This window comes from Carassius carassius, chromosome 5 (genome assembly GCF_963082965.1).
Source record: "Carassius carassius chromosome 5, fCarCar2.1, whole genome shotgun sequence".
Classification (NCBI taxonomy): domain Eukaryota; kingdom Metazoa; phylum Chordata; class Actinopteri; order Cypriniformes; family Cyprinidae; genus Carassius; species Carassius carassius.
In genome coordinates, this window is record NC_081759.1 from 4,630,516 (window position 1) to 4,702,604 (window position 72,089).

Below are 72,089 nucleotides of genomic sequence, written 5' to 3' on the forward strand. Positions count from 1 at the left end.
TAGATATACACAAGATGAATTATATCTCATGTTTAACCACTACAGAGACGCCAGAGTTCGCGGCACTGGCGGCAAACTTTAGAAGGTCTAGCCGAGGAAAGACTGCTTCAGGCGGGGTACATGAACGCCGAGCGCCCGGTCATCGCTGGATCAACTGGATAAAATTTTCATAAATCTTTAAATAAACCACAGATTTGAGCTTTAAACAACTACATTCTCGCCTGAAAACCTCTTAAAACTACATTTCATGATACAGAAACAGTAGTATTATATGTCAACTGTATTAAAAAATGGCGCTTCTTGTTGTCATTCTCCGTGGTGCTGCCTTGTCAGCTGTCAATCAAGCTGTCACTCAAAGTTAACCACACCCTTATTGTCATATATTTTATATCTAAATACGATCTAAACTAACGAGTTAGAAAAAAAATCACCCCCCTCACAGTTGTCAGGCACTCGGAAGCTATCGAAAAATACAATAAAAGTCCATGGGACCAACTTGTAAAAACATAAATTTATGCTGTGAAAACGGACATTTTAACATGGGGGCTATGGACATTTGCTCCCTTTTGGGACCTTCCCCCCTGGCGGATTTTCGATGTATTGCAGTTTTTCGCACTTCCGGGTAGGCTTCATTTTCCAGATCAGAATGTTGTTGCTTGGTCATTACCGGTATTAGATACATGCATTCTAGGGATGGGACGAAATACCGTTTGACAAAATATTGCGATACAAAACGTGACGAAACGCATCGAGGTCGAAAAAAATGGATCGCGAAATAAAGATAGATGGCACTGCTGCATGATTTGCGTAGTATATAAATAATTTAGTGTATTATATGTGTGTGTATGTATATGGGGCAGACATACAGTCTATGGTGGCAGGCTGGCAGCACCATCTGCTGATCAAGCAGGGTAAAAAAAACTAACGTCGTCACGTCAAGACAGCGCATGTTGCAACAACAACATTGCAGCCAGCTAACAAATATTAGCATTAGCACCAACTGCCGACCATGGAGTCAAATGAGGTCGAAATTGAGGATGCTAAGCCTGGATACAAGTCATATGTCTGGCAGTATTTTTGGCTTTCTCATTAAAAAAGACAAAGACGGCAATAGAGTAACTGACAAGACTAAGACTGTGTGTAAGCTATGCCATGCTGTCATTCCGTACACCACATCCAACACATCAAACATGAACCACCACCTTCAACGTCACCATAAAAATGTGAAGACGGCCCAGGAGAAAACGAGTCTACCGAAGGGATAGCTGACCATTAAACAAGCGCTGACACCAACTCTATCTCTGTCAAGTCCGCGTGCAAAACAGATAACCAGGCTAATTCATAGCGGACTATATGGCTAACATGGTAGAGAACAGAAAATTCATCCAAATGTTCAATGTGCTGGAGCCCAAGTTTAAGATGCCATGTCGAGGACATTTTTCAGAGAAGGTAATCCCGGAAATTTACAATGAAACCAAACAAAGCGTGAAAGAGTATCTAAAAAATGCCGACTGTGTCGCCCTGATCACCGACAGCTGGACCTCGCGTGCAACACAGAGTTATATAACCATCACGGCAGAAGTCATCAACGAGAAATGGGAGAGAAAAAGCTTTGTGTTGCAAACTCGTGAGCTAAGTGAAAGTCATACTGGTGTTAACATAGCTCACGTGTTGAGAAATGCACTGAGTGAGTGGGAGCTAACAAGGCCACAAACAACCATTGCTTGTGTCACAGACAACGCGAGCAACATGGACATAGCTGTGAGAGAGAGCGGTCTCCACCCTCACATCAAGTACTTCGCGCATGTTGTGAATCTGTCCAGTAAGCGAGGCTTGGCTGTATCCCGCATTGCGCGTCTTCTTGGTCGTGTGCGAAGAATAACTACATTCTTTCACAAGAGCACCATGGCCACCGCCGTCCTGATCAACAAGCAAACCCAGTTAGAGCTGCCTCGGCATAAACTTATCACCGATGTCCAAACCAGGTGGAATAGCACATATGACATGCTGGCGCGCTACCTGGAGCAACAAGCAGCTGTCTCAGCAGTGCTGAGCTGCCCAGGAATCCGAAGGAATGCGAGAGAAATTGACACTCTGGATAACAGTGATATATCAGATGTCGAGGACATAGTGAAACTGCTTAAGCCACTGAAGACAGCCACAACAGTTGTCTGTGATGAAAAAGAGCCCACTGTTTCACTGATAATCCCACTGAAGTTCATGATCGAGCAAAGCATGTCACCAGACGAAAATGACACACAGACCATCGCCAACATGAAAAGCGTCATTCTACTAGACATCTCGGACCGGTACTCTGGGGACTGTAATGACATGCTGCAGGAGTGCACTGCGCTTGACCCACGATTCCGAAGCCTGTCCCATCTGAATGATGAACAACGTGAGTCCGTCTATGCCCGAATACGTGAAAAAGCTTCAGCACTTCATGAGCAGCGCAACCAGGTAGGCTAACTTTTATTGAAAAAAAAAATGAGGTGCCCTGCGCGTGTGTGTAACTCTGTATGTGTAGGCCAGAGCCCGAAAACTTATTTCTCATATTGTTTTTTTGTTTTTTTATTAGTCGATGAGAGAGAGAGAGAGAGTCTCTGTGTGTGTGTGTCTGTGAGAGAGGGAGGGAGGGAGTGAAGGATTGAAAGACAGAAATGTTTGATCTAGTTTTTATTTTTTTCAGACCGGTGACATAGATGAAAGAACCACTAGGGCCAGTGCTTCAACATCAGGGGCAGCAGCAGAGCAGGCCAGGGTCATGGTTGAGGCAGCACAGGGAGCAGAGCAGAGCCAGGAAGAGCCAGTGGAAGGAGAAAGGCAGATGCAGGACGTGACACAGCCTCCCCCACCAAAAAAGACAGCGTTAGAAGATCTCCTTGGGAGCTCCTACACTACTGTTGTTGAGACAGTGCAGTCCAGCAGAGGGATTGAAATGGAGATACTCTCCTACAGAAATGGGATTCCTATCCCACTCAACAGTAGTCCACTTGAGTGGTGGAAAGTTAATGCATATGCTTACCCCATACTTGCCCCCCTGGCCAAAGCCTACCTTTGCATTCCTGCTACGTCAGTGCCCAGTGAGCGTGTCTTTTCCACAGCAGGAGACATTGTGTCTGCTCAAAGATCACTGATTACACCAGAACATGTTGATATGTTAGTTTTTTTTGAAGAAGAACCAGTCCTGAGATAACTTAACCTAGGATTAGAGCAGCACTAAGGGAGTGTTCTTGTTTGTGTTTGGCCAGTTATGCCTTGTGTTTCCCTGTGTGCAGTAATATTTTTTTATTTTTTTTTTATATCATATCGTGATGTATCGTATCGTGACCCTGGCATATCGAGGTGCATCATATCGTGAGTTTAAGTGTATCGTCCCATCCCTAATTTCATCTTAAAGGAACAGCAACCCAATATACCTGCAGCTGTTTGTGTCACCAAAGTTAATCAAACAACAAAAGAGAAAAAGAAAATACACTTTTGTAGCTAAAGATGAACTGTATTAATTATATGAATCATATTTAATGTATACATTGAATGCAGTGTTATTTTACATTTGATTATTCGATTTCTGTTACTTAATACAGTTAATTTACCTGAAAAACCAAAAGCACTGCTTTATTTCACATGTATTTTTGTTCTATTGCATCTATATATGCTTGTGTTTATTATTTTCTATGCAGAGGCACTAGGCCTGCCCTACAAAATTACCCCAATCATCCTAGAACTTTACAAAAAGAGCTACTCAAATCATCAGGTGAAATTGTTTTTGTGAAGTATTGGAAGGAGTATTAAAGCAAGAAGCAGTGATAGATAGTTTTTCAGAATTTCATTTTACTCTGTGTCTATATGGGTGGGCCGGGGGTGTAAGTATCTAGATATTTGCAGCGGGGCGAGGGCTTCGATTACCTCTCTCTTTTTTGATCATACATTTGTTTGCTAATTAATAAAATTTTAGGGGACCCCCCAAGAGTCCCAAGTCATTTCGAACCCTGGTTATACTCCATATAGCTTCATATACAAGTCAGAAACTAAGCTTTCTTTGCACAGGCCTATCTAAAGGGTTAATGGTCCCATCTAGTGATCAACTGTAAAAATAACAAATGTTACCTGTTCCCAAAAGGGAAAACCACCAACAATCAAGAATCTCACACACACACAAACACTATAATTTGCTGTTATACTCCATATAACTCCATATACAAGCCAGAAACTAAGCCTTTTTTTGCACAGGCCTATCTAAAGGGTTAATGGTCCCACCTAGTGATCAACTGTAAAAATAACAAATTTGACCTCTTCCCAAAAGGGAAAACCACAATCAAGAATGCATGATAATATGGTGTAATGGCTTTGCAATCAAAAAATGTCGTTATAATGGAAGTCAATGGGGCAAAAACAGCCACCAACAACAAATTAGGGAGAAAAAAATTAAATCTAATGCTGCACAAAAACTAAAAATGCATCAAAACTAATGTTGCTACTAATCTTTGAAATGCCCAAGACTGTTATAAAAAGTAAAAAAAATCCAGCTAAAATTACTTTTATATTGAAAATAAGTCATTTTGTGTGTTTTTTCCCCCCAAATCAGTGACATAATTTATGAACTTGGCAATTAAAGAGTTAAAATCTTGGATTTTTTAAAAACATTTGGTAGTTTTGATCAGGACTGAAGTTGATTAACAGATTTATGCAAAATAAATAGAAAAAAAAATAATGAATCTGATACATTTTTATAGCAGTTTAATTGAGTGGATGTTTTCATCCCGAACATACCGAAAGGGTAGTGAATTTGAACAATCCACAAGGGTTAAAATGCACGTATTGTCAATCAATGAAATATATTATAACTATCATTGCCTGTTGATTTAAAGCCTTAAATTTGGAATGTGTAATGTCTGTGCCAATAGTGGCAACAATATGAAATACAAAATTAGATAGATCTTTACATGCTTCTTGATGCTACACAAGCATTGCTAGCATGTGCTGTTGCTATGGGTGTCTGGGTGGTTTCTACAGTCAAACAATCATAAACATAATATACATGTATCTTTGAAAAAAATTTTTTTAAATAGAATTGTTTATTGTAACAAAATTTTTCTTATTTTAAATAAACACTGTTCTTTTGAACTATTGATTTATCAAAAAATCCTGAAAAAAGTCTGACAGGTCCCCCTCAAAAATAACACTGATAATAAATCAGCATATTATAATGATTTCTGAAGGATCATGTGACATGATGCTGAAAATTCAGATTTACTTCACAGGAATAAATTACATTTTAAAGTATTTTAAAATAGAAAACTTTTCTTTTAAATTTCAATAACATTTCACAAAAGTATTATTATTATTTATTTATTTTGATCAAATAAATGCAGCCTTGATGAGCATAAGAATCTACTTTGAAAAACATTAAAAAATCTTAGTGATCACAAACATTTGAACAGCAGTGTTTAAGTTTCGTTTTAATTTTATCACATTTAATTTTAGTACTTCAACTTAAAACTGACATTTTTCAACTAACATCTATACATTACTTTTTGAATTAGTCTGTATTTTCATATTTTTAAGTTTTTCATTTCATAAGTTTAGTTTAAATTTGAGTAATATGATGTGCTTTGTAGTATTCATTACTTTGTTGATATACTGTACACACACACACACACACACACACACACACTTCTATTCCTATTTATATTGTTTCGGTTTAAATTTTAGTACTTCAGTTTCAACTTATTTGAGGAAACAATTTCCAGTTTTCATTGTTTTACACCAAATTTATCAACTAATAATAATACTTTAACTAACAAATGTGACTTTAGATAGTTTTGGTTAACAATATATGGTTCACCTGAATGTTTCATTGCCCAGTTTTCTAACGTTACTGCCACAATTGTTACTGTTACTGCTTTCTAACGTAAAGCCACAATTCAATCAGCTTTACCCACTTTATGAATTAGTGTTCATAAACTAGGTATGTACACTTTTTACAGTACCCAAGGTGGGCAGAGGGTCAACTATTTGTGCAATTCCATTAGATGCTGAAGCAATTTTACACTTAACCTTTGACATCCAACACCCCCAACAGTAATAAATCTCCAAACCTCCCTCCTGTTCAATGCTTTTCCAGCTCACCTGGTCATGCCCTCCTGACACACACAGGTCAGAGGTAAGGCTGACGACACAGTTGATGGCATCTGTGTGAGCGGGTTCATACTGCACTACCTGGTGCACAGGTGCGAGCTCCGCCCCCTCTTTGGCCCTGCCAACAATACAGCCTCAATAATCAAATCCAACACAACCAAAACATTGTTACTCATCATATCTCACTTGTAAAGGTCTGAGCGCTGCCGAAACTTGCTCTGTAGTTTCCCCATGCCTGTATGGGCGTCTAATCACCCGATATCAGGAGGTCTCACTCATCTCTCCACAGCACAGGCCATCTTCAGACTCTTTTGGGATCTGGAAGAATTAAGAGTTTTTTTTACACATTGATGAAGACGTCAAGTCCCTGGGAACCTCACAAGGGAGCTATTACCTGCCAAGAACAGATGCTAATGTTGTGTCTCTAGCATAAGCTGGTAATCAGTTATGTACTGGGTTCAGTTATGTATGGACACAGCTTGCTTCTGAGAGCTACAGGAAGACAAGGAGGGCGACCTGAATCCTATTAAGTGCATTAGTGCCTCATCGCATTAGGTAACAGGTAAGATGCAATATGGCAATATTTGGCCAAACCAATATCTCCATCTCCTGCAATAAACCTTCAGATATGAAAAAAGCTATTCAGAGAGACACAGAGATAGAGAGGGAGGGGGGGGGGGGGTGTACCTGTGCATAATGCATTGATCTGTTGAAAGTAAATCAGAGAGAACTGCATGAAAAGCATGCAACATCGCTTTTAATCCATGCATCTGCTATTAAACTACACGAGACACTTCTAGACCCATTTTAAATGCAGTAAAGTTCTTGACACCAAAAAAACAAAACTTACCGTCCCAATTCTTAAGACGCTTAGCCGGGTATCAATGTCAGTGTGTCGGTGTTATTGTGAAGGGCTCGCATGTGTGCTTGTTATGTCGGAGCTTGCAGAAAATACGTGAACGAGGGATTTATGGCGCATCGTGATCCGTCTCGCCGGTAAATCTTCCGCAGCTCTTCGAGTTCATCATCTCCATGAGAGACGCTTTCGCTGTTACCAGGCACGGAGGTCACGTGAGAGCACAGGAGGCGGGGCGTCAGGTCACATGGAGCTTCTGAACAAAATACATATAAATTTAGCAAAGCAAACAAAAAATAAACAGTAAACGAAACTAAACTAAGCTAAACAAATTAAATTAAATTATATAATTAAAATCCACATTTTTTATATTTATACAGATATACATAGTATATAATAGATATATCTTACATTAAAAATAAGTCAAATAACTTGTCTATTCCATCAATTATTTATTTTTAAACAACATATATGTCTTCTCAGCTTTGTTGTTGTTCTTTAAAGATATTAAAGAATAAAAAATGTTTAAGGCCGTGGAAAATAGTGTAAAGTTAATTCAAATTAAGCTAAAGAAAATATGTGAAAATGTGTTTAGGGACAAAACACATGTTAATGTCGTTGTAAAAAGTAAACACGTGCCCTATATTCAACAAGAATTAATAACTTTAAAATTAAAAAAAAAAAAAAAATAAATAAACAAAAACTCCCATTTCTGCACGGTGCAATATTGTTGTGCAATGTAATTTTAGGTTTTTAGGCCATTTTTTGTCCATACTAGAAAAAAAATTCTTCAATACTTAAGGCAAAGGGGAGTTAAGCACTTAACTATTTTAACACAAGTATATAATTTGCTTGTTTGTATAATAAGTTACTAATAATTGTATATTATATTATATTAAAAATAATATTACGATTATTTGAAGTAATAGTAGTATATTCCTGACAATGCTGCAAAGTTTTTTTTTTTTTTTTAAGTTAATACTAAAAACATTTTTTTCTAGACTAATTTCTATTTGAAGATCTGCCCTCTTGTGGTCAATGAAGGCATGGCTACTCTCACCAAAACTAGGCCAGTGGTTTAGGGATTACAGAATATCTGAGATGTGAAGCAACACAAGATTTCCTTCTGTCTCAAGCATTTGAGATAATCATCGATATAGCATGAGCTTACCGTTTACCATACTTTAGACTTTAAATGTGCATTATTATTATTATTATTATTATTATTTTCATAAAATGATGATACTGGTGTGGTCAGAGGCTTCCAAACTGGTCAAGTTCCCTATGAATCAGAAAGAGGCTTATGGGCGCTGCAGATCACTTGACTGAAACAGCAACAATGTGCTCTTTGTGATCAAAGGGCAAACAATATAATGCTTGATATAGTTGAATAAATATTTCTACTCACAAAGAACAGCCAACTAGCATTAAGTATTTCATTAGTCATCATAATAAATAACTGTTAGAGGACAATATATTATATGCAAAATTCTGAATTTGTGCCTAAGGTAATTGTAAAGTGGTGGTCAACTGGAGCTTATGATTACACTAATGACTGCACACAGACCTACTGCCCTTCAAAGTTAATCTTTGTAGTGAGACCTAGAAAGCACCATGGAATAACTCAGTTCTTGATCACTCTGAACTTTAAATGTTGCTCTAAATGAATTAACTTAAAATGAATAGCCAAGAAGAGTCTCAGACTTTGAGAAGAAAGGTAAGCTTTCAATTGACTTTTGAATTTATGGTCCACAACAAAGGCTCTCCATATGCATTATCCACAGGACTGAACATGGAAATCAAATGACATGCATGTGTTAAAAGAGAAAAAATATCCTAAAGACACTCTACAGAGCTTCTCAGTGAGGGAAATTCATCCTGAATTAACTCTGAACCCATGCAGTTTTCACTGCTTGTGCTGAACAAGAGCATGATTGTATTTCTGCTGGTATATCTGTTATGCACCTTGTCTAGAGCACTAAGAGCAGTTCTGTCCTTGGATGAGTTCGCATTTCAGAGACAGTCTGAATCCATAATTAAGAGGCGTTTGGAATATTAAATTAAAATTTCCAAATATTTTCAACGGGTTTCAAAAATGGGCAAAGACAGGCGGGAGCTTAAGGAAGATCACCCTTTACTTAAAGACTTCAGAGAACCAGCTCAACAAATAAAGGTATATGATAAAATAAAATCAATTACTTTTTTATGAAATATATTTGTAAAAATACTATTAAATATTGTTATTGTTACCAAATTATTAAATTGCTTTTTATTATGTAAAAAATATTTAAAATTGTTTTTATTAAACTATTTATTACTATTAGGTTATAATGTACTATTCTGCATAGCAATAATGAACAGTGATGGACAGAACATAAAGCTGATTTAAATATTCTATTTTCGAAGTCTTGCATATTACATTATGTTTTAGCAGATTTATTGTAATTTTTATATTTGCATTTATGACATATTTTCACAACTCTTCACTGTTCTGTTGTTACCCCGATACTCTAAATATTAGCTGTTAATGATGAGCTGAAATCAGAATCACTTCTGAACATGGCTTTTGTACTCTGTTAACGGCAGGTTCCCAGTAAGTCTCTTCTTCTGGCTGTCTGGGCAGCTGGGATCGGGGGAACGTTTCAATGTGGGTACAATATATCTATCATAAACGCACCTACCAAGGTAAGACGTATGCATTAGCGTGATTATTCTCATCACTTATGCCGTTTGTGTTTACATCTACAGCAACATGCATTAGTCAGATTCAGTACAGCATGCATGTGTGTGATGTATGAGTTATTATTGCAGTAGCCCATCAGACTAAAAGTCACATGAAATTTGTAGTTAATATATCTCACGGATTTTGGTTCCTTTCACATTTTTGATTTTTGAATGTGACAAAAAGTACTGAATCCATTTGTGTGTGTGTGTGTGTATACAGGCAAGACTAATTTTAACTACTGTAAGAGGTATCACTAATACATTAAGAAATTGTTTTGTATCACTGAAATGTTAAGCCTTAATAATACTTTAAAGTCTGTCTACAGATGCACATTTTGGATGTTTTCTTTCCAGTAGTAACCTTTATGCATGCAAAAAACATGCCAAAAGCTTAAAACTGACCAGTGCATGAAAAAACACACTGGTTTTGGCTTAAGTGTCTGTTCTGCCTTAATTGCTAACCCAGGTTAACCTCAATTTTCATGCTTTATCTTAGATTAGTAACTGACCTACTAAGATTTGCTTTCTTCTGTGGGATATAAATGAAGATCATTTGTGTCTCAGTGTTCTGTTTGTGTTATTATTCATCAAGTTAAAGCACCCTTTCCTTTCATGCCAGGCAATATTTATTCTCTTTACTTGTGTGTTTCCTCTCAGGCTGTACAGAACTTCATTAATCAGACATGGACTGAGCGCTACAACACTGAAATCTCCACCCAAGTGCTCACACTCCTCTGGTCCACCATAGTGTCCATATTCACTCTCGGTGGACTTGTGGGAACGTCTGTGGGGGGAACTCTGGCCATTAGATTCGGAAGGTGAATTCCAGCCAAAAATACTGTACAGAACATATTTGAATGATGTGAGCAAATGTAGAAGGCACATCAAATGTAAAGTTTTTAGGGATGTCACAGCCCTGTTTAAATGAATTTCTAATCCTTTTTTTCAGGAAAGGGACACTACTGTTCAACAACACCTTTGCTCTGTTGGCTGCTTTCTTCATGGGCTTGAGTTATCCCTCCAGCTCTTTTGAGCTTTTAATCGTTGGCCGCTTCTTGACGGGAGTAAATGCAGGTATCTCAAGTTTTCAAGAAAAGTAGTGATGGTTGATCAGTTTTCTATTAGTATTCAGTAAACATTGCAGAAATATCCAAAAGTTTTTATTTTTTAAAGAAATTAGTTCATTTTATTCCTCAAGAATGCTTTAAAGTGATCAAAATTATATTATTAGAATGATTTATTATTCTGTTTCAGATCTGAACTTTCTACTCACTATTCTATTCAAAGAATCCTGAAGAAAATGCATCACAGTTTCCACAATAAAAGCACTGTCTTCAGCATCTCTAATAATAATGAAGAATAAGAAATGTTTCTTGAGCAGCAAGTTAGCATATTAGATATGATATATTAGAATGATTTCTGAAGGATAATTTGACTGAAGACTGAAGTAAATCAGCTTAACTACCTTTGAATCATAACAAGGAATAAAAATAAGGTCTATATATATAAAGAAAAGGTACAAAAGCACATATATTTTAAAATAATAATTTACCATGCTCACAAATACTGATTTTTTAATTTATTAAATTTGTTTCTAATATTTGCACAACTCTGTTAAACCCAAAAAAAAAAAAAAATAATAATAATATACATATATAATATAATATAATATAATATAATATAATATAATATAATATAATATAATATAATATAATATAATATAATATAATTACTTTTTTTTATTTTTATAATTTTTTGGGATAATCAGTGCAAAAGAAAAAAACTTCACCTGAAACAAATAAATGTAAAGCAGTTTCATGGTAGTTAATGCATTTTATTATTTCTGTAATGGATACAATTTGTTGCTGCCTTTAAGATAAATTGCATGTGCTTTTCCTCAATGAGAAGCCTTCTGAATCAAGTAACAAAACATTATAAGTGTATGTTTGTGATCTCATATCTGACATCTTATTTAAAATAACAGGTATCGCAATATGTGTGCAGCCGCTGTATATTGGTGAGATCGCACCGAGAGCTCTGCGTGGTGCCTTGGCGATGGGAACTTCCATTTTCATCACCGGAGGGATCCTAACAGGACAAGTGATTGGCCTCAAGTAAGAAAAAAGGCAGTCATTCTTCATATAAAGAATTTGAGGAGGGACAACTCGTTCAAGCTCAACACAATGAAAAGCATGTAGAATAAAATAGTTTCTTCTTATGGCATGTCTGATGACATTTATAAAGATGTCAGTAAAGATGTTAAGACTCATGTTTTGTGTGTTTGTGTGTGTGTCAGTGAGCTGTTAGGTAAGGAGGAGTACTGGCCCATCCTCTTGTCCACCGTCTGTATTCCAGCCATAATGCAGCTGTTGACTCTTCCCTGGTTCCCCGAGAGCCCTCGCTACCTGCTCATCGACCGCGGAGATGATGGCGCCTGCCAAAAGGGTACAGCCTGGTTTTATAGCTATGTTGCACAATTGTTTAAAAAAATGATTTGTTGTAACGCTAGTAGGATGTGGTTGGATAATACACATTTTTAAAGGTTATGATAAAACTTAGACTTTGAATTCCCTGAATCCTATTTCTCTCTTTGCTGTCCTTTATATTCTATTTTATTTTATTTTGGATTGCTGACATCAGTTAAAATACACTATTATTGAAACATTTGGGGTTGGCAGCTCATTTCTTCTTCTTCTTAATGTTAAAGACATAAAAGTCTTGTGGAGAGTGTAACTGCTATTCTTTTCATGATTTCTTGAATAGAAGCAGTGTTGCCAGATTGGAAATGTCCAAGTATCGTACCAGAAGTTCAAAATTATCGTATTTGGAAGAAAATTATCGTACATGAGTCAAAAGAGTTATTTATCTATTCTAAACCAACAACATTTTGACACGACCTGCAAATTACCATAATAGATAACAAGGCTTATTGTTGGACGGAAGCAGTGAGACAAAATACTATCCCTTTATTTTCAGTAACTGTCTGCGACGCGGCGCATATTAAAACATATTAAAATGATTTTTAACACTTGCTTTGTCGTGTCCAGTGAAGAAGGAATTTAGCTGTTGCTGCATGGTGCAGTTAACTCCACATCTGGGCCGCTGTCACCGGAAGACTGCGTGTTGCCAGATGTTGAAGGGTTAAAGCAGGGCACTCTCCTGCATTCTTAACACACCCTCATGCACACGAACGCATTTAGAGTGTCTGTAATGAGCCGATTTCATGTATGAGAAAAGAAGCCCTATGTCTGCAACTACCATCATTTAAATTTTCATAAAATTCTGAGATTATCGTACATTACGGGATTTTTTTAATTGTTGATCGTACATCGTACAGAGGTAAAAATTATCGTATTTGTACAAATACGATAATTATCGTACGTCTGGCAACACTGAATAGAAGAGTGAATACAAAGCTAAAAAAAACAGCAATATTTTACTACAATCTCTGTTAAAAATGCCTATATTTAATATTTAGTGATACATGAAGTTCAAAAGACCAGCATTTATAAGATGTAATCTTTTGTAACACCTTAAATGTCTTTCCTGTCACTTGATTTATTTAATTCATCCTTGTCGAGTAAAAAAATTTACATTTATTTGAAAAGAAAATCTTACTAAATAAGTACACAAACTAGACTGAGTTGGAAACATACACATTTATGCATTTAGGCTATTTTAATTTTACTGTAAAAGCTATGTGATGAATATATAACAGTCTACAGAAAACAGCAGATTGAAATATAAACTGTCCATCTGAAATTTCTGCACATTTTCTTAAAAAAAAAAAAATACAATATGCCTTATGTAATAATTCAGATTTTTTATTTTTTTTATTTTAATAAATAAATTCATGAAGATAAAATAATTAATCAACAACCCTCCATGAAAATGTTCATTGTTTCCTGCTTGATTTTCGGGCAAGTATAAGATCACGAGTCACATTTAAACTCACGATTCCACTGAAAGAAAGATGCTGCATATAACTGTAACCACAAAATCAGATTGTTTAAAGACTGAGGCGTAAAATCTCATTGGAATGAACACACTTGAATGGATGTCATAATGTGAGCACCCTGTAGGGAGCTAAATCCAACCCGTTGAGCCGTAACCAACAACAAGAGTGAGGAGAAGAGAATCTAGCGAGTAAAGGAATGTTATGCCCTTTCTTTCAGCTCTAATGTGGTTCCATGGCCTGGATAAGTACCACGGAGAAAAGGAGGACATAGAGAGAGAGAGGGTCAGTGCGGTTGGTATTAAACCCAAAAAGCCCTGGGAGCTTTTTACAGACACCAGTCTTCGCTGGCAGCTCCTGACCCTTTTTGTGATCCACACGTCCCAGCAACTCAACGGCATTAATGCGGTGTGTATCTCACCCAGACAGCAGGAAACAACATCACATCAGTGTCTTGGATTAACTTTGACTGCTGATGTGTGCACTATTAAAACCACAAAACACCCCCTCCCTTCAAAATGCCATGTGATGCCATGTGATCGTGACCTGCTGTGCTTTAAATCCTGATCTTTTCATGAGCATCTCATGTATCTCCTACTGTAAGTATAATGGCATGAAAGTGAGTTTGCACACATGCATAAAAGCTTTCATTGAGTGTCATGTGAGATACAACAGTAGAACTGTAAAGCCAATGAATGGTGAACCACTGAAATGTCACTAATGTGACCGCACCTAAGAAAACATTTTATAACGTTGTGTTTGCAATTATTTTTGCTAATAAGTGACTAATTCTGAAAACTCGTCATTAGTTCCAGTTCATTTTGTCTGCATCCTTTCTTTCTGTTACTGTTATTTGTTAGCCTGCTATCTATAGCCAGTAGCTATTGAAAGAAAAATTATATATATATATATGTATTTATTATTATTATTATTCTTTTTAATTTTGGTTTGACATGGTACCCTACAGTTTTGCAAAGAGAACCATTCGGTCCAATGATGGAAACGAGTCTTTGTGTTAAGTTTTATCTACACTGTGCAAATTCTACACAAATTTCAGATCTCATGTACACCAATGCCAATATATTAACAGTTAATTTGCAAAAAACAATAACTATTTAACATTTAACAATTTTTAAAAATCATGTTTTTTTCATTGTGCATTCCAATTAATCTCAATCCACATTCAGTTGGGCTATTTTGATTAGGTAAAAAATAACAACAAAACAAATACAGCTAACTAACACAATAAAACTCAATAAAAACATGATGACATAATAAAAAACATGATATTTGACAATTAAAAAAATCTGAGTTATCTGTTTTTGCAAATAAACTCTTCATATGTATGTGTCTTTTCCCTTAGATTTATTTCTATGCAGACTATGTGTTCAACCAGGCTGGGATTCCAGCTGCCAAGATTCCGTACGCTACGGTGGGAACTGGAGCTTGTGAGTGTATCACCGCACTGACATGTGTAAGTCTGGAATTTTTCTCAGAATGCATGATACAGAGCATAGAAATAAAGCAAGTATTATAATACAGGTTAATGCTATAATTGGTGGTCTATTGGTACTGTAGATCAGGCGTGGGCAAACTCAGTCCAACATAAAGTTGTTAAGCCAATGCCTGCGGATGATAAAGACGTGTTCCACTTAGCTAGATCACACCTAAACCCAGTTTTTGAAAGGTTAAAAAGTGTCTTTATCCAGCTTCAGTCAGTTGAGTGTTGGTTCAGATTCAGTCCTGTATAACCGTGTAAAGCTTATCAATTATGAAGCAAGTTCAGTTCAGCTGTAGGCTCTGCAGAAGACAGTAATGTCATTATTCAGCTTGAGTCTGTTCACAGATGATTCAAACTGATGTTTGTGTGTTTCAGGGTCTTCTGATCGAATCTCTGGGACGAAGAGCTCTGATTATAGGTGGATACTCTCTCATGAGCGTGTGCTGTGTCTGTTTCACAATCACCTTCACTTTTCAGGTCTAGTGACCTAATACCTGCTGTTTTTCCCCCTCGCAATATTCATTTTGTGCACTGTGCCAATATTTTATTATCATGTCGCTAGTGAATAAACTAGAAATCATGCTTATACGGTTATGTTGAAACATGGCCTACAGTTTGTGATCTTAATTTTCAAACATTTAAATGTATGCAGATTTACTGATGTTTGTTTGGTGTTTCTCCTCACAGGAGTCAAGTCCTTGGGTTCCTTACCTTAGTATGATTTGTGTTTTTGCCTTCATTCTCAGTTTTGGCCTTGGACCAGGTGAATGAATGAGTAAAAAAGAAAGAAAGCAAAGAAGGGAGATTACAGTGCATGCATGTTTTAACAGTAAAGTAATAGATCACTCAAAAATAAGAATTGGTTGAAAAAGTGCTCACCCTCGGGCCAGCCAAGATGAGTTTGTTTCTTCATTGGAACAGATCTGCAGAATTGTGGCATTACATTACTTGCTTACCAGTGGAACCTCTGCAGTGAATGGGTGCCGTCAGAATGAAAGTCCAAACAGCTGATGAAAACAAAACAATAATCCATAAATAATCCACCACGCCACTCCATTCCATCAATTAACATCTTGTGAAGCAAAAAGCTGCACATTTGTAAAAAACAAACAAACCCATCATTAAGACGCTTATAACTTCAAAATGTTATATGTCTATATTGCTTTTTCCAGTGAAAACGTCATATGAATCAGGAGAGAAATATGCACAGATCAAGCAGTTTAATCTATTAAAATTCCTTAATGATAGATTTGTTTCTTAAAAAACAAGCAGTTGAAAACAAGCAGGTTTTTATCAGCTGTTTGGACTCTCATTCTGACGGCACCCATTCACTGCAGATGGTACACTGTTGAGCAAGTGATGTAATGATACAGTTTTCCAAATCTGTCCCGATGAAGAAATACATTTTTGGATTCCCTGAGGGTGAGTAAATTTTCATTTTTGGGTGAACTATTCCTTTGATAAGAACTCATCTATATCCAGATTTTTATATTGGTACACACTGATTTAGTTTGATCAGTAATATCAATGTGCTTTTTTTGTGCTGTAGGTGGTGTGACAAATATTTTAACAACAGAGATGTTTACCCAAACCGATCGGCCTGCTGCGTACATGATGGGCGGATCTATCAACTGGATCGCTTTCTTCTTCATTGGCATGATCTTTCCATTTATTGTGGTATATATGAGCACATTCTTTCCCTTTTATTGAGATATGGTTACTCAGTTTTTGATTATTTAGAATTTCACAAAGCAGTTGTATTTCTCCAAGATCCAGGACCTTATTTACTGTGCAGATTCTGTAAAAACATTCCAATGATGACATTTGTTAATAACTTTTGGATGAGAGTTATCAAAAACAGAGTGGAATTGAAATGTTTTGTTTTTAACAAACTTCTCTTTCTCAATTTCTCGCAGAGTGGACTAAAGCAGTACTGCTTCCTTGTTTTCCTCGTTGTCTGTTGCTTGGTGGCGACTTACATCTTCTTTGTGGTCCCTGAGACCAAGAACAAGACCTTTCTGGAGATTCAGAGTGAGTTTCATTATAGAAAGAAGCTCATTGCTGTCAGTGGTACTGAAGGCCCTCTACTGTCCACACCGATGTAAAACACACGATACATTTACAAAGCACTGTATTTTAAAGGGCTTTATTATGTATGTGTACTTATGTATGAATGTGCTAAAAATACCTAGAAATGTAAATCCAGAAAATATCTATAATGTCTCATTTGTGAGACAGACACTGCACTACATCATGTGCCTTCAAAATGAATACGGCCTTTTACAGCAGGGAAAGTCACATGATGGCAGGGACTTTCAATAGCCTAGTATTACATCTTGGATGTGTTTTATACAAATGAACAAAAAAAAAGTACGGTTTTGAATCAGTGTACTTGTATGATACTGGTTTCTGAAATTAATTTTACCAATACCATATTATAATCTTAAGCAAGAAACATTTAATGAAATCATACAATTAATCATACTTGAATTTATTTGAATGTCAGCAACAGTTTTGTCAATAAAGGAAATGTTTACAAAACACAATTGTTTGTATCTTTCACACACAGTCAGGTATTTCTTATTCTTAACATTCTCAAAGTTTGCAGATCCTTTACAAGCACTAATTCACTGCGTGAATCAATCTTGAATTCGCTATATTTTAAAGTCAACAAACATTTTGAGAAAATTATTGTTCAAGTACAATTTTTTTTTTTCACAGTGTATAATGATAGTTTTTCACAGTTCTTTTCACAGCATATTTATTCTTAACATCCGTAACATATTGTAAAGGCTTTCTCTATCTCTATATATACATATATATTTAAGAACGTTCCACACAGTGTCATTATTCAGACGTAAATTATTATGCAGTACTATCATTCAAAGGGCAGCTGAATCCACGTACAACGCATTCACGTGGTATGTGTTGTTTTTCTCAATGCTGATACGGATCTACCAATCACTGTCGTTTACATTTACAATGTTTTTTCAAATATATAATCTAATAGAGATGACAAAATTGCGTAATGCTTATACATATTGTTTTCCAGTTAAAAATAATTGAGATTCATATATTTAAAGTAACATTTTATTTAGTTTTCATCTGCCTCGAGACAAACATTTTTTAAAGCGTTTTTCGCGCTTGTGAGCCTCTATCCGCCCGCTGCAGCAGGAAGAAACCTTTGTGACAGCTTGTGATTGGACTATCCACCAGTGACACTTGTCAACGCAGGAATACATGTTGTTTCTGTCAGTTGACTATGGCTGGCAGACAGGCAGTGAAAGCGTACTTGGATCTCTTGTCGCAGCCATGCAGGGCTGTACTTATATTCCTTAAACACAACAGAATACCACATACGGTGGAACTCATTGCGTTACGAAAAGGTGAGCAACATTGTAATGAGTGTGTTGTTCAGAGCAGGCAGTGCAGTGTGCACTTGTAAAGTCTGTACAAAGACTGTACAAAGGTTACATAGCCCTAGCTGTCTATATTTATTTCAGAATATTGTATGCTTTTTATTATTTGAACTTCATCCTTCACAACTTTAATGCCCTTAAACATGAAACTATAGTATGGGGCGCCCTTTGTAAAGTGGCTCACGCTGAAAATAACAGCAACATTTTGTCACATTTAGCTTCAAACAATGTTAAAAAAACCGGTATGAATTTTTTGACGGTCACTTTTTAGCACATTTATAGCAATATTTGTCAACTTAGAGATATTTTAAATATTTAAATATAAATATTAAATGTTACACCTAAATGTTAAATGTTAAATCTAAATGCTAAATCTAAATGTTAAATCTAAATCTAAATCTAAATGTTAAATCTAAATCAAAATGTTAAATCTAAATGTTGATCTAAATCTAAATGTAAAATCTAAATGTTAAATCTAAATCTAAATGTAAATGTAAATGTAAATGTAAATGTTAAATCTAAATCTAAATGTAAATGTAAATGTAAATGTAAAATCTAAATGTTAAATCTAAATCTAAATGTAAATGTAAATGTAAATGTAAAATCTAAATGTTAAATCTAAATGTTAAATCTAAATCTAAATGTAAAATCTAAATGTTAAATCTAAATCTAAATCTAAATGTTGAATCTAAATGTTTCGGTTGAAACTAAATATTTAGCTAATATGCAAATTCAAAATGCAGGAAGTGCCAAAATAATAGCTTGATGAAGTCAGTGTGTGTTTATAGCATCATGTCAAATAAGTAACGAATAAAAACCATCTCATCCGAGGAAATTGACTCTTGGACATGGATTATCGTGATAATGACTACCTAAAATAATAAACACGTTTGGAGAAACTGTATTTGAAGAGTAGGCTAGTGTCACTTTTATGAAAAGGTTCACATGCTTAAACGCCAGCAAGAGCCTATGCTCTCAGCTAATGCCCATTCATTGGACATTTTGAACGACAGTAGCGTCAATAGTTACCGTACCTGGTCAGGGGCGGGCGGGGAAATAGGCTCTTGCGGCCATTTAAGCATGCGAACATGACAGAGAGTGATGACATTATGAGTGATACAGTCTATGGTGAGGACATAACATTCAGTCAAAGTGAGACCCCTCGTGGCTGGCTATTATGGCTACAGGTCATCATAAGCCCCACACTTTTCATAAAAGTGACACTAGCCTACTCTTCAAATACAGTTTCTCCAAACGTGTTTATTATTTTAGGTACCGTATTTTTCGGACTATAAGTCGCACCTGAGTATAAGTCGCATCAGTCCAAATTACGTCATGATGAGGAAAAAAACATATATAAGTCGCACTGGACTATAAGTAGCATTTATTTAGAACCATGAACCAAGAGAAAACATTACCGTCTACAGCCGCGAGAGGGCGCTATATGCTGCTTAGTTTGTAGGTGTACGTCTGCAGACTGCAAGACAGGGGCATAACTTGAAGTTGTCGAAATCTCACAGAATCAAGCGAGATGTCAAAACGATAAGTTGTTGGCAATATGACCGCTTTCACAGAGGGCACAGAGTAGAATATTGATTACGTTTTTTAAGGGAAGCAGGGGTTTTAGGCAGAATTTGATGCATAAGGTGTGCAGGGTTTCCCATACATTCATTAATTTGTGGCGGCCCGCCACAATATCAACGCTGACCGCCACGGATTGATTCAGATTTTTAAACTATTTAATATGGGTACAATTGTATTTTATTGTAGAGCTGCGCGCTGCTTGCTCCCTCCCTCTCACAAACTGACAACGGAGGCACGCACGACTAGACCCTCCTCTTCGAACACGATCTGAATCAAAACATGACCATGCGTTAGTTTGAGGACGGATTGTTGCCGGTGCTTAATGCTTATTCCCCCAGCGAAGATTCCAGAATCAATCCGGAGTTGAATGGTTAGTAATGAACACTGTTGCTCAACATAACTCTGAGAAGTTAGTCTATGTTAAGCGCTGTCGCGTTTCCATTACAGATTCGCGCAAAACTTTTGTGTTTTTTTTTCTAAATATCGATAAACAACTATTGCGAAATGACGGCGTTTCCATTAACCGATGTTATGCGACTAAAACGGCATTTTTTCCTCTCGCGATCAGTCATTCCAAAAATCATGGCAACGGACGTTGGTAGGTTTATATATATCACAGCCACCAGACTAGACATCATATTATTATTATCTCCAGGTTCAGGTTGATATATATATATAATTCTGTGGGAAACACTGGTGTGTGTAGATATTAATGTTAGGGAACAATGTGAGTGATGTGTACGTTTAGTGGGAAAACATATTATCTCATCCACACTCCGGAACAGAAGAGGGCGGTATAAGCTGGATGCCAACCGCCGTTAAACTGGAAAGAAGACGAACATGACAGCTTGCTGTGAGTTACAATGGTGAGAATATATTTTTTCACAAAATAACTATTTAAATTTAAGAGTACAAGTTATTTTCATACAGTGGTATTGATTTTGGAGTTAATAATCTATTAAATCTAAGGTGTAAAATCAGCAACATATAAGCAAAAGGTGTAAAGATGCTATCCTCCGGTTTCACAGACAAGACTAATTGAGCCATAGCCTGATCCTGGCTTAATCTAAACCCTGTTTGTTACTTACATAATATAGCATATTTGTGATTGTGCTGTAAAAACACGTTTTATAATGAATAACTAACAGGGGAGCTCCATTAAGTACACGACTCAAAAGTGGATTTACATAAACCATATATACATCTTGAAGACTATTACTAAATGTCTATCATCTGACAGGATAGTCTTTGATAAGTATTGCAGGTGAGCACATTTAACAGACATGAAACAGGCATCTGAGTTCACTCATTGTTGTAAACACTGCTTTAGATGAGTGTAAGTCATGTAATCAAACAAATCTACATACAGTAACTAAACACAGGTTATCTATTTTATTTGTCCATTTGCAATATTGATAATTTTAGGAACATTTGTGTTGGATAAAAAGCGTGTTACATCATTTACTAACTCAACATGCAGATGCAGTATATCACAGATAAATCACAGAGGAGACTGACTCTTGTCTGGATGTTACAGGAACAGATTATGTTTATCTGCTGTAGAGTGACTGATGAAGGAATGCTGCCATCAAAAAGGATTTGTGTAAGTATACTACAAAAATAAATTAAACATTTTAATTAGTGTAATTTCAAAGAGTTATAACAGCACTTTTCTTATTGTTGATTTCTGTGCATTTGCTGCATATCTTTTGTGGTGGAGCAGGACCTGCAAGGAAAGGGGAAAAAAAGGAAATACCTGAAACAAAAGAATAAAGTAATGACTTTTTGTATTGTGTGTGTGTGTATTTGTGTAGGTTATGAAAATGTCTGCAGACTGGTGTGTGCACTGAGGATGGAGAAGTCCACTGCAGCATCCGGAAATGGTCGAGAGATATGGATGAGATGCTCCATCACTCCAGCTCTTACTGTCTCATCAGGACCAGATGCTGCTGTGGTCTATTCCTCATCAGTGGCCCCAGAGCAGCGAGAGCATCTAGAGAAAGACCAAAAGACACTGAGGATTTGATTTTGGTAAAGTTTGTTCTGCTGGTTTCTGTTTATACTGACTTTCAGAAGCTTCAAAAGCATCATCAAAAAATGTGATGGAGCTTTTATCTGAAATCATTGACAGTGCTCTTATTACAGGGGCCTACAATCCTCTGATCAACCTGGAGAAAAGAGCCGTGCTCACAGACATACTGGTGGTTTTGAACCAGTTCAGTGGTTTAGCCCACTACTAAAACAATAAATTAATGCATGTACTTGTAAACTCTGTGTAAATGTTTTAAAGGTAGTGGTGCTCATGGAGAGCAGGCACACGATTGTTTGGAGCAGACACAGCAGCAGTCAGATTGTCCTGCACGTGTTCTTCTGCTCTCGCTTCAAGGTTGTGTGGTTCAGAGAGCCGACATCATGGTCCTTCCTCATCCTGTTGCTTAATGACATCCCTGTTGAGAAGAGTGAGACTGTGAAGCACAGCGCAGCAGCAGAATTGGCACAGCTGTGTTGAGATGATAGTAAGATGTGGGGTTCACCATCTGTAAATACATGATTGTTAGAACAGTAAGTTTGAATGAAGCTTTGTTTCATGTGTTCTTGACTTGTACATGTATGCATTCATTGTGATGCTAACATTTATACATTCTTTTAATCATTTAAACATGTTTCTTGTTGTCAGTAAATAAAATATAAATATTTTATCTATTTGTGTATTAATTGCTTGACTGAAAACTGATGCTTTCACATCAAATGCATTAGTGTATATTCATGTATAGCTATGTCACGACAGAAAATACATTTAGCTTCTTTTACTAAAATGTAATTTTACGGAAAAAAATTTATATAATTATTGGTTGGCATTTATCATTATTATTGCATGCAAGTGTTGGGGTGGGCAAAGAATGCAATTCATTATGGGCTAATCTTCATTTTTGAGTAGTAATACTTACATTTTTAGAGTATAAAATCATCAGTCTTCTCCAAAGGTGAGATCATCGAGCAGCTAGCTGTTCGACATGTGCAGACATTGCAGAGTCGCTGAGAGAAACTGGACTGGACTGTTGAGTTAGTGATGCTGTGAAGTGGTAGTGCACCTGTACCTCTTTTTTATTATTATTGCCAAACTTATTACATAAAAGATCAGGGTAAGACGGTTGTATTTAACAATAACAATCATAACGCCATAAAACAGTAAATAAAAATTTAACGTATTCATCATATGAGATCCTATACAAGAAAAAAAAAATCACATAAAATAATTGAAAAAATATTCTAGAAATAACGATTTTGGGTTTTCTAATTCTATAAAAAAAAAAATCACATTAGTGGAGTTAAAAATATAAAAACTTAAATTAACAGTATTGACTATACTACAATCTTCATTATCAAAATACTTACAAATACATTCATTAAACCTGTCACTCATATCTTTTACGTTTTTACGCTTTAACGTTTTAACTTTGTAGATTACATGATCAACATAGCGGATGATGATATCCAAATCGCATTAATGCTTCATACACTAATAAGCATCCAGGCTGTAAAGTATGTATTCTTTTATCGCTCGTTAAATTAGTTCGTATTGAAATTAAGTGCCTGTCTGCAGTCTGCAGACAGACCCTTCTCTAGGCTACAGGAGCATTGAGCAGCATAGAGCGCCCTCTCGCGGATGTAGACGGTCATGTTTTCTCTTGGTTCATTTCTCTTGGTTCATGTCAAATTAATTTTGATAAATAAGTCGCAGGACCAGCCAAACTATGAAAAAAGTGTGACTTATAGTCCGGAAAATACGGTAGTCATTATCACGATAATCCATGCCCAAGAGTCAATTTCCTCGGATGAGATGATTTTTATTCATTCTTTATTTGACACAATGTACAGACACTGACCTCATCGAGCTTTTATTTTGGCACTTCCGGCATTTTGAATTTGTATATTACCTAAATATTTAGTTTCACCCGAAACATTTAGATTCAACATTTAGATTTAACATTTAGATTTAGATTTTACATTTAGATTTAACATTTATATTTATATTTAACATTTAGATTTAACATTTAGATTTATATTTAACATTTATATTTAACATTTAGATTTAGCATTTAGATTTAACACTTAGGTTTAACATTTAATATTTATATTTAACTACTTAAAATATCTCTAAGTTGACAAATATTGCTGTAAATGTGCTAAAAAGTGACCGTCAAAAAATTCATACCGGTTTTTTTAACATTGTTTGAAGCTAAATGTGACAAAATGTTGCCGCTATTTTCAGCGTGAGCCACTTTACAAAGGGCGCCCCATACTATAGGGCAGCACAAAACACCTGAGTTCTCTAAACTCAACCCCATGCAAAAAGTGGCAGTGTTGGACGACAATGGATTCGTGCTTACTGAGAGGTATGGAAAGACTCCAGTTGTAAAAAAATAGGAAACCTTTGGTTAAAAGAGCATTTGGAAATTATTATTTCTATTAGTAGTATTTTAATGTTATTTGAAATTTTCTTTCTATTATTAACCACCCTGTTTGACAGTGATGCTATATTGAAGTATCTGGCGACAACCTACAATGTCCCTGATCACTGGTACCCCAAACTGCCAGAGAAGAGAGCCCGAGTGGATGAGTACACACGGCCTTGCATCATGTGAACACACGTATGCATGCTTCCACAGTCTTGATATGTGGCTAGTTGACATGACATTTCAAGCAGTGATGTTATTCTTTATCAAATATTGTTTTAAAAAATCTTTTTTGACTTGGTATTCCTGTATAGGTTATATTTCCAAAGATAGGACAGCCAACAAATCCTGCGAAGTTTAAAAAAGCACCGACAGACCTGGATGGCACACTGGACATGCTGGAAAACATGTTTTTGAAGAGACAGGCCTTCCTGTGTGGTCATGACATCTCACTGGCTGACCTTTTAGCAGTTTGTGAGCTCATGCAGGTACAGTAAGAACTTAGAGATGCTAAACATATTGTAAAGTTCATTGCATGTAGAGGCCATTATGCATCATTAATTAGGATAAAATTGAATATTTATGCACAATTCTGCATGCAAAAGCATAAATAGAGCTCATTTGATTGTCTCCTTCAGCCCATGTGCAGTGAGAGAGACGTTCTGAAGGACAGACCCAAACTGCAGAGCTGGAGGAGTCGAGTCCAGTCACTCTCTGACTCCTTTGATGAAGCTCACTCTGTTGTCTATCAAATAAGGCAGAAGTTCACAGCTAAATTGTGAAAAATCAACTCTCTATTATAGAAGATTATATGTCATTAATCATACATTTAATATGGCATCTGTCCAACATGGATATGCAATTTGTGCAATATCATGTTTAATATTTTCAAAAGAGGCATATATCCATATATATATATATATATATATATATATATGCATGTAAATAAGAGGCCTGAATATCTATACAACATGGTAGTGTGGTTTGCTAAATGAATAAAACTGTGATGATTCAAATATAATTGAAAATGTAAAAACTTTTTATTGTTGACAGGAACTGGTAAAAGACTACAAGTGTTAAAGTGTGTGAACGTCAAGACCAAGGTTTGCTCTTGAATGATGCTTTTCTTCTCACTCTTGTGCCTTACCTTTCTGTGATGGAAATGTCCAATTAAATCAGTTCAGTTAATAATTTGCGGTTTAATGTTGTATATCACATTCACACAACACAAACATCCTTCTCTTTTTCTTGAAATTTAGACAATGGGTCTCTTTCACTTATAATTGACTAAATTATTTGTATTTATAGCACATTCAAACTTCTCACAAAAACTTTACTCCTAAATCACAACCGGTAAGTACTCAAATAATTTGTTCTTAACCTCGTGCTAATGTTAGTGAATTTGGAGTATTTTAAACTAGCGGCTGCATGCAGTCATTTGCATAAAACACGCCCAGACCATCTCCATATAAGGACATTTTTCCTTTTTCAGACTTTAATATGGGAGTAGAATTGTTGCCTAATTCCAAATAAATAGATTATGAGCCACAAATAAATGCAAATAGATTGACAAAAAATAAACATTGACAAATACATAAATCTTCACAAACATGAATTCAATAACAATAAAAAAAGATTTGAAAATAATAAATAACAAATATAGTTTTTAGATCACAAACAACTTTGACTAGGATTCATTTGTGAATTGCGTACTGCACATTTGTGGATTTCTGTGTGCAGTGCTGGTGTATTGACGAAACATGCTACCTATCAGATTGTGCTACCAAAAATATATTTGCAGTGTTTTAAGGGTAAGTTTAGAGTAAGGGTAGGTATGGACGGGTAGGTTTAGGGTAGGGGTAGGTATGGACATTAAGAAAAAAGAAAAATCCTCAAACCACATGAATAAGGTGCTGGTAACAAGATCTGATAGGTAGAATTTTCGCTTTTGATTTGTGCTACCTATCTTTTAAATGGGAGGTAGCACAATCTGAGCGCGGTAGCACAAATCGTCAAAACACCGGCTCCAACAGGGTGGAGGGCCCCGCAGCCGCGAAGTTGTCAATTAAATTTCAAGATTTGTTTAACTTGAAGTGGCAAGGTGCAAACAGATCGGTGTCTGACATTGAAGTCCCGTGAGAGATATATACTAACGGACAGCTCTGCATGCTTTCCTATTCTATTGCAGTACTTTGAGGTCAAACACTTATAGATATGCAGTGCCCCTTGTCGATTAGCATTGCATTATGTAATGGATAATGTTATTCTGCCATAACAACTGGCTGGATGTACATTATCCCGCTTATTACACGAATACTTGCCACAAATGTAGATAATTATACACGAAATATTGACCAGTTTGTTAATCTTAAAATCCATTACAACGTACAAAACAATCGTAGCAAAATGGCAGCAGCAGTTTTTGTATCAAAGGAGTCCGCAATACCAGGATGACATAATTAAATAGTTGTACACCATTTTGAATCGCGTTTTAATATTTTAATAGCTCAACAAACGCAAAGCTTCCACCAAGGGAAACTGTTCCTAGCAAGAGTACAGCACTGACTTCAGTTACACGGATGAGCCTGTGTTATCAGATTTTACTGGTTGTTATCCAGGGATAACATACCTCAGAATGTCACGACTGACCAATCAGAATCGAGTATTTCAGAGCCGTGCAATAAGTAAGGGATAATGTACATCCAGCCAGTTGTTACCACAGAATAAACCCTGACAGGGTGATCAGGACCCCAACGCAATGCGGGGTTATTCTGAGATAACAACCAGCTGGATGTACATTTTGCAGCTTATTATACACATTCATGACAAATCAGATATTGTGCTATTAAAAATGTGACAGCATTGGACAGAAGGGTGACAAATTAAAGGAAAACATGTTTCATGGTTCAAACTGTAAAGTTCAGTAATATTTAATATTTATTATGAATGCAATGCAATTACAATTTCGAGAAGTTTTAAGCACTGCATCCAAAATTCAAGCACTTTTCAAACCTCGAAAACACTACATTAAAATTCAAGCACTTTCAAGGATTTCCAACAACCGTATGATCCCTACATAATCCAAGTGGAAAGAAAATATTTTTGCACGTTGCTAGAATTGTCTGCTAAATGAATATACAAGATTTTTGATAAGTTAAAAGTAATAAACTCAGAGGAACAAAAAAATTTAAAAAAGATTTTATTTTGGACGCAGGAAATGGTAGAAATATTTACAAAGCCAGTACAGTGTTAGACGTCTGGGAAGAATTGGTCACAGGAAAGAGCTTTAAAAGGCTACCAAGAAACTACTAAGTGTGTGCAAGTCAAGGCCCAGGATTCCTCTTGGATGGCGGCTCACCCTCTGCCTCTTCTGCCTTACGCTTCTGTGATGAAGATGAAAATCACATTTAGTTTTTAATGACAAATGTATCAGTGTCAAATGTATCTACTCAATGTTGTTATACATTTAGACTTTAGCTTTGTAATAGAAAACAATTATAACTATTGTGAAAAATTATCCTGAATAAAGGATACAGGTTTTTTTGTTGTTGTACCTTGGATATTTCAGACTGCATCAGTTGGTCTGCAGTGCTTCTCATTCCGTCATCCTGTTACACAAACATAACATTTTACATTTGCAGAATGCTGTTTTTTAGTTTACTTTAAGCGATCCCGTTTCAAACACTATTAAAAGGTTGACAACTATCAATACTAGCTGAATAATGCTCAACCACATTTTTTTAGTTAGTGGGTTTTTCAGCACGCACGTTCAACCATGGATGTGTCAACGCCTCTTCCACGCTCAGACGCTTTTCAGGATCCACAACCAGGAGCTTCTTGATCAAATCTTTGGCTGAAAGACAAAGCGACTATATAACTTGCACTGTATACAGACAATATAAACTGATATGATGTACATGCTATTAAACGATCCAATTGTCAATGGAGAGCAAATACATTACCTTCATTTGAGACCTTCTTCCACTGAGATGGGATGAATTGGTATTGGCCGTTAATGATCTGTTCACGCACCGACATGGTGGGGCACTCAGAGTTAAATGGAGGATAACCACCCAAACTATGACAATACAGACACACACACAGCTTTAGGAAAACATGGTATACGTTCATGTTCATTCAAGCTCAGTTCGCATGAGTTTCGATTAAGGGCTCAACATGTACACATCTTTCTAAATGTTTTGACCAATGACATGTCATTTCTGAATACTATGAAAGTATTTTCAATAGCACTTTACAATAAAGTCTCATTTGTGAATATTAATGCAGAATTAACAATGACCAATATATTTATTAATATATTTTGCAAGCATTTGCAAATGCTAAAGTAATGCTGGATCCCACTGATTCATATTTACTCATTCAAGTTTAATCTCCACTAACCAGATGAACAGTAGGACCCCCAGGCTCCAGTAATCGACTGCTTTGGTATATCCTACAGTCGCAGCGTGTGTGAACACCTCCGGGGCGAGATATGTGGGCGTCCCACAGAGCGTCTTCATTAGGGAGGATTCCTCCAAAATCTTGGACTGATTGAAATCTGTGATCTACAAAGCATTGAGAATTGGCATGTGTGGGGAAAACAGGTTATTTCAGGTTCAGGATTATTTCTGTGCATCCCGTTTAAACTACAAAGACAGAGGCTTGGGCTGGATTGCTGAACTTTGGAACTGTGACAATTAAAGGAGAACGATGTCAGAATCGGTTTCAAAGCTCACAGGCAAACACACCTTAATCAAACAATTGTCGTCATGTGAAGCCAGCAGCACATTCTCAGGCTTGAGATCTCGATGAATAATCCCGTTATTGTGGAGATACTGGAGAGAATAAAACAGAACATTTTTCAAAAATGTTCTTTGCATTTCACCTCTGCTATAGCTTGTCTCCTAGTCTGGCTTTTGAATAAACCTGGCATTGTACACTGTAGGAATATTGTTGGTTCTATGGCAAATTGCTTTTGCATTTTTATTGTAAGCAGTTTTAGATAGAAGCATCTGCTAAATGCATTCTGTCTTGAAGATTGCTTTTCCTTTAAAAGCACACTTGCGTGAGATTCTACACACAAGTAATGGGCATACAAATTTGTTGATTGTTAAAAAAATAATAATAATAATAATAATAAGGAACAACAACCTTCATTAACAGTTTTGAAATGGAAAGTATCAACAAAATAAATGGTTTCTGGTAACCATTAAACATACTATATACATTAAATATTATACATACAAAAGTTTGGGGTCAGCAAGGTTTTTTATATTATCCTTCTCTCACATTGATTTATTTTTTAATCAGTAAGGATGCATTAAATTGATCAGAAGACACAGTGAAGATATTTTTATTCAATCAAAATATTCTCATTTCAAATAATATATTTGCATTTTTTTTAAATATATTATTTTCTATCAAACTTGTTTCTTCTTTCGAACTTTCTATTCAAATAATTCTGAAATAAAATATTCCCCTAAAATATTAAGCAGCACAACTTTTTCCAACATTGATGATAATCAGAAATGTTTCCTGAGCCTCAAATCAGCATATTTGAAGGATTTTTTAAGGATCATGCGACACTGAAGACTGGAGTAATGATGCTGTAAATTCAGCTTTACTAAATTTATTAAATGTATTCAAGGAATAAACAACATTTTAAAATGTTTTCAAACAGAAAACTTTTCTTTTAAATTGAAACAATAACAATATTCCTATTTTTTTCTTTACTGTATTTACTCAAAATGCAGAATACGAGAAAACCTTTTGAACGGTAGTTGCCATTTCAACATGGTACTACAAAGCAGTCTTTTTCCATTCTAAATGTTCAGTTGACTGATTTGAATGGTTTGAGACACTATGGTTAAGCAGTGAAGGTTCATGCTTGTGCTCATTTATAAAACACATCAAGAGGAAGACGCCATCTGAGGCATCTCTCAAAGACGTACCTCCACAGCCCTGAGCATCTGATAAAAGTAGAGTTTGGCGATTTCTTCCTCCAGCTGTTTCTTGGCCTTGATCCTGCCAAACAGCTCTCCTCCTTCAACACTATTCACAGCACAGAGATAATGAAATTATTCAACAATAAACATTTAAAACCTCTGCAAAAAGAAAAAAACAACAACAACAACAACTGAAAGTTACAGGAATATGAAGTGCTTTTAAAAAAGTGTTTCCTTGTCTAGTAACTCAGGGTAACTTTTCTTTATAGTATCTAAAACTGAAATTATCTGTCCCCAAGTAAATTCCGTCTGTGAGTTCATGTTGCTAACTATTCTTCAACAAAGCACCACTGGAACTTACTACTCCAAAACAATGTAGTAAGAATCTTCTGTCTGGTAGAAATCTTCTGTCTTGATCAGGCACGGCTGCAGGGAAGAGAAAAACCATGAGATGTTTTATCTATAGCTCTGTAGCATTTAAAGACTCATTCATGGCTTACATGATCAATTTTCTTTAAAATTTCTATTTCCCGTTCTGCATTTCGTGTGGCCGTCTGTGGAACACAAACAAAAAAATAATCAGGTATGAGTCATTTTAAACATTAGCATGTCCGAACAAAATCCTAAAGCATTATACTTTTTTTTTTTTTATGCATACACATCACCTTATTATGAGTTGCTAATTATGATTAACTTCAAATTAGGGTTGTACCTATAGATGATATAATTATTATCAGAGATGAGTCAGATTATTATTAGGCTAGTAAAACTATCTTATTAATATTAGAGCTTTTTTGTTTCCATTACATTTATTTTTCCATGTTTTTCCATGGTTAGTGTCATAACCAATCACACACGATTATGTTGAGCTTATGAATGCAACGGCCAATCAGAGGTGTTCAGATGTGTCATCAGTTTTGTTGTTCAGCGTGTGGACTGAATTCAGCTCTTGCAAATTCTCTCATCATAAACAACAAAGGCAGATGTACATGTCATGTAAGAATAAGAGATATATTTATCATACAGTGTAGATAGCTTCGCTGATTGTAATGAGAATGTTTTTTTTTTTTTTTTTTTTTTTTTTTTAAAGAGCATATACTCGCACTAGAAAGTTAATGTTCTTTGGAAATGTCCTTTGCTACATTGTTATGTTAAATACAAACACAGTCATATTAAAAACATTAGGCTGCTTTTAGTTTTATGCTGGAGTCGGATCACTTTCCGGCAATGAATAAATTAGCAAGATAATATTGTGTATCGACGATCTCACAGGCTGATGATGGGACGATATGAAAGTTGAGCATATCGTCCAACAACGCTTCATATAACAACTATGTCTATTCAACTTTTCATTTTCACGAAGCGACCTACTGTTTGGTGTAAAATTTTATTAATCAGCGAGGAATGATTAAATTCATAAAAAAAGTATCTCAGTTTCAATAAAAGTATAAAAAAACTGTTTTCAAGACGGAAGAAAGTAGGGCTGGGTATTGTTCAAAAAATTTCGATCCGGTGACAATTTCGATACCTCAGTTTCAATACCGGTTCCTAACGATACTTTTTTCGATACCATATGTTTTAAAATCCATTTCAACATCAACACAAATACATTAAACACAAAACTTTTATTTTTCACCTTAATTAAAACAAATTCTGGTAACACTTCACACTCAGGATAACATTATTAATACAACTGGTTGTGCTTTCTGGATAGGGGTGTGCCAGCAGACACTCAGGATGGGTATCAATCCTAACTTGACCAAAATTAACAAAAAAGAGAAACCTTTTTGCCATAAAGGCATAAAAGGCATCGAAGTTCGGTACCCAGTCCTAGAAGAAAGTAAGGTAAAAAAACACCCCATTTTCAAAACACCCCAAAAAACCAAATCAGAGCAAATCAGCATATTAACACTGATTTCTGAAGGATCATGTGACACTGAAGACTGGAGTAATGATGCTGAAAATTCAGCTTTGATAAAATAAATAACATTTTTATATATCAAAATAGAAAATAGTCATTTTAAATTGTAATAATATATTTCACAATATTAATGTTTATTAGGGATGTAATGATTCACTGAACTCACGATTCAATTCACAATTTGATTTTTTTAACAAAATGAGACACAAGACATTATACAGTAAATTAAAAGGTGTTGTTTTATTAGTCTAGTGCTGCACACTTCTCTGTGAAGTGGAAATATAACAAAACTAAGTTGAAATTTGTAAACAAACCCCAAATCAAACAAGTTACACAAAAGAAATCTCTCAATATGAACAAACTAAGGCTTTGTCCGTGCTCTTTCCATTTAAAATTAGAAGGAACCACTGGATTTTAATCATAATCCAAACAAAGATGCAGCATACATGCAGCATGAGTAGTTTCTTATCGAAATTAGACTGTATAATTTCGAAATTTGAAGCAAAAATGGTTTGACTTTAGTTTTGTGAAACTATACATAAAACATATCTGAACGAACCGCAGATGAGCTGAATGAGACGCAGATTCACTCTCTGCCACCAGGTGGCACTCATGAACAGCAAAAATACAGTGTTTCCTGGGTTACCGCTGTAAACAACGCAGAGCTGCGCTCATGAACACTACAAGATGAAAACAATATACCATGTAAACCTTTCTAAAGATACATTCATATACATTTCTTCTCAGAGATACATTCATATTAATCTGCTACTCCAACTGTATCGTGATTTGTTTGGCCATTTGAACCGTCACATATTTGAATCGATTTTAGACCAGCTCACGGTTAATCTTTGCATCACTATCATTTATACTGTTCTTTTGATCAAATAAATATAGGCTTGGTGAGCATAGGAAAAAAAAAATAGGAAACAATGTTTCTAATAATCTATACATATACCCAGTTCTTACCCCTATTGATGGGAAGTCGTGTTTGTTTATGGTTTTCAGAGCAACTTTTTTACAGGTTTCCTTTTCAAGGGCAAGTTTAACTTCACCACAGACACCTCTGTCAGAAAACATAAACAGAGGTTTTTGGGCTAAGTACAATAAACTGCAAAAACAAATGTACACTGCAATCAAATACAACTACAGGTGCTGGTCTATAATTAGAATATCATCAAAAAGTTGATTCTAATCTAATCTAATCTGAAAAACTAATTCCATTCAAAAGGTGAAACTTGTATATTCTATTCATTCATTCATTCATTACACACAGACTGATATATTTCAAATGTTTATTTCTTTTATTTTTGATGATTATAACTGACAAATTACCAAAATCCAAAATTCAGCATCTCAGAAAATGAGAATATTGTGAAAAGGTTCAATATTGAAGACACCTGGTGCCACACTCTAATCAGCTAATTACAACCCGAATTCCGGAAGAGTTGGGACGTTTTTTAAATTCAAACTTTTGAAAAGAAAGGGAGATGCTACACCATGGTAAACACGCCCCGTCCCAACTATTTTGAGACCTGTAGCAGAAATCAAAATTGAAATGAGCTCATTTTGTGCATAAAATTGTAAACTTTCTCAGTTTAAACATTTGCTACGTTATCTATGTTCTATTGTGAATAAAATATTGGCTCATGTGATTTGAAATTCCTTTAGTTTTCATTTTAATAAAATTTAAAAAACGTCCCAACTTTTCCGGAATTCGGGTTGTAACTCAAAACACCTGAAAAGGCCTTTAAATGGTCTCTCAGTCTAGTTCTGTTGGCTACAATCATGGGGAAGACTGCTGACTTGACAGTTATTCAAAAGACTACCATTGACACCTTGCACAAGGAGAGCAAGACACAAAAGGTCATTGCAAAAGAGGCTGGCTGTTCACAGAGCTCTGTGTCCAAGCACATTAACAGAGAGGAGAAGGGAAGGAAAAAACGTGGTAGAAAAAAAAAGAAACTGTACAAGCAATAGGGATAACCACACCCTGGAGAGGATTGTGAAACAAAACCCATTCAAAAATGTGGGGGACTTTCACAAAGAGTGGACTGCAGCTGGAGTCAGTGCTTCAAGAACCACTGCGCACAGATGTATGTAAGACATGGGTTTCAGCTGTTGCATTCCTTGTGTGAAGCCACTCTTGAACAACAGACAGCGTCAGAAGCGTCTAAAGACAAAAAGGACTGGACTGCTGCCGAGTGGTCCAAAGTTATGTTCTCTGATGAAAGTAAATTTTGCATTTCCTTTGGAAATCAGGGTCCAAGAGTTGCTTGAGGTCCAGTGTAAAGTTTCCAGTCAGTGATGGTTTGGGGTCCCATGTCATTTACTGGTGTTAGTCCACTGTGTTTTCTGAGGTCCAAGGTTAACACAGCCGTACACCCGGAAGTTTTAGAGTAGGGCTGAAACGATTCCTCGAGTAACTCGAGTAACTTGATTACAAAAAATGATCGAAGCCTCTTTTAATTTATTTTACATCTCACGTCAGGTTCTTTTGCAATGATTTTTTTAATGTGACACAAGCGTTTACATCACCCACAAAGCGAAAGGAGACACAAGCGCTGCGTCCGAAATCTCATACTGCAAGGAGCCAGCAGTGTTTTGATTTGAGGGCGCGGGCAAATGTAAAGAGAACATGGTGGCGTGTGTCCATAGCAAGATAGAGCTGGCATTCCACAACTAGGGTCCTATGATTTCCGCGATGCAGAAAACGCGGAGGGAATCGCGGAATCCAGTCATAAAAACGGAATTTACAGTTAAACGCGGAATGGCACGGAATTAGCCAAATTTTGAATTAATTAATCAAAAATAGGTCATTGCACTGGCATCAAATCACGATATGGACTAATATCTGTAAATATTAAGCCGGAACAGTCTATTTAAATATGAATCCTGCATGTTCTGCGTGTCTGTGTTAATGAATGGAGCAGAAGCGCGTCTTCCTTTATTAATACACACTGAAGCACGCGTGACGCTCGCGGTGATTTCAGCATCTGCTGTCTCACTAAATAAGACGAGAACACATGAACAACATCTGCAGAACTGCTCTGACAGTCATGAGCATTTGACCGTTTGATTTGAGTCAAACTAGTGTCACATACACAGAACTGTAAAGGTACGTCAACCCGTCAAAATAAAAGTCCAGTTAATGACAGCAGAATGTTCAGCAGAATGTACATAGCCTACCACTTAAAAAAAAAAAAAAAAAAAAAAAAATCAAACATTATTTTTTTTTTTAAGGTTTAATCACACAACATTTCTTCCATGTTTTATATTTAATAGTAAATCCCCTTTGTTTGCCAAAAAGTTAAGTTAATAATCAATAATTAAAAGATAAATTAAATTAATGTTTTATGTGTTTAATGTGCATCTCAGAAAATGCTTTATTTAAAACCCCAACTGAATGGCACTTAAATGCACTTAATTCATCTGTCAACTTTCTTGTCATAGTTCACAGTACAAGTACAGAAACAATGGGTAATAATGAAAATGTTTATTTTTGATGTATGCATTGCATTCTATGCATTTAAAAAAAAAAAATTTTTTTTTTCTAAAAAAGGAAACTTAGTTGTTCATTTTAAGAGACCTGTGACGGTCACGGAGGGACCGCACGTTCAACATGGACGTTAATACGCACAAACACACACCGAGAGTGTTTGATGATACAAGAGTTAATTGTAATTATTGATCAGAGAGTGAATAAAATACCTGCAACCCTCAGGCCACACTCTCCACTGCAGAAACAAACACAGACTACCTTCCATTACAAAGACATTCACATTTATACTGGTGGCCAGCACCATTACCACATGTGGAGGGACAAACTCACAGAAAACACTTTACACATGTTCCCTTAAATATACAGAGTCTGAAAGAAACATATTGGCATGATGTTCTACTTAATAAATCTACTTTGATGTTATTAATTCGTTCACATTAAACAGGAAATAACAGCAACAACTCGGCCACGTTTCCCCTGAAACCCCCACGCTCAATTAATACATGGTAGATTCCCACCCCAAGCGGAACCAATAATTCCTGCCATTGTTTCTTACCAGGACTCTAAAAATCACGGGACAAACGCTACACGGGAACAATACACATAGGGTGCTTCTCAATATCCCTTTACTGTCTATGCAATATCCCTCCTCGTCTCCTCGCTCCTCCGTCCTCCATCCTATGACCCGGAAACCGATCGAGCACAGCCATCTTGAAGGACATCTCAATTCTCTAATTGCACCATGAGGAGGCGAGGATCGAGGAGGGAGGAGGCTTCATGAGGAGCGATGAGCGAGGATACACAGGTGTATCCTATGCGGAAGTCTTTTATCGACTTAACGTGACGCACGTATAAATTTCAAACAGGGCATCTTGCTTTATTAATATTTATTATGAATGTCTTAACAAACTTTAACAACATAAGGGCAGATCCCTTTAATCACAGCTGGTGACACTTTGAAGTAACGCTGAAGGGAGTGAGGATAAATCATTTAACTTGATTCAAGTCCTCCATCCTCACGTCTTTTCCTTGCGTCCTTCCCATGCATCCTGAAGAGGTGGAGCTAAGACACGAGGAAAGGAAGCGAGGAAAGGAAACGAGGATGCACAAATAAGAATTGAGAAGCACCCATAGTTTACAGGCATTTCATTCACTCTCTGATCAATAATTACAATAAACTCTTGTATCACCAAACAGTCTCGGTGTGTGCGTATTAACGTCCATGTTGAACGTGCGGTCCCTCCGTGACTGTCACAAGACCCAGGAGTCTTATTTTCTCTTGCATAATATTGCACTTTAATTAAGCAAAAACACATTTTATCCAATTACTCGATTAATCGTTGGAATTTTTGGTAGAATATTCGATTACTAAAATATTCGATAGCTACAGCCCTATTTTAGAGCACTTCATGCTTCCTGCTGCTGACCAACTTTATGGAGATGCTGATTTCATTTTCCAACAGGACTTGGCACCTGCACACAGTGCCAAAGCTACCAGTACCTTGTTTAAGGACCATGGTATCCCTGTTCTTAATTGGACAGCAAACTCGCCTGACCTTATTGTGAAGAGGAAGATGCGATATGCCAGACCCAAGAATGCAGAAGAGCTGAAGGCCACTATCAGAGCAACCTGGGCTCTCATAACACCTGAGCAGTGCCACAGACTGATCGACTCCATGCCACGCCGCAGTGCTGCAGTAATTCAGGCAAAAGGAGCCCCAACTAAGTATTGAGTGCTGTACATGTTCATACTTTTCAGTTGGTCAAGATTTCTAAAAATCCTTTCTTTGTATTGGTCTTAAGTAATATTCTAATTTTCTGAGATACTGAATTTGGGATTTTTCTTAGTTGTCAGTTATAATCATCAAACTTAAAATAAATAAACATTTGAAATATATCAGTCAGTCTTATATGAATGAATATAATATAAAAGTTTCACTTTTTCAATGGAATTAGTAAAATAAATCAACTTTTTGATGATATTCTAATTAGATGACCAGCACCTGTATATTGTGCAGGAAGCATCAGTGTGGTAAGAAATGTCTGCTAGGACCATAACTGCATAATGAAGCTTAGAGTAACTCCGTAAAGAAATGTTGAAGGTTTCTGAAAATGAGACATTCACTTACGTTCCAATCTTTCGTGCTATGTGATATTTTTTGCTGAACTCTAAAGGAAGGTTTGGTTGATCGTCCCCCATCTTATCGATGAACATAAAAACTGTGGAAAAAAAAACCCCAATCAAATCAGGGATTTTTTTTTTGTCCTTTTAGACCTTGAAGCCTCTAGACACTATAATAATCTTTCATTTGTATGCAAAAATAAGGTCACAGTGATCCTGTTCAAGTGATTTATTGTATGAGCTGTAGTTTACATTTCATAAGCTCCTGAAAATTGTCACCTAGATGACTAACCTTGATGTTTTTGTTGTGCAAGGGCAATAACAGAGTTATTGCTAAGAAGTCTTTGCTTCCCGTTTCCTATTTTCTCGTCGTCCACCCATGTGCCGTTACCACTGAGGTCCTCGAGGTAGACGAGATTCTCATCCTGAAACAAGAGGTGAAAGTAAAGCAAGCCACGTGTTGAGTTAGGCCTGATGCAGACTGTGCTTTCCACAGTGAACCATGATTAATGTGTTCAGAGAGTGAAATCGTCTCATAACAGGGAGGTTATGGAGATACTGTTCAATTATTTCTGTTTTTTAAAGAGAACAAAAACAAATTAGAAAAAAGATAACATTTCATGTTTTATTTGATAAAAACTAGTTTTACGAAGAGCTACTCAATGTTGGTCTTACCCTAAAAATCCTAAAGTGCTTCTTGCTGTATGCCTGGAAATGTGTTGACTCTTCTACAATGGGTGTTCTGAAAGAGTAATCGCATCTTCTGTCCCTTCCAAAGACATACTGGTTTTCAACGCAATCTGGAAAAAATTCAAAAAAGCTATATTTAGTACTGTTATTGTTAAATAAACCGTTAAAAATGATTTTTGTTGGTTGAAATGAACTTGAAATAAAAATAACAAATATTAGATGAAACCATAAACTTACAAAACCTACATAAAAATGAGAAACGTTCCATACTTGTTGACCACAAACTGAAATAAAAGTGAAAGCTGAAGAACTAAAAAAAAAAAAAAAAATTAAGCTAAATAGATTTAAAACAAAACTAGTAAAAATTACAAAAGCACATAATAATTCTACTTAAACTAAAATTTAAATACAAAAATAAAAGCCAATTCAAAACATGAATAAATGCTATAATAGTAAATAATAGTAACACAACACTGGCCATATTCCTGTTATACATTAATAGCTCAACAATCTCATAACTTTTAAAGATCTGTTTTTTATTTTTATGCAAGCTCTAATGACAGCATTTGTGGCGTAACATCACAAAAACTAAAATTGAACCTTAAACACAAACAAATAAAGCCACTAGTAGGGAAACACACATAATGTGACCAGTGTTTATAATCAGAAATAGGAGGCTAACAATTATTTTAAAGCACTTAAGCTCTTTTAAAGGTGTGAATGCTTTGGCAAGCAGATAAACTTCTGGTTTTTTATTACTGATAGGTGTAGTTTGCACCAAGTAAACCGAGTAGTCATGAATCCTTATTGGGACACCTTGCACATGCAGTATCTTGTCACCTACTAGTTTTACATGTTTAAACCACTGAAATGATCTTCGGTGATATCAAAACGTCATTACCAATGCTGTAAACAGCACTTAACTTGACATCCTTTTGACTGCTTTGTAATATGACACACATAGGGTAAGAGGTCGGATATACAATCTATTTGGTCTGTTATATGCCAGTGTGCTAATCTGAATATATCGGAGTCATTTTGCAGTGAGAAGTTGTTTTACTTTCATATTCTAGTTGCAACGGATCATAGAAAGACTATCAAACACACTTTCTACCTACACTAATTCCATTTACCACAAGTTTTGTATTCAGTGCATATCACACATTTTAACTGTATGTTTTGCACTTCAAATTTATATCTATATTAAACACAACAGTTTAAGTGAGAACTGACTTCTGGTCAAAAACCTCGCTGTTGCTCCAGTTTCTCTCATTAAGCACTGGCTTTTCATGTTTAAAACACTGACATTATATTCTGTGGTATCAAAGTTACATCACAAATGTTGTCAATGGCACTTGTACCAAACCCAGAAGAGTCCATTAATTACATTTATTTGACTGCTTTAAATATGATTAACCTTATTATATATATATATGGTAAGAGGTCAGAAATGCGGCCCATTTGGTTTGTTATTGATACCACACTTGTTCAAAAACCCTTGGGAACTAATTATAATGCTCTCACATTACTCGCTTTCTTAAATCAAGGAAGATAATACACTTAACTGAGCACACTCAATCCATGCACCAAGGGGATGACGCGGCCCCACACCTGAGGCTGGACTTCCTCCTCGTCTTCAGGAATAGACTGTAGTTCCTGGACCGGTACTGTATCTACAGAACTTAGAGTCCCTGAGCCTGAGGAAGAGCCCTGGCTTGATGATGTTGGGGCGGACGAGGAGCTAGATCCAGGCTGTGATTGTGTTTGGGACTGGGTCTGGGATTGACTCTGGGATTGGGACTGACCACTAGGTCCAGCTTCCTCAGACATGATTTAAACTGAAAAAGTTACAAAATATAAACAACAGTCAGTAGCTGTATAAAGCCCCAAAATCCATCTTACAGCTCACATAATTTTGCTAACTATAATGATACATGTTTCAAACAGCAGTATGCATGCTATATTGTAAACATGTTGCATGTGATTTCTTGTTGTTTGTGCATGGAAAAAATATATTTATAATTTTTTTGCCAATTAAATATTGTAGTTTCAAGCCTGCTCACTACAGAAATTGTCACGATTTTTTTTTGCCCTAGAATTATGCTTTTAAAACATTCCTGATATTTCCAGGCTTTCTCATGACAGAAAAGTGCACTCCATACAGTATATACTATGCTATTTTGAAAATAGTATGCAATAATTTTTGCTGTGCATCATGGTTTTAAAAGCATTGTCATATTTTTTTATTTATATTATATTTTACCTAAGCTAATTCCATTTACTAGAGGACTTTTAATGCATCATCATACATTTTAATTGCATCTTTTTGCATGTCACCTATTTTTTTCCACATAACTTTCAAAAAAAAGTTTTGCTGAATTTTGGGTCCAATAATTCTAGCATCTAATAGCTCCTATAATTTTGACCCTACAATCAAGCAATAATGTAAATGGATAAAATGAATGAATGGAATAAGAGATTATGAGTACAACAAATTAACTCGTTTTAAAATCTTTTTTTCATGGGCTTATTAAGAGCAAGAGATAACGGTACCATACTTTATAAATCCACTAGAAAACCTTTTCTTCATATTTAACGTATAGTTAACGATTCTTATATGATCTCATTAGATTCCAAGAGAAATGACTGACACATAATGTGAATAAATCATGTGCTTTGAAAGAAAATTATTTCATGTGACCTAGTTCAAGTTCAAGTTCAGTTCCAAGTTCCTAGTTCCAAGTTCAGTTTCTTTTGGCATAAATGTCGGAATAATTTTATGCACCACCCGACACCAATGCAATCAAATGAAACTTGATAAAAAACAGACCCAAGAACCAAATAGATTAGATAAGGCATGTCTATTTTCTGCAGATAAAGACACTTTGGTTACTTCTGCTGGTACAAATGTGCATTACTGTGTGAAAGCGCGTGCTTACAGTGTAAAACACAGTTACACTTTTAACGATCGAGGAAACGGGTTGTTGCTTTTTTTTTCATCAGAAATAATAATTGATCGAAATCCACATGTCCATCAGATCATCTAATGGTACTTTTCAATATTATATCGTATTGCATACCTCAACCGAACGCTGTTTTTAAAAGTAGCAAACTTGCAGAAGTGGGTTATCAGGCCGCGTGAGCTTCTCGTCAAATCTGCCGGGAAAAGCAACTTGTTCCTCACTGAACTTCCCATTACATTCAGCCAATCAGAAGCCTGAGTAGAGGCTCACGGGAAATGCAGTTTATAAAATATTCCATGTTAATTCAATATATACGTAGATATACACAGTTGTATTATATTTTAATGTGGGAGGAAAATTAACTGTTTAGTGCATATGTAGTTTTGAGTTAAAGTTGGGTTAATGTCGTGTTTTGCTTATTTAAAGCATATTTTTGTATTTCCTCGAGAGCAAACAATAATAGATCCTGTCCAAAATTTTAGTAATTGCAGCCATTATAATATATTTATTGGTTTGGTAACCACAAACCAATAAAAACAATTCAGTTAAATTCAAATAAATACTTTGAAGTGTTTAAAAACACAGCTTTTATTTTGACACAATTTCTGGTATTCCTGACAGGAAGTAGCGCGCTAACATTCTATAAGCCAGATTTCGTTCATTGGGTGACCATGATAACGCTTTACAAACTCCGATTTTTGTTAGGATCTTATGGATTTAAACATGCAAACACATTAATATCAAATGGACAACTTCTTAACCTCGTCTTACTTCCGTGTTTCGCTTCAGGAAGAGCTGTCCGCTCTTACAGGAAAGACATTAATGTTGTTTCTCACTGTAAAGCAGTTAAAGGACACTTGTCTCTGAACTCTTTCAGCACTGTCACAGTTAACAGACTCTGTTGGAAATGCGGATCTTCTGCTGAATTCTTTTTCTGTTCATCCTGTAATGTGATCCAACCTCCTGATGACAAGGCGAATTATTTTGACATCTTGAACTGGTGAGTTAAGTGTAAGTTAGGTATAGTTTAAAGATCGCTGTTATTGTTATGAACGCATCAGATATTCATTCACGGGCAATATTTTCTGGCTTCCTGGTCATGAGCTTCCAAAAAGTTGTATTCCTTCCTTCCTTACATTCTTTACTTAAAAGCCAGAACATATACAGTATATTTGATACAGTAGTTGTTACATGATCAGACAGATACAGTTTTATTATATATCTTTAGGCTTTCAACTTCAAGTAGTTCATAATCATATTGTAACATATATGTAACTGAATTTGTTGGTCTTTCCTCAGTGAACAAAAATTTTCTTTGAACACCCAAAAACTTCAGAAAAGATATGTGGAGCTGCAAAGATCTCTCCATCCTGACAACTTCAGCCAGAAATCATCGGTAATGAATGATATTATATAAAATGTGTTATATTCCATACTACTACTTTATTTTGAGATACAGTTTATTGGTTTGGTTTTATATTCCATAACAGCAATGAAAGATATTGTAGAAATACAAAGTATATGGTGGCCATATCAGTTATGAGCAAATATTAGTGATTTACTAGGTGGACTTTTGTTTTCACCTATAATATGAGTTTGCGAAATGTAAATTAAAGGGATAGCAAAAGATTATGGCTAAATTGTAAATCTTTTAAGAGCACTAGTTATTGTTTTATATTTCTTTTTGCACGCTTTCTAAGAATAAATTTTGAATAGTTTGTATTACAAACTTTCTTGTTAGTTACCAGCCATATACAGAAGAATAAAGATAGAAATTAAGGTTTTGTCTTCCTGGTTGAATTTCATGAAAGCATATTGAGGTATAAGACACACACACACACACACACACACACACACACACACACACACACACACACACACATACACAAATACATATGCACATATATTATATGCACATATATTTTACTGATGGAGAGTTTGGGTCCAGTACGGTTTTAAAAAATGAATTTTATTTGTTTATTTATTTATGCAAGGACACATTCAGTTGATCAAAAGTTTCAGTAAAGATATTTATGATGTTACAAAATACCTCTATTACAAATAAATGACTAAACTTTGAACCCTGATTTAAAAAAAGGTATCAGAACTCACAGAAATATTAAACAGCACTTGTTTTAACATTGATAATAATGAAATATTTATTTATTATTATTAGTTATATTTAAATGTATTTTTTATTATTTAAATTGGCATACAGTTAATAATGACCACTAACTATTTAACTATTTATATTATTAAGAAAAAAAAAAAATTATATACATATTTTTTTTGTGACATGGGACTTAGTGTTACATATTCTTGACTGTTTTGTTATTTCAGATTCACCTTCTAAACCTTCTTCTTTGCATTATATTTCAAACTCTGTAGTAGCACACTCTCAGTATCTCTTGTCCTTATCTATTTAGATGCTCAGGTAGAGGGTATGCAGCGTATCATTGTTCCTGTAAGGCAGCAGACAGTTCTTTGGTGATTGGTTCATGCTTTGCGAGGCCAGTTGGGTTTCCTGACAGTAACAGAAAGCCAGATGTTGATTCTCTAGGCTTCGGCAACTCTGACAGCTGAAAATGTTTCTCCTCTGCAAGTCATTTCTGAGCTTTCTCACCTCTTATTCCACCTGACGAATCCCATCACAGCTCAGACCCTCTGCGTCCACCCACTCAGCCAGATCCTTCAGGGAAAAAAACCCTGCGCAATTATCAGCATTGCTGGGGTTTCGTTTTTTTTTTTTTTTTTGACAATTCTGCTCATTCCCAAGAGGATATCCTTACCACAAACAAAGAACATGTCATGATATCTTAAAATAAATTTGACGACAGTATGTAATTATATAACGCTTGGAAAAGTTAGAAAACTTGGGCAGAGTAAGACTCTTTTTGTATAACACTTCTTTTGTTACTTCATAAACCCACAATCACAGTATTCTTCAGATTGCTTTATACTTTGGAGCTTTGTTTGATTTGTTCCTTTAGGGGCTGTTGAAATTGTCTTTGTAGCCCGTAAGAAGAATGACTTAATTTGGAATGACTTTGTGGTCTCATCCTATTTACAGAAAGAGCAGGAATATTCAGGAGAACAATCAGCATTGGTGAACAAAGCCTACAGAACGCTGCAGAAACCTCTGAGTCGAGCCGTCTACATGGTAATTATTTGTTTAGTAAATATTTGTTGTGCATATGACATATACAGTGACCTTAGAAAACTTTGGATGAATAATCCACACTAAAATTTAACACACAGTATGTGCATTATATATATCAGACATAATATCAAATAAAGTACCATATACTTTTAAAGAAAGAAGGGTTGCACTTTATTTTACAGTACGTGTACTAACATGCACTTATAGTGTACTTACAGTGTATTTATCTAAGAAAGTTCTGGTAACACAAGGTAACTACATGGGGTAGGGTTAGGTTTAGGGGTAGGTTTAGGGTTAGTACCTAGTTATTACATAGTTATTGTAATTACTATACTAAGTACATACTATGTACATGAGGAACAGGACTGTAAAATCAAGTGCTACCGAAAGAAGTACCAACACACTCAAGTAGGACATTTCACAAAAATATGTTTTTAAATAATAAAACAAAACTAAAAATGTTATCTTAAAATTAACCCAAATTGGGTTGGAAAGGGAAAGTTATTAAAATGTTGAATAAATAATAATAATAATTAAATATATATATATATATATATATATGAGGGGCCGTGCAAGACTTAATTCATTCTGGCACTCTTACACGCTTACATTCTCCTTTCACATACATATATTCTTGCTTTCACACACTTACATTCTCCTTTCAGATACATATATTTTTTCTTTCACACACTTTCATTCTTCTTACACATGCATACATTTCTACTCTTACACACACTTACATTCTCCTTTCAGATACATATATTTTTTCTTTCACACACTTTCATTCTTCTTACACATGCATACATTTCTACTCTTACACACACTTACATTCTCCTTTCAGATACATATATTTTTTCTTTCACACATTTTCATTCTTCTTACACATGCATACATTTCTACTCTTACACACACTTACATTCTCCTTTCATATGCATATATTTTTGCTTTCACGCACACATACATTCTCCTTACAAATACATATATTTTTGCTTTCAAACTCATACATTCTCCTTATACATATATTTCTACTCTCACACACATACATTCTCCTTTCACATACATATACACACATACATATATAGATGTATGTAAGAGAAGAATGTATGTATGTGCGAGAGAGAGTATAGTGGAAACGGAAGGCGTTTAGTTGAAACGGAAGGAGTATAGTGGAAACGGAAGGCGTTTGAAACGGAAGGCAGGCTAGGCGCGATCAGGCTCACCATGACAGGTCTTGATCAGCATGGCCTAGGTAGATGAGGAAGCCGCAGATGTATTTCAGCAAGCTATCTGGGTTTTAAAAAATAAATAAATATTATTATTGTGAAAAAGTTACATGGCCTCGTCCTTTGAGCGAGTTGTGATTGAGGACGCGAGCTCAGCCTCAGTCGTGTTGCCAGATAGATGTATTATAAGCCTCCAAGGTTTTTTTTTTCTTCATTTAATTTAGGAAGTGAATAAAGTGGGAGGTTGCAAGTTAGGGACAGCGAAATCTTTATATTATTTAAATAACTCAAGACTCATTGCGGTTTATTTATTTTTAGATTTTCATTTACTTATTTACTTATTTTTTTTTCAATTGCAGCTCTGCGTGCAGCAATAACTCAGTGCTAGATTAGTGATCTATAAGCGCCACCTGTTGTCAGAGATTGAATTAGCATTTTCATCAGAATCAGAAAGAGCTTTATTGCCAAGTGTTTACACACAGAAGAAATTTCGTCAGGAGCTTCCAGTACAGAAATTACAAACATAGTGCAGACACACATATAATTAAGGAAATAACACTAATAATAATAAATAGTAATATTAAAATATTCATTAAGCCAATCTGATGTTTTTGTTTTGTGCACTTGCTTCATGTTGCATATATATATATTTTTGTTTGTTTGCTCAAGGTTAGTATGGCCAGTAACAGAGCAAAATAAACATTTAATAAATGTAAAAAAAAAGAAAAAAAAAGAAGAAGAACTAAATAAATTGGCAACGAGAATGGGAATCGGCTCATTTGATTGTAAAATAAATAAAATCCTGATCAGTGCATCCTTAACTGGAATAGTTAGGCCTACCTGAAAGACCCGAAAAAGCATGGTTTATTTATTTGTGCAAAATGGTTATTATTTATTACAATACAATGTTTACAGTCAACAATGAAAACAATAAGTCTTATTGATTGATTGATTGATTGATTGATTGTGGCAAGTCCTGTGAAAATTTAGCCAGGGCAAGTAAAAAATAAATAAACCACAGGCCGAACTGGACCAGTTGAAAATGTCTTTAGCGTTAAGCCCTGTTAATATGATCAAAATCAGTGTCTAAGTACTTGTACACAGATCTTTAGAACACGTTGGTTACATAATGATATGTTAAAAATAAAAACTTAAAATATGTACTTGAAAAGTAAACAGGATGACTTTGAAAAGCATAACTGTAAAATTGTGAGGAAGAGCTAAGCAGGTCTTGCACATGTATTTCCTGCTCTGAGAGTGACGTCCTGCTTAAACAGGAAGTAATGGATACCAAAAAAGGTAGAAATATATATATATATACAGTACAGACCAAAAGTTTGGACACACCTTCTCATTCAAAGAGTTTTCTTTATTTTCATGACTATGAAAATTGTAGATTCACACTGAAGGCATCAAAACTATGAATTAACACTTGTGGAATTATATATGGAATTATATACATAACAAAAAAGTGTGAAACAACTGAAAATATGTCATATTGTAGGTTCTTCAAAGTAGCCACCTTTTGCTTTGATTACTTCTTTGCACACTCTTGGCATTCTCTTGATGAGCTTCAAGAGGTAGTCTCCTGAAATGGTCTTCCAACAGTCTTGAAGGAGTTCCCCGAGAGATGCTTAGCACTTGTTGGCCCTTTTGCCCTCTGTCTGCGGTCCAGCTCACCCCTAAACCATCTCGATTGGGTTCAGGTCCGGTGACTGTGGAGGCCAGGTCATCTGGTGCAGCACCCCATCACTCTCCTTCTTGGTCAAATAGCCCTTGATGCCTTCAGTGTGACTGTTTTGTCAGTGTGATATATATATATATATATATATATATATATGTAAAAGGAGAATGCATGTGTGTAAAGCAAAAAAAAATATGTATGTGTAAGGAGAATGTATGTGTGTAAAGCAAGAATATATGTATGTGAAAGGAGAATGTATGTGTGTGAGAGTAGAAATCAATGTATGTGAAAGGGGAATGTATGTGTGTGAGAGTAGAAATGTATGTACGTGAATGGAGAATGTATGTGTGTGAGAGTGCCAGAATGAATTATGGCTTATATGGCCCCCTATATATATATATATATTTTTTTTTAATAGCTTATTAATAAATGTTCATCTTTTATTATTGCTGATACCTCTAGTAATTATGTGTCAGATTTTTAATTTACAACATATTTTTGGTTAATTTTAAGACAGCCATATAGTAATTTTTTTAACAATAGAGCTAAGTAAATCTACCCAAAATGCTGGATAAAAACATTTAACCCAGCATTTAACATGCAGTTAAAATTTGATTTGCAGAAGGCTTAACACACACTAAATTCGATTTTACTATGAAAAATTGTCAAAATTAGGGTTTTAGTAAATAGTCAGTGAATTACCATATACTATATTACCATATACTTGACAGTACAAAACAGTAAAAAGACATTTTACAAGGAAGTACATTTATTTAAAATAGAAATCTTTTGTAACATTATAAAGGTGTTTACTGTCACTTTTAATAAATGTAATGCATCCTAAATGAAAGTTTTTATTTATTTATTATTATTTCTTTTTTAAAATCTTACATCAAACTTTTGAATGGTAATGTATCAACAAAAATATTCCTTAAAAAATATTAGCAGGAAAACTTAAAAAATATGTCATTAGGACCAAATGAGCATATTATAATAATTTCTGAAGGATCACGTGACACGGAAAACTGGAGAAATGATGCTGAAAATTCAGCTTCGTTTCACAGGAATAAATAACATTTTAAATATATTAAAATAAAAAACAAAAAAACTACATAAAATCACATTCACACTAGATTATTAAAATACATTCAGCTTAAATTATGAAGAAAAATGAAGTAAAATAAAGTAACATTCAGAAATGTTTAAGTGCCCAAATAGATATTGTAACCATGGTATATACCGTATTTTTCGGACTATAAGTCGCACCTGAGTATAAGTCGCATCAGTCCAAAAATACGTCATGATGAGGAAAAAAACATATATAAGTCGCACTGGACTATAAGTCGCATTTATTTAGAAACAAGAACCAAGAGAAAACATTACCGTCTACAGCCACAAGGTAATGTTTTCTCTTGGTTCATTTCTCTTGGTTCATGTCAAATTAATTTTTATAAATAAGTCGCACCTGACTATAAGTCGCAGGACCAGCCAAACTATGAAAAAAGTGCTACTTATAGTCCGGAAAATACATATCAGCTCTTGCCATGTTCTGTATTTTTACACTTTGACATGTATAGAAAATAGGTTTTAGAGTTTATTTGTGGGCACTAACTGAAAAACAGGCACTTTAACTGATCTATGACTCTGAATGTTACAGTGTAGTCGTCCCAGAGGCCGTAGTTGTGTTTTAATAGCTGTTTACCCTGCTTAACCTGCATGTTATGCTGCAGCTGGAGCTGCGAGGGGTTTTACTGGAGGACGGTACGGATGCCACCGCGGACCCTGCGTTTCTCCTAGAGGTCCTGGAGATCAACGAGAGCCTCGCAGAGACGCGGAGCCAAGACGAGGTCAGCGCTATCGGCCGGTCTGTGCGAGGTGTGTAGGACTGAAAGAAAAGCTCCAACCGGAAGTGATTGTTGAAATATTGCTCTGCACCCACTCATGTCACTCGCAGCTTATTTATGTGACCATTTGCGCCCCCAGATGCATTCCATCAGAAAGTTCAGGGTCATGCGGTTTTATGTTTTCGCTGCTAGGTCTTATTCGTGTTGTTGATATACTGTATTTTACTTCCTTTCACCAGAGAAACTGAAAGACTTGACTGAACGGATGAATTCATCTCTGAATAAAGGTATTTTTCTCTCTTTCTCCTCCTCACAACCTCCCAAATTTGACAGAAATTCAGTGCCAAGGCCGGTTGCACGCACATTTCCATGGCATGCGAGTGGAAAACCGCTGTTTTTGTGTTTGCCTCACGAGTCTCTTTTCACAGGAGATCTGCTGACTGCCAAAGAGCTCCTGGCCCAAATGAAGTACTTCACAAATATAGAGGGGAAGGTAAAAGACAGAATTACAGAGGGCTGCTGAGGGAAAATTATAAACAATTTGCAATTGTAATCCAGCTCGGTGAAAAACTCCTGCTTGTGTTTTTATAGTAGTATATTTATTGTTAATGGCGTGTATTTGTTGGATTATTGTTGGTATCTAAATAAAGTACATTATTTTAATCTTTTGTCAAAAGCAATGCTTGGATGTGCATACCTCACCTCTGTGATGCTACAGTGTTGTCATTGGTTGCTATGGCATTGTTATGGCTTTTGGGTCATTTCTTACTGGACTAATTCAAAAGAGAACAAAGTATTATGGTCTGTTGATACTGTATGACTCTGGTGTATCCTGCAGTCTAACTTAAAGGGATTTTCTTTTTTTTTTTTGCATGTTTTGTCAATGTTTAAGTCAAAAACTGAGCTCTAACATGAGTAACACAGCACACCTTTAGACCAAGATGGATGATTACATTTTTATATAATATGTAATATTTAGAAGTAATTTAAATATTTTATTTTTGTTATTTTTAATTTATTTTATTTATTTATTTTACTATTTAAGTTAAAAAAACATACCGGTTATAGTTTTACTTCAGTTTTATTTGATGTTCAGTTATTAATTATGGTGATTCAGCTTAAGTTTTTATATATAATATTTTATTTTAATATATAATATTTAATATAGTTAAGTTTTAGTTTAATTTTGTCATGTAATATTCATATTACTTTATTTTATTACTACTGATTTAATTTATTTTTATTTTACTTTGTTATAGTTCAGCTTAGGTTTATTTATTTCCATTTTAGTCATTTTGATAATTCAACTTAAACTTATTAAGTTTATAAGTTTAAAATGTATAAGTATATAATTATTAAGTTAAACTTAAAACCAGAGTTGCACCATAGCTAAAAAAAGCTAAACATTTTTTTTCAGCTTTCTAAAATTTGTTTCAAAGTTAAAATACTAAAAAAAAGTTGTGTGTAGTTACATTTTTTTTCATGTAATATTTAAATTTCATTATTTCAGTTTAAGTTTTAGTTTTGTTCCAGTTAGTAATTTTGATGAATCAACTTAACCGTACTTTTAAGTTTAACTTAAGTTCTGTTTTATTTTATTTTTTATGTAATACTGATATTTTATTTCCGCTACATTTCAGTTAAAAATATTTGAAAACTAAATACTTGTTTAGTTAAAATTTTTCCATCTAATATTTAGATTTTGTTTTATTTTATATCAGTTAACACACACACACACACACACACACACACACACACACACATATATTATGTATGTATATAATCCATATATTGTTAACAATGATAATATGCAGTGGCATAAATGGTGCTCATGTGCTCTAAATTTGAATTCTTTAATTTGAATAATTGTAATAAATTATTAGGTTAGAAGTTAGTTTAGAACTCAATCCTAAGTGTGAGCAATAATAATTGTGATGCTTGCATTAGCAAACGCTGCTGATAACACATGCAAACAATCTCTTAGATGTCGTTTCATAAACTATGTGTGACTTTCCCAAGACAATGGGTATGTGTTCAGTGTCAAACTGTGATTGGCTGATGCCACGTTTATTTAGGTCTGGGCTTTTGGGAGAACAGAGAAAACGGGAAACCTGCAAAATTATGAAACTCTACAGTCATAAAACAAAACTGTGCAAGACAACAAGATTAATTTAGCCCAATCCCCGTTTGAATCTTTAATGCTACTACTAGACTTGCAATCTCTGTGGTGCGCTTTGTGATAAATGCGTCTTATTCTCTCTAATGTGGGCTGATTCATTAAATTGTAATTGGAGCTAGATTTGTGCTAGATGATGGCATCACTTTAGACACACAGTCTCTTATTAGATAAGAGCTTAGACAAAATTTCTTTATTGCACCAGTTTGAACAGTCGCTTATGGTATGGTATGTATTAAATTACATCATAACACACTTATCGATCCTGGATTTATAAATGTGTGTGTTTGTGTGAAAGGCAGCGTCAGGGAGGTGTGCATGCTGGAGCTGAAAATGCCTCTGCTGAGCCGTAGGGGGAAGCATGTCACCTCACTATGGAGACTGTAGAAAACCCCTCAACGGCTGTAAGTCATGTTTATGAAATGCTTCTTATATATTGTTGTTGTAATGAAGAGCATCATTTGGGTAGATCTTGAATTACTTTGTTTTGACACTTTTATTTAGATCTGTATAGAAAAGGTTTTTATTTCTCTTATGATGGAAAATCAGTTACAAATCTGCAGCTTTGTGACTTCACAGTCAGCGATTGCACACATATCACATATCACTATTGCTCACACTTATGGTTTTGTGGGTACATGAATGATACCTCAAATCACTGAAGCTTGTCGTGAATTTTTTTTCGAATTGATCGTAATTCTAAGCTTCACCTGGCAGATGTAATTTTTACCGAAAAAAGATATATACAATGAAAACTGTAAAACGTTTAACATTTGCATTATACCTAATTTAATGGTGAAATACTGCCCTGGATGTAATAATGAACATAACAGTCATCTGAGCCGCTGAAGGATTAATGTTACTTTCATTTTGAAGGGAATGCACCTTTTCCCGATTTGTCTAAATGCGTCTATGTTAGCGCGAATCATTCGTTATTGAGCTTCATCTATACAAGAAGTGAGTATACAGGTTTTTTTTTATGAATCTTTGCAAATCACCTTTCCTAATATGTGCTAGTTAGCAAGTTTTGAGGCTAAAGTGAACAGTACTGCTCGTCATCCCACACAAGAGAGCGGTGGGGTCAACAGAGCTCATTAGCATTTAAAGCAACATGGACTAGAACAGCGTACTGAAAACAGAGCTGATTTTGACAGGGTTAAAAAACTACAGGGGTTTTTTACACTACCATTGAGAAATTTTAACCAAAGTATGCTATAGACTTTTCATTAAGACCTTAAAGAATAATAGCAACTTATATAAAATTGCCTCCAGCACCGCACAGTTTTCTCATCTCATTTCTCATTATAGGAATAATCACTTCGATATATTATTCCAAGGTTGTTCAGTTGCCAGATCTAATATGAAACGCATCTTATTCACACAAACAACACATTTCAACCCATTTATGACCTCAACCTGGCAACTTTCAACCCAATAGAAGACGCAGTAAGCTTAATCAAGCATGGTAGAAATTTGAGAAGACTCAGGTGTTGCTCAGGTGGGAAAAGAAGATAACAGAGGCTATTTACACAAACCCCGCCCACTAACGTGTGGTTGGGTTACACAAGATTACAAAAGACACCTTTCATACGAAGACTCCAGTAGCATAGGTAATAAAGGGCATCATTTTAGCATTTATTTATTAATTTTTATGTGATCGACCCAAGTTTGAATCCACCTTTTGCCGAAAGGAAATTATTATCAATAAAATACAGAATTTGCACAGAATAGCGTTCAGCATATGTTCTTTAAAATGGCGGTACACTGATGCGGAGAGACACAGAGGAGACAAATTGTTGAATGAAGTCGTTATTTTTGTTTTCTCTGCATACAAAAAATATTCTCGTCACTTTATAACATTATAATTGAACCACTGATGGCAGATGGACTATTCTGACGATGTCTTTCATACTTTTCGGTACCTCGACAGTGTAATTTACTTGGCAGTCAATGGGTCAGTCACAAACCTCTGGTTTTCATCCAAAATATCTTAAATTATGATATGTAAACGAATTAAGCTTTTACGGGTTCGGAATGATTTGGGGGTAAGTGATTAATGACAAAAATTTTATTTTGGGGTGGAGTAACCCTTTAAGATAGCCAAATTACAAGAGGATTGTGGATTATATGGCGACACTATGAACTGCAAAATGAATCTGCAGTGGTCAGGAGGTACAGCGATCATGTTGTGGTACAACATGATCGCTGTATGTTGTGATGTTGTGGATCATGTAGGAGTGTTTGACTTCATGCAGCGGTGCGCAGACAAAAACAGTGTGTGCCATTTCTTCTTCTTCTTCTTTTTTTTAAATTAACCAGAACAAAATATACGAAAGTAATGTACAAGAGTTTGCAAACCATTTATTCAGTAATCAACAACTGTATATTTGTGGAAAATATCACAAGTCTTGTTTGCTTTTCTTATTAACAGTGTTCTCCTAACTAGTGCAGTAGTCCTTAAGTCTCCTGAAGAAAATGGATGAAATTTGGCTTCGACCCTCCGATGTAAAATCTTCCCAAAATAATAAAAAGTAAAGTTATTATTATTACGTTCATTGGAATAATACTTAGATATCAAAATTATTTAATAAAAAAATTAATATTTGTTTCTAATTATATTTTCTATATACACCCCAAAAAATAAAAATAAAATAAATAATAATAAAAAAATCCTTGTGTAGACAAGATAGTTGGATAATATAGATTCATTTTCCACTGAGCAAACAAATCACAGGAATTATCAATATCCAGAATAAATCTCTCTGACACACTTTTAGCTGCATATACCATGAAACATTTTAAATATAGCCTCTTTTACTTTATTATTTAAAGAATATATTTCACAAACAAGCCAAGCTTTATTCCAATTCTAAATACACTGATCCACAATAAGCTTTTGTCCTGTATCACCTGTTATAATATTCCTATATTTATTAGTACAATTGTGTTTAAGAATATCAACTTCTATGAACATGCTGTCTTTTTTTAACATTTTGCTTCACTTCCATAAGCTCTTACAAAATGTATTACTTGCTGGGGTATTGCATCAAATACAACAGCATACTCTTTTGGCATAACTGCTCTCTAAAAATGCTAAAAAAAAAAACCCAATTTGGGTTATTTTGCCAACCCTGTTAGGTCAAATATGAACAAACCCAGCTGGTTGGCCTTAAATGTTTGACCCAACACGCTGGGTTGTTTGAAAATTACTATTGCTGGCTTAAAATGAACCAAAAAAAAAAAACGGTTTTGAAGCTGCATTGAAACTGTAATTTTGACCTTCAACCATTTGGTCTTTTCCTGGAATGTTTTCATCAAAAACCTTAATTTATTTTCTACTAAAGAAAGAAAGACGTGAACATCTTGGATGACATGGGGGTGAGTAAATTATAAGGAAATTTTTAATTTGAAATCCTTTAATTAGCGACAATGTCCATGCAAAAATATAAGCAAATTGAATACAGCATAATTTACAAAATTGCATGCATTTAAACTCTTTTATCAAGCATTTTAGAAAGTTATAATTTTACAGTGAAATACTGTCAATTTTTGCAAGTAAAACTATATGAATGAATTTATAATTCCATATAATACCATATCATGGCCCTATGTGACACATCAGATATAATTATAATTCACATATGAAATTTAGCTTTTTTCATTTTAGTTATCAGTAATGTGCATTAGGGTGCTTTTAAAGGTATAATTTTAATGTATAATACAGATTTTAATAAAATGTTTTATAATATAAATTTTTTATAAAATTATATTTAACAATATTTTTACAGTGCATAGACAAAAGCTCAGGAATAAGTTGTTATGACTAAGCCAGCTAGTCACAGCTCCTTAGAACTGCATAGAAATACCCTAACAACCACTGTAGCAAAGCGGCGGCATAATTTGCAAACTCAAAAACCACTGACTTTTTTGGTGTCCAAACAAAGTCCATTTAGATCACAGTGACTTTGCATTTTTTAACCAAGCTTTGTCTAAGCTGCCACTATAGAAATGACCATTATAAAAGGAAACTTCAGCTGCATCATCTCATCTCAAATCCAAAGAAACAAGGACAGAAAACTCATTGGAGGCTAGGAAAACAGCTTAGACATGCCAGTTTTCATTTAATCTTCAGTTTCAATCAATGTAATGCCGCACTGGAGCATTGCCCTGCAAACGTCCAGCTGAAAGCAGGACCTGACTCACTTGTTTAAGTCAAGAACAACAGTGTCATATTTCTAAATCTTCCTCGCAGGAGACGATATTTCCTAAGTGAAGTGAAGTGACATACAGTCAAGTATGGTGACCCATACTCAGAATTCGTGCTCTGCAGTTAAATCATCCAAAGTGCACACACACACACTGAACAGACACCCGGAGCAGTGGGCAGCCATTTATGCTGCGGCGCCCGGGTAATGCTAATACATGTGAATTAAACCACAGACGAGATAGGGAGAGGAAGGGAAGAAAAATGTGGCCTGTAATCAACCTGTAATTGGAAGGCATCTCCAGCTCTGTCAAATTAATGGGAAAACATGATCGACCAGTTCTGAAGCCAGTGCTGTCTCTACATAATCTCCAAAATTGGGTTTGAAAGAAAAAAAGGGTGTGTGAAAAATGGAGGGTGCACCTGGGAAGAGGAAAATAAGAAAAACCTTCAATGGTGGGGAAACTAGTGTTAAAGGAAAATGGGCAAGAACGCATATTCTTAAATGAGGGTGAGTTTAAAGGTTTAAAGGTGAAGTTGCTCAACTACATTATTAAAAATAAAGATTCCAGAAGGGGTTTTCACAGCAATGCCAAAGAAGAACCAATCTTTGGTTTCCCAAAGAACTCAGGGCTCCAAACCAAAAAATCGAGTAAGGAGCCATTGGCTCCTATAAGAAAAAAACTTAGGTGCCAAATGATTTTTTAGGTGCCACAGAATAAACATGTTTTATGCGTTTTATTTAAATTATTTATTTTACATTTTAACTTTTGTTTATGTCTCATCTTTTCTTGACTTTAACAGCATTTTAATCCATCTTGTAGATGACCTGGGAATGAAGGTTCACTTAAAGTGGGAGCTAAATGTCTTTTCCAACTTTAAATATACAGTCATGCGTTGTTTATTACACAAAATCGGTACCAATATCATGGACCATTAGCATCACTTGGCCCCTGAGTATAGTTTGGGGTCCTATGAGAGTTTTGTCATACTCTCTTAAAAAAAAGGTGCTTCATGATACCATAGAAGAACCTTTTTTTTCCATTTAACATTTTGAAGACAATAACAGATTATGAAAAGGTCAGAAAGAGATTGTTCTTCAAAGAGCCTTTGACTGAATGGTTCTTTGTGGAACCAAAATTGTTCTGTGAAGAACCTTTTAAGGTCCTTTATTTTTAAGAGTGCATGTCTTTCACACTTTCAGTCTGTTTTTCTTAATTATTAAAATTAAATTTTATATTTTTTAATTTGAATCATGTAGACAACAGGTTAAGTAAAAATATTAAAATTCAATAGCTCATAAATATAGCATAATGCTCCTCTTTATAGTAATTTTTCTAGCTGACTGATGAGCTTATGGACACCGAAAGGTTACTGAGGTTAATATTATGTTGCAATGTTTACAAGCTTTAGGCTACACGTTTTCCGCAGTTTGAAAGTGTTGTACTGTAGAATCTCTTATAAAATAGCCTACCGTTTGATGTTAATTCATGTTCATTATGTACTCTAGTAGTAAAGAGCGAGGTATGATAGGTTCACGTGCTGATGGAACTGAGGCACTACTCGTGATCGCGCCTGCCGCATTCGTTCACATGTCGCGTCTTTTGCGCGCTCAAGTTCGTTATTTCAAATGTAGGCGTACGGTATGCGTGCATGCTCATAATGGAAGCAACGCGCTCGTTTTTTTCCAGGCGCGCCCGCACTGCCTCGTGTTAAAAACATCTCAACTTTTCAGTATCCCACAAACGCACCGCAGGTCATGTGACAAGAACCAACCAATCAGCTTCATCCTTTCCAGTACCAACGTTGAAAGCTCAGCCAAGATGAAGGAACCGCTGATCATAGCTGTATATGGATAGCCATTTTTAAATAAATTTAGTAACAGAGCTACTGCAAGCGATTTTTAGTGCTGCAAATCCATTTATCCTTTGTTGAAATTTAAGCGTCTTCATGGATAGAGCAGGTCATGGTTGCTTAGCAATGGCAGACGCCTCAGGAGCGCAAGAGCCTGAAGGCTTTTGGAAAAAAATCAGAAAGCGGCGCGCCTAGCGTTTTCCACGCGTTTTTAGGCGCGATATGTGAACGGCCCCTTAAAGAGCACCAAAACTGTATTTATTGTTTGAATTTTGTTATGAATTTGGAATAATTTTAAAGCTGATACTTTGTAAATTAAAAAGTAACAAAGCACAAAGCTTTTTGCGATTACTGGACGGCAAGTGCACTTCAAATAATGAAGTTCATGCATTAACAGAACAACACAGCATGGACTAAGATCTTGTTAAGAAGAAGCCTTATGATTATAAACGAGAACTGTTAACGATATTGCCAATATCCACACAGATGACAGCTTTACCTGTTGTAGTTTGTTCAAGTTATGAACGAAATAGACGCTGTTTTTCTGCACTTTCTCTTCAAGTCTCCATCATTTCTCTCTCTCGCGCGTTTATCAGGTGTGTGTCAGCGCTGCTGTGCGGCAAATGAGGACTGTTTAAAACTCTTTTTCCCACTAAATCTTCGATGCGCATTCTCTCAATGCGCAGACATAACAAAAGACGTGAATGCAAAACAATCAGGAAAAAAGGCATTACATGCATTTTTTTAAGAGATAACATGTAAATACATAGGCCTAGTCGCCAGTGGCGACCTCAGCAAAAACTTCACTCGCATTTTAATATTTATGGTCGCAAATGCGACCATTTTAGTCGCAGTTTGGAGCCCTGCAACTGTTAAGTGAACAGTTCCCTATCTGTCGGTCACAACCAGTGATGCGCGGGTCAATGTATAAACAACCTGCACCCGGCTGATGTTTTCAACTAACCCGCCCGCAACTCGGACTTCAAAAAAAGAAAAAGATAATATTGTACCCGACCAGCATCCTGACCTGCATTTTTTGCAGTCGCCCCTTTATATTAATCTAATTACTTAAAAAGGCTATAGCCTACAGAATAATAAGCATTATGACCGCACACATAAGGCTTGCCACAAAGAACTGGTAATGATTATATTAAATTAGCTAATTTACTAGTCTAATTTACAAGTCTAAATTACTAGTCTAAATTAGCAAGGAGACATTTAATTGTTTAGTAATAAACTGGTGTTTTCTGTGTCACTGCAAAGATGAAGTTGACGATTCAGTCTCACCATGAAACAGCCGGTAAAAGAGTCGCGCGATAACGTGCGTCATCACTACGACACGACATTAGATCTGGCCTTTGTTCACACAGCGCTGACGTGCAGTGTGAAAGGGGCTCATTTCTCCCGCTCTAAGCACCTCCTGCTGGCAGAGAATGAATTTGCATATATATGCCCCCACAAATAGAGTGTAAGTCTGTGGGAAACACTGTGCCTTTTCCTTCATGTTGCAAGGCTCATTTGGTCAACAGTGAGCGACGCACTGCTTCTTTACTCTCACCCATGATGCCCCCATCACCAGGGGCCAAAAGGTCACAGTTTGGAGACGCAATGCCTTTACATGCATCTCTGGCCAGTCCCTCTAGAGACACAGGGAGTTTTGCTGTGATGGCTCAGAATGTGATGCCTTCTGGGCCACCCAGCACAACTGCTCATTGCTGCACTACTGCGTTACGTCAGCTGTCCCTTTGGTGCCACTTGTACAGAGTTTGGGAACGTGGCTTGCATTGCCCAACCAGTCCTGCTGGCTCTTTCAGACGGTTAAACTTGGCTGCGCGATTCAGTTTACTAGGTGACCTCCAAAGTTCAATGGCATTCTCGAGACTTCGGTGGCATTCCGAGACACCTCTGTCTTGCGCAAGGAGATTGCTGTTCTGTTGGCGAAGGTTGCAATCTAGCCAGTCCCTCCAGCCGAGATGAGGAAGGTGTTTTACAGCATTGACTTCATCATATCCAAGTCTTGAATGGGGCCCTTCACAAGCTCCAGTTCTAAGATTTTGATGCAGAAATGTATTATCAAATGTGTCCAGCCCCAGGATTGGTTTGTAGCAATCAACCTGAAGGCCGAGTACTTTCATTTGTCGAGCCGTCCTTGTCAAAGACAATTCCTATTGTTTGTGTTCGAGGGTCAGGCATAGCAATACAAGGTCCCCCACTTCGGGCTCTTCCTGTCCCTCCATGTCTTCACCAAAGTTGCAGAGGGCGCCCTTGCCCCACTATAGGAAGTGGGCAACAGGATCCTCAACTATCTCAATGACTGGCTCCCATATGTGTTTTCTTCCATGGTAAGGTTTCCCTCTCTGTAAACCTGTGTCTTCACTTGACAGACCCGCTCTGTCGGTCTCTTCTGGCAGTTGTTCCATTTTTATTTATTAGATAAATCTAAGACATATAAACTAATCTAACACATAAGCACACACACTCACACATTCACACAAGTTGCAGGAAGAGAGAAAGTCAGGAAAGAATGAGTTTAAGAGAATGGAAATGTGAAATCCCGAGTTTACAGCAATATGTGAAATTGCATAGACATCAACAACCATCAATCACTTAATAAACCCTCGCATTGAGATCCTTAATTAGGTTAAAATTCTATTAGATAGCTACACCAGTTTAGATCAGAGTCTGGAGGTAAGTTACTTGCGTTGTCTGTGTAATGGGGGTTCCCTTTGTTGTCATTGAAAAGGGGGTTTCCTGAGGTTGCTGATTGGCTGGAAGTTCAGTAGTCGTTGAAGTAACGTCTTGGGAAGCCCTTCGTTGGGCATCGTTTTTACGATGCAGAGTTGTAGGCTGGTTGTAGTTTTAGGTGCACACTCGAGTTCGGACTCAAAGGCACGGTGTTACAAACGTTCTCTGTGCTCTTGATGGAAGACTCTGGTGTTGTGATGCAACTGGGTGTCGTCCAGTGCAAGGCTTGAGTCTTTGTTGACAGAGTTCAAGAGTGTGGATGTTTTGTTACCTTTCTTTGAGGCCATCTTTTGCTTGTTATAGGCCTTCTGTGTTAGGTCAGGCAACTGTTGGATGGTCATGGAGCGCGGAGAGGCCATGACGCCTACATGGTGGATGGTGGACTCCAGGGTGCAGACTGGATGTGGCTCTAAGGAGGTATAACCGGTCTCTGTCAGTCATATGAGGTCTCATTTCCAGATGAAATTCGATATCTTGAAGGTAAGCCTGGATGTCGTGGCCCTCTTTGGAGTTCGGGTTGAACTTGCTTATGTTTTTAGACAGCTTGTTGAGGTCTTTGATGGTCATCCCATGTGCAGCTCCAAGGTATGCTTGGATGGGATGGTTTCTTTCATTGGCAGGAAAGGGTTCTGTTGGGAAGGCAGGTGAGGTTTTGGGTTGTGGTCCTTCGCTCCTTTCGTCATATGCCAGTTCTTGGACGTGGGACTCTGCTATGCTCAGCAGTGATGAGGCTAAGAGATGTTTCTCTTTTCTTGGCTCTTGTTTCTGTTTGTAAAGCATATTTGAGTTCTTTTCTGACCATGTAGAGCTCATCGTTGGTATCGTCTAGTTTAGTTGGTCAGATTGTCCATTTCAGTTCTGTACCTTTCAAGGGGGGAATTCTTGTCTCTGATGTCATTCTTGGCTTTCTCTAGTAGCTGTTTGGCATAATAGTATCTGTTCACCAGGTCTTTCTGGGCAGCCGTTGCATGTTGCTGGTCAAGCTGAGCTGCTGCCAGGGCTGCTTGGAGCTTTTTAACTTGGAGCTGCTTGGAGCTTCTTAACTTGGGTGAACTATCCTTTTAAGTGCTCTCTCTTTTGCATAAACTCTTAGTTAAAGTTAGTCATCAGATGACATGACATACCGGAAATGCATCCGTTTTAATGGCACAGACATTTGCAAGTAATATCTTGTTAATAATGTATCACAGTTGGACCAATGCTTTAACCAGGTATCCATGGATGCATTAATGTTTCTGACCTCAGATGGGATTACTCTCAGGAGCATTTAACACATTTTACCACATCTAAATCCATTTGCCAGGTTTTCTTCCTTAATCAGTGCAGCAAATGCTGAATATCGTGTGGATTCCCTCTGGACCTGCTCATATATCATTGTTAGCTTGCATTATCACTTTTGATCAAGTTCTTTTTTTGTGATTGAGCCGCATGTGGCTCCAGCGTCACTATGTTCACTAAAGTGCATAACCCAAATATACCAGTATTCAGACAAGCAGATATGAGTTTAGATTATAAAGCATGATCAGCATGGATTGTTTGTATGCTGTGTTCAGTGCTGCATGATTACTCCTCTATGAAGGATCCTCCTTGTGTAACCTTACAAATGCTAATGAGATATTTACCCTCAGCAGTGTCTGATGCTCTTCATTAAGTCAGTAATACTGCATGCAGATCTGCTATTTTAATCCTTCCCAGAACAGTTTGACTCAAGATGAATGTATAAAAACAACAACATATGATATTCTGCTTCACATGTTAGATTTGATCCAACAAAACCTGTTGAAAACATGTCCAGGTCACACTGTTCTCCTAAAATTAAATTTTATTAAGAAAGTGAGCCTATTGTTAATAACAAATTTACAGTTTTAATACATAATTTCATATTCATGAAATGTGAAAAAACAAACACACATATATATATTAAAAAATGAAATTGTTTCACATCAAGAATACAGTAATGAGGATCTAATAACCCTTAATGTCCCTATTAAAATGACAGAATCTAATGAAAATCCCTATTGAAAAAAGTGAAAATCTAAATGAAAATAAAATGGTTTATAGTTTAAATGTACACATTTAATGACTTCAATGTGTTTATATATATATTATGTTTTACACTAAAAACACTCTATTACATTAATGAGGATCTAATGATAATCCCATATGAAAAAACAATTTCCCAAAATTTGTTTTTTTACTTCTTATGAGAATCCAATGATAATCCCCATTTAAAAAATATAGGGGGAAAAACAGAAATATGTAGAATTTATTTATTTATTTATATTTATTGAATAGCTAATACATTTTCTTTAATTACAATGTGTGTGTTAGGGTGTCTCTGTTTTTATATATATATATATTTTTTATGATTTTGGGGTAAATTGTGACCTGTACATATTCATGACAGTTTTTGTGAGACTGACTCATGAACAATTGCAAAAACGTGAGTTGAAACATAGAAAATAGAATAGAATACTAATAATGACGTTTTAAATAATCTGAATACTGTTGCACTCATTAACTCCAAAAGACTGTAACCCTGTGTTCGGAGTCATCTCATGAGAAGTGATTTCTTTTTTTGTCTTTAAAGTTGAAATATAATCACACCCAGAATTGCTCAAGCTGAGAACTAAGAAGCTTGGAGCTGCTCAATCTTTGTGAATAATATTCCTTGCTGCTCCCTCATTTCACTGCGGCACATCTCTGAGCTTTTGATAGGAGAATCGCAGGGAGGATTTCAGGGGAAATGTTGCTTAAGCAACGTCTGCCGAGGGTTAGAGAGCCAGTGGGTGGATTGGTTAGTTGTTACCGCATGACTCAGGAAGCATCATTTCCTATTTGACATTCCAGTTTAGTTCTCCAACAGTGTGTGATCTCTTCAAGAACATGCATCATTAAGAAGCCTGCCAATTACTTACCTGGACACAACATGTCTCATTTGTAAACGCTTAATCATAGCGGATTACTGCTTGCTTATGGAGTGCCACCACGATGGACAAAGAGAGTAAACGCAAGACTTGCTTGCTTATGACTGAGCCCGTCCAGATTTCATGCTTCAATAATGCCACAATGAAAAGATATATAGATCCTTTCATTTTACAGAGATATTTCCTGCTGCCTTATTGGCTATGTTTGCATAGTCAGTGTTAGAGATTGACAGCCATATCATTGTCTTCATTTGCTTACTCTCATGTCTTTCCAAAACTGTGTGATCAAAGAATTGGATATTTTAATTTTATATTATGAAGTCATTCTCCTTATGGTGACCAATTATGACAGCAATTAAGATCATGATATAATTCAATAATTCATTCATTTTAGTTGTGTGATTCTGAATCTGAATTGAATCTTATTTATTCAAGTTCTCCAAACCGGACTGGCATTTATCTTTTGCTGCTACGAGGATGTCATCAAAGTCCTAGGAAATAGTTGTGAAATCACCTATTCTGGCAGTCCGGGGGCTTCATTTATAAAATACACTTTACCAGATATTTAATTAATCCAATATTGTTCATGAAAATATAGGCAATCACAATTAATAATCGTGGGGAAAATTTTACAATACACACTAGAGCGGTTTGAAAGAAATTAATATTTTTATTTAAACAAGGATGTGTTAAACTTTTCATAAGTTTATAATGTTACAAAAGGTTTCTATTTCAGATAAATTCTGTTCTTCTGAACTTTCTATTCATCAAAGAAACCTGAAAAGAAATGATATTTTTCAACATAATAATAATAATAATTATAAATGTTTTTTTGGAGCAGCAAATCAGAATATTAAAATAATTTGAAATCACTGGAATAAATTACATTTTAAAATATATTCTTATAAAAAACATTTATATAAAATATTTCATAATTTTACTTCTGTACTTTGGATCAAATAAATGCAAGCATGAAGAGCAGGGAAAAAAAAACAAAAACTTAAATCTCCCTGCTCAAAGTTAACATTTGACTGGTATTGTACATTGTAACAAAGGATTTATATGTTGAATAAATAACCTTTTATTCATCAAAGAATCCTGAAAAAAAAAATAATAATAAAATAAATAAATATATATATTTGTGTATTTGGTGTAATGCAATGTGTATGCAGTTTAAGGTTAAAAAACGTTATCTCACTGTACATTATTGTTGCTCCTCTATGCCCCACCTTTCTGAAATGCGTAGATTTTTACAAAGCACCTAGTTTAAAAAACAAACAAACAAAAAAAACAACAACAATAAAACCCCATTACAAGCGAGGCATCTGTTGCATCCAGTGGGGACATAATTACTGATTATAATGACTTATACTGTCTTTTTATGCATTGCATTGCATAACACGCCACGTTAACATAAAACCATGTCTGCATTTGTGATTGGAGAAACGACAAACAACAAGCACTACTCTACACTGCTCAAAACTCAGTTTGAATCGTCAGTGGCAATTTCTTTAAATATGAAAACTATACTTCCATACCGTGAGTCAGAAGTGCCAGACTGTCCTTGCAAAGTTGGAATTGCCCAACTTTACAGAAACAACCTTTGTTGTTTAGGAAACAGTCCTCCGTAAAATGCACTGCACACATCTGAATATTTAGTTTAGTTTAGTTTTGTTTTGACTGATTTCTAGTTGTGATATCTTTTGTAGGACCAAACAAAGTAGTTTTCATTTCACAATGAAACACAGCGTCTCCGCAGCTATTTCAGAGCAACACATTTGCTTGTCTACCAAATCAATCTCCAAAAAGAGGTTTACGTTATCTGTAATATCTGTAATATTTCAGGTGAAGAATCAGATAGCTGGAAGTGCGACAGAAAAGCTCTTCCTCTCAGCGGGGACTGTGGCCCGAGGGGACGCTGCTCTAGATTTTAATTAAAGGTTGGCAGGGCATCAACCCTCAAGGAGCATTGGAAGGATCAGAGAGAATAGAGATGATTAGTTATTCTTTTGAAAATATAGGAGATATTGTACCCCAATCTCAGAGCCCAGGTTTTGAGGGGAAATCTTTGAAAATCTTTTAAAATGAACTCTTCTGTTCTGTTGCACTAGGGCTGATTTAAAAAAATAAAATGTACATCTGGATTGTTTTTCTGAATCTTTAAGAATTTCCAATGAAATAACCATCATGTTTTTAGTCCTATTCTTACAATGGACGAAAACTATAACGATAAAGATATCGTTTTACATTTTTAAAATTCCACATACAGATGAAAACACTGTCAATCCCCGTTCTCACAGATCTATGAAAATGACTAAAAACATTGTATTATGCATACCAGGCCAGAAACTGGAAATGTCACTTTGTAAAGAAACTTGCGCATACCTATAGACTCATCAAACACATGCACGTGTTTACACAAAGACAATAATGGTTCTCACACTCGCACCATTTTCAAAAGTTTGTGCACCCAAAATGGTGTTGTCGTGTAAATGAATGCATAAAAAGTTTGCTGTTTTTGTTTGAAAAACTCCCTTAAATATAAAAGATTATCAGAATTTAGTACCACAACAGTTACAGCACAGAGGAACAATATTGTTGAAATCACTTTCAGAATGATTTTTTTTCCATCTGATGAATAAAAAACCGAATCCAGAGCTCAAGCATTTGAAGCAGCATACAACAAAACTGATGTGTGCTTATAATAAATGGATTGTTACCGAACGTTGGTGTGGATGTAAATATAGTTATCATTCTTGGTGCGAACAGGCATTTATTCTCTCTACTTGTAACATAATTTGTTAAATGATTAATATTTGTTGGTCCTAGAACAACATTATGTCTGTGCTGACAGTCACTTTGTAGGATTACCTTTAAAGTTTTGATCCAAAAAGAACACATTGTCAATGCATTGTATTATAAATTGCATTTCATCAGATTTGTAAACACAATGTTGTGTACCATGTACATACATGTGTTAAGTTTTTTTTTTGCCCTAAGATCTGAATGTTTGATTGACAAACAAGGATGTTCAGTAATCACACCAAGCCTTACACTGCTACACTGCTTTGGTAAATCTACTGTATCCCTTTTCACACAAACTGCCATTAAATTACCAGAATGTCTTTACCGTTAAATACAAAAATGTGCTGTTCACACATATAATGACATTCCATCCAAAGTCAAATGTTGATGTTTAAGTTACACATGTAATTAAGTACACATTTCCATTGCCAACACTTAGTGTCAGATACCTTTAAGAGAAAGTTCACCCAAAAATGAAAATTCTATCATCGTTTACTCACCCTCAAGTTGTTCCAAACCTGTATCAGTTTCTTTGTTCTGTTGAACACAAAGAAAGATATTTGGAAGAATGACAGAATCAAACAGATCTCGGTCCCCATTGACTTCCATAGTAGGAAAAATATATACTATGGTAGTCAATGGGGACCGAGATCTGTTTGATTCTGTCATTCTTCCAAATATCTTCCTTTGTGTTCAGCAGAACAAAGAAACTCATACAGGTTTGGAACAACCTGAGGGTGAGTAAACGATGATAGAATTTTAATTTTTGGGTGAACTATCTCTTTAAAGACATTGCTACACTTTCTATGCTATGACTGCTCCACAGACTTCTTGTTGCAAATTTTGCTCACACACACACACACAAACCTGGACCTGGAGATGGACACACACACACACACACACACACACACACACACACACACACACACACACACACACACACACACACACACACACACACACTCACAAACTTACTGACACACTCAAACATAGGCTCACACACTCAAACAATCAAAAAGACTCACACACACAGACTCAGACACACACACCAAACTGGACCTGGAGGTGGACACACACAGACTCTGACACACACACACACACACACACACACACACACACACACACACACACACACACACACACACACACACACACACACACACACACACAAACCTGGAGATTGAGGTGGACAAAAACCAACACACACCAACCTGAACCTGGAGATAATAATAATATAATGTCTAGTCTGGTGGCTGTGATATATATAAACCTACCAACGTCCGTTGCCATGATTTTTGCAATGTCTGATCGCGAGAGGAAAAAAATAACGTTTTAGTCGCATAACATCGGTTAATGGAAACGCCGTCATTTCGCAATAGTTGTTTATCGATATTTAGAAAAAAAACACAAAAAAGTTTTGCGCGAATCTGTAATGGAAACGCAACAGCGCTTAACATAGACTAACTTATCAGAGTTATGTTGAGCAACAGTGTGTCACGGTTCGTGAACGCACCGTCTCCAGCTGTAGTCATGTTATGTCATGTTGATTGGTTCATGTGGGTGTTGTCACTAATCGCCTGATCAGCGGCAGGTGCATCTCATTCCAACCGCCTATTTAACGCCCTGTCTTTCGTCTCCTGTTTGTCAGATCGTTGTTTGAGGTCCTCGTGTCGATGTCTGTTCGTGCTCCTGTGTTCCTGTCTTTGCTCAGTGTCCTGCTTCAGTCTTCATTGGATATTCACAGTCATTCACGGATTATCACCGCCGATCACCGATCTACCATCACCGCCATCGCTACCAACGCACTCAAATCACCTACCCACCTGTCTGTGCTGCCATCGTGGTTTCTGCGTCACTGACCAGCATTCATCCATCACTACTCCTGTCAATAAACTACCCTTACTTGCATCTGCCTCCTGTCCTCCATTGTTAGCGTCACAGAACGATCTGACCAACATGGAGGCAGCGAGTAATCAACCCTCCTCCCTCGAAGCTTTCCTCAGCGCCAGTGTTCGGAGGATGGACTCCCAGGAGCGGACTCTTAACGACACTGGTCGCGCGGTTCAGGCTTTAGTGACGCAGGTGTCCGAGCTCACCCAACAGTTCCAGCTATTACGAGCTCCCACTGCGCCACTCACACCGCCTGTTCCACCAGCACCATCGGAGGCCCCCTCCCAGCCGGAACCACGCCTCCCGATTCCGGAAGCGTACTCAGGTGAACCCGCCTATTGTAGAGCTTTCCTTAACCGTTGTGATATGCATTTTGCCCTCCAGCCTAGAACGTTCGCCAGTGAGAGGGCCAAGGTGGCTTTCGTCCTGACCCTGCTCTCTGGGAGGGCGGCATTGTGGGAAACAGCGGTGTGGGACAACCAGGACCCATGCTGCGCCTCGTTCCAGGCGCTCTCCGCCGAGATGAGACGGGTCTTTGATCGGGCCGCCGCAGGACAGGAGGCGGCCAGGAGGCTGGCGGAGTTACGCCAGCACGAGAGATCCGTCTCGGACTACTCCATCGAGTTCCGGACCCTGGCGGCGAAGTGCCATTGGAACGAGGAGGCGCAGTGGGACATGTTCCTGCATGGGCTGGCTGACCGCGTCCAGAGGGAGATCTACGCCCTGGACCTTCCCCCGTCGTTCGATGGACTCTTTGAGCTGGCCCTTCGGGTCGACGCACGTCTGGCACGGATGGAGAGGAGGGGGCTATTCAACACCCCATCCAGGGGACCGGCAGACGTGCGGTTCAGCGGCGGGGACGTGGCCAGCCCCGTCTACGATCACGAGCCCATGCAGGTAGGGCGAGCTCGGCTTTCCCGGGAGGAGAAGGAGAGGCGGCGGTCCCTGAGCCTTTGCCTTTACTGCGGGGGAGCCGGACATCAAGCCCATGCCTGTCCGGTAAAAGGCCAGGCCCGGTAGTACGTATGAGGCTACTATCGGGTGGGATCTCCGCCCAGAAGACCTCATCATCATCATCATCATCACCATCATCTTCTACGCTCCTCCCGGTATGGCTGCGGTGGTCAGCACAGACCCATCACTGTCAGGCACTACTGGATTCCGGGGCAGAAGGTAACTTCATGGACAGCACATTATCCCACAAGCTCCACATTCCCCTCAGACCTCTTCCGCACCACATCACGGTTCACGCCCTCACTGGTCAGCAACTTCCCACCATATCATACATCACTGAAGACATTACACTCATCACCTCTGGCAATCACTCCGAAACCATCTCTTTTCACATCCTTGACTCTCCCCTGGCACCCATTGTCCTTGGACACCCTTGGCTCCTCCTCCACAACCCTAGCATTGACTGGCTCTCTAACTCCGTTTTGTCTTGGTGTAAAAGGTGTCATGAGTCTTGTCTAGTGTCTGCCTGTCCGTCTGTGTCTGTGTCTGTGTTGCAGGAGGAGGCAGTGGATTTGTCTAACGTGCCCGCTGAGTACCTCCATCTGAAGGAAGTGTTCAGTAAGTCTCTGGCTGCTTCTCTCCCTCCGCATCGTCCTTACGACTGTGCCATAGATTTACTATCAGGTAAGTCTCCGCCTAAGGGCAAACTCTATTCACTTTCTGTTCCAGAGAGGGAGGCTATGGAGAAATATATTTCTGATTCTCTAGCTTCCAAATTCATTCACCCTTCCTCTTCTCCTGCGGGGGCGGGGTTCTTTTTTGTGGGAAAGAAGGACGGATCTCTGCGACCTTGTATTGATTACCGGGGACTGAACAACATCACGGTAAAGAATACTTATCCTTTGCCGTTGATGTCTTCGGCCTTCGAGAGGTTGCAGGGAGCGTCAATTTTCACAAAACTGGACTTACGCAATGCGTATCATTTGGTTCGGATCAGGGAGGGGGATGAATGGAAGACCGCTTTTAACACCCCCAGAGGGCACTTTGAATACTTGGTTATGCCCTTTGGGCTCTCCAACTCCCCAGCGGTCTTCCAGGCACTCGTCAACGACGTGCTGCGAGATATGATCGATCAGTTCATTTATGTCTACCTGGACGACATATTGATTTTTTCTTCTTCTCTCCAGGAACATGTGCAGCACGTCCAACGAGTGCTTCAGAGGTTGCTAGAGAATGGGCTTTTTGTCAAGGCGGAGAAATGCGAATTTCATGCACAGTCAATTCCATTTTTGGGGTATATCGTGTCGACTGAGGGAATACGCATGGATCCCGAGAAGGTTAAGGCTGTGGTAGAATGGCCAAGCCCAGATTCCCGTAAGGCCCTACAGAGGTTTCTGGGGTTCGCTAACTTCTACCGGCGTTTTATTCGCAACTTCAGCCAACTAGCCGCACCTCTGACCGCCTTGACCTCCGCCAAGACTGCGTTCAGGTGGTCGGACACAGCTCAGGCTGTGTTTGCCAAACTGAAGAGCCGTTTCATTTCAGCCCCTATTCTGATTACCCCTGACCCTACACGTCAGTTCGTGGTGGAGGTCGACGCATCAGAGGTGGGGGTAGGAGCGGTGTTATCTCAACGTTCTCCCTTAGACGACAAAGTCCACCCTTGCACGTATTTTTCATATCGTTTATCTCCGGCAGAACGAAATTACGATATTGGTAACCGAGAATTGTTGGCAGTTAAGATGGCATTGGAGGAATGGCGACACTGGTTAGAGGGATCGGGGGTTCCTTTTATAGTATGGACTGACCACAAGAATTTAGAGTACATTAGCACCGCCAAGAGGTTGAACTCCAGGCAGGCTCGGTGGGCACTTTTTTTCGGACGTTTTGACTTTACTATCTCGTACCGCCCGGGTTCCAAGAATATCAAACCCGATTCTTTGTCGCGTATTTTTGACCATTCCGAACGCCCGTCCACTCCCGAGTGTATTTTTCCTGAGACATTAGTGGTCTCCACTCTCACATGGGAGATCGAATCGAAGGTCAGAACGGCCTTAGAAGGGGTAACGCCTCCGCCCGGGTGTCCACCGAACCGTTTATTTGTGCCGGAGGGATTAAGGTCCAACGTTATCCAGTGGGGACATTGCTCGAATGTAGCTTGCCATCCAGGGGTTAACCGTACTAGATTTTTAGTCAAGCAACGATTCTGGTGGCCACTTATGGCTCGCGACATTCACAGTTTTGTTTTGGCTTGCTCGGTTTGTGCCACTGGTAAGACTTCCAATCGGCCCCCTGATGGGTTACTCCAACCGCTGCCGGTTCCTTCGAGACCCTGGTCCCACATCGCTCTAGATTTTATTACCGCCCTCCCAGGGCAACACGGTAGTTTTAACCGTGGTGGACCGGTTCTCGAAGGCGGCCCACTTTATTCCCTTGCCCAAATTACCCTCAGCCAAGGAGACAGCGTTGACCGTTGTAGACCACATCTTTCGTTTACATGGCCTCCCGATAGATGTGGTTTCCGACAGGGGACCCCAATTTGTGGCTAAATTTTGGCAAGAATTCTGTAGACTACTGGGAGCGACTGTAAGTCTGTCCTCAGGGTTTCACCCCCAGAGCAATGGTCAAACCGAGAGAGCCAACCAAGATTTGGAAAGGGTGTTGCGATGTTTGGTCTCCAAGAATCCTTCCTCCTGGAGCCAACAATTGTCTATGGTGGAGTACGCCCACAATACCTTACCAGTATCAGCTACGGGCCTATCTCCTTTTGAGTGTAGTGTAGGTTACCAGCCACCTATTTTTCCCAGTATGGAATCCGAAGTTGCGGTCCCCTCCGCTCACGC

General features: G+C 36.8%; 4 protein-coding genes and 1 pseudogene across 9 annotated transcripts in view; 3 read left to right on the forward strand and 2 right to left on the reverse strand.

Annotated features, from left to right (window-relative positions):
- The window catches only part of wdr31 (WD repeat domain 31), a 15,376-nt gene extending 8,174 nt beyond the window's left edge, over nucleotides 1-7,202 (reverse strand). Inside the window, exons 1-4 of one of the 6 annotated variants that reach the window (XM_059549544.1) lie at nucleotides 6,992-7,202; nucleotides 6,536-6,633; nucleotides 6,328-6,459; nucleotides 6,133-6,259 (exon numbers count right to left, since the gene is read on the reverse strand). In XM_059549544.1, coding sequence (XP_059405527.1) covers nucleotides 6,133-6,259; nucleotides 6,328-6,374 — 174 coding nt within the window. In that variant the 5' untranslated portion in view covers nucleotides 6,375-6,459; nucleotides 6,536-6,633; nucleotides 6,992-7,202. Of the gene's footprint in view, nucleotides 1-6,132; nucleotides 6,260-6,327; nucleotides 6,780-6,991 lie in introns of all 6 variants that reach the window. The other 5 variants (XM_059549540.1, XM_059549543.1, XM_059549539.1 and 2 more) reach the window with 5 other exon arrangements.
- A 1,270-nt stretch (nucleotides 7,203-8,472) lies between these two features.
- On the forward strand, nucleotides 8,473-17,531 carry LOC132140236 (solute carrier family 2, facilitated glucose transporter member 11-like). The gene is made up of 12 exons (XM_059549052.1): nucleotides 8,473-9,170; nucleotides 9,584-9,682; nucleotides 10,379-10,539; nucleotides 10,671-10,795; nucleotides 11,706-11,835; nucleotides 12,018-12,166; nucleotides 13,897-14,084; nucleotides 15,040-15,150; nucleotides 15,553-15,654; nucleotides 15,865-15,940; nucleotides 16,727-16,854; nucleotides 17,094-17,531. Exons 1-12 carry the CDS (start codon nucleotides 9,093-9,095, stop codon nucleotides 17,280-17,282), a joined length of 1,536 nt encoding a protein of 511 aa, XP_059405035.1. The 5' UTR covers nucleotides 8,473-9,092; the 3' UTR covers nucleotides 17,283-17,531.
- A 905-nt stretch (nucleotides 17,532-18,436) lies between these two features.
- LOC132140237 (glutathione S-transferase theta-1-like) lies at nucleotides 18,437-25,829 on the forward strand (annotated as a pseudogene).
- A 1,999-nt stretch (nucleotides 25,830-27,828) lies between these two features.
- On the reverse strand, nucleotides 27,829-42,034 carry LOC132140671 (serine/threonine-protein kinase Chk2-like). Its single transcript, XM_059549545.1, has 15 exons — nucleotides 41,898-42,034; nucleotides 40,383-40,655; nucleotides 38,803-38,927; nucleotides 38,420-38,552; nucleotides 38,135-38,225; nucleotides 33,473-33,569; nucleotides 31,083-31,136; nucleotides 30,944-31,008; nucleotides 30,589-30,688; nucleotides 29,386-29,472; nucleotides 29,039-29,202; nucleotides 28,600-28,715; nucleotides 28,405-28,490; nucleotides 28,192-28,245; nucleotides 27,829-28,020 (listed from the first exon to the last, which is right to left on the reverse strand). Exons 2-15 carry the CDS (start codon nucleotides 40,645-40,647, stop codon nucleotides 27,961-27,963), a joined length of 1,497 nt encoding a protein of 498 aa, XP_059405528.1. The 5' UTR covers nucleotides 40,648-40,655; nucleotides 41,898-42,034; the 3' UTR covers nucleotides 27,829-27,960.
- Nucleotides 42,035-42,385: 351 nt separating this feature from the next.
- Nucleotides 42,386-50,354, forward strand: LOC132140673 (iron-sulfur cluster co-chaperone protein HscB-like). The gene is made up of 6 exons (XM_059549550.1): nucleotides 42,386-42,780; nucleotides 43,080-43,176; nucleotides 44,851-44,940; nucleotides 49,578-49,722; nucleotides 49,931-49,978; nucleotides 50,120-50,354. The coding sequence occupies exons 1-6, from the start codon at nucleotides 42,452-42,454 to the stop codon at nucleotides 50,212-50,214; spliced, it is 804 nt and encodes a 267-aa protein (XP_059405533.1). The 5' UTR covers nucleotides 42,386-42,451; the 3' UTR covers nucleotides 50,215-50,354.
- Nucleotides 50,355-72,089: the final 21,735 nt, after the last annotated feature.

Excerpts from the sequence above, each read along its gene's own strand:
- LOC132140236 (XM_059549052.1), top strand. The coding sequence starts at position 9,093 with ATGGGCAAAGACAGGCGGGAGCTTAAGGAAGATCACCCTTTACTTAAA. Across the intron at positions 14,085-15,039 it reads AACTCAACGGCATTAATGCG|ATTTATTTCTATGCAGACTA; the intron begins GTGTGTATCTCA and ends CTTTTCCCTTAG. Across the intron at positions 15,151-15,552 it reads GTATCACCGCACTGACATGT|GGTCTTCTGATCGAATCTCT; the intron begins GTAAGTCTGGAA and ends TGTGTGTTTCAG.
- LOC132140671 (XM_059549545.1), bottom strand. The coding sequence starts at position 40,647 with ATGTCTGAGGAAGCTGGACCTAGTGGTCAGTCCCAATCCCAGAGTCAA. Across the intron at positions 29,203-29,385 it reads ACGACAATTGTTTGATTAAG|ATCACAGATTTCAATCAGTC; the intron begins GTGTGTTTGCCT and ends AATGCTTTGTAG. Across the intron at positions 28,021-28,191 it reads TGCAGTCTGAAATATCCAAG|AAGCGTAAGGCAGAAGAGGC; the intron begins GTACAACAACAA and ends TCTTCATCACAG.
- LOC132140673 (XM_059549550.1), top strand. The coding sequence starts at position 42,452 with ATGATAACGCTTTACAAACTCCGATTTTTGTTAGGATCTTATGGATTT. Across the intron at positions 42,781-43,079 it reads TATTTTGACATCTTGAACTG|TGAACAAAAATTTTCTTTGA; the intron begins GTGAGTTAAGTG and ends GTCTTTCCTCAG. Across the intron at positions 49,723-49,930 it reads TATCGGCCGGTCTGTGCGAG|AGAAACTGAAAGACTTGACT; the intron begins GTGTGTAGGACT and ends TCCTTTCACCAG.